Genomic DNA, 72089 nt, shown 5'->3' with positions numbered 1-72089 from the left:
AGAACTTGGGTGATCATGGAAACACTACAGGAATGGTCACTAGCCTAGCCTCCTTTCCGCAGGGTAAATAGGCAAGTATATGGCCATTTCCATTTTGGAGACTGCTGGGAATACATCCTGTGGTAGGGTCCCCTCCCTAAGCGAGAAAAAAAAAACCTCAAGGCAACCTGGTTATACACGTACATGACAATATCCCTTACAACGTTGTAATGAGACTACTTAATCAGACTACATGTTTGTGTGCCTCTATATATGAGAGGCAAAGAAGTAAAAAAAATGTATAAAAAATTACACCACGTGGTGTTTGGAGGTTAGTTCTTTGGATACAAACCCAACTGAGCAGTGCCAGCATGCATAAAGTTGCTTCCTGGAAAGAAAAGCCTCAGTGTCATGACTCTCTGTGTGAGAATCCTGCTACATTACTTGGGGGTTCACATCCCGGATTCGGAGACAGTGCATTTCCACCTCCTTTGCTACCAGGGATACGAACCTCAGAGCGCTGGGAGAGGTGACCTTGCCTGGCACCAGTGGACCAGGGCAAGGACCTGGTGTGCACCAAAGGAACCCTTGAGGCCCAGGAACCAGCTCAGGGAGCTCCGCCCATCAGACTGATAGAAACCTGGGTTTGTTTTGGCAGACCTTCCCCTAAGAAGCAGAAGGGGAGCCTGATCACCTCTGAGAGTTGTCCTAGTAGTTCCACAAGTGATGAGGAATGAAGACACAACTCTTAAGGCGCTGGGCAGCAGGTTGGAGTCGCTGTATAACTGTGTGTGGGGACTTGTCTCTCATTCATTTCCTGGGTCAGTGATTATGATAATTAGAGCCAACTGTCTCTGGTTATTCTACCTCAGAACAAGGACTTTAAGGACTATTTCCAAGCAGCTACCGAAACTTCTTTTGTTTCAGGGAAATTCCTTGTCTTCTCCGGACTGACATGGACTGCCTAACTCCACTAGTAGAAAACAAAACAAAAGAAAAGAAACCTGGAGTCCGCTCCTCTGTCTGAGCTAAGATTTAAAACTAGGAATTCTCCTTCTCTGCCTTATGCTGGCACCTCACATCTTCTGCTTTCCCTTCTCCCGCTCCTGTTTCTACACCACCTGGGAGGTAGCCTGCATAACTGACTCCTCAATGCCTCAGAAACCATCAGCTCCTCCTTCCACCCTAGAGGTCATGGAGTGAAGACCACCCATTTCAGAGTTCCCCACCAATGCTCTAGGTAAAAATTAACCATGGGGGAACAGTGTTTAAACTAATTTAAGTTTGTTGCTTTGAGATAGACAATGTTTATCAACATTAAATTAAAATAACTTTTTATTCTCCCTAGATTTGCTGAAGGTCAAATAAGCTCATGTTATCTCTGTTCCAATTTGTTAGCAAAAGGATGACTTAATGGTTAACTTTGTCACATAGTTTTCATGGGTAATTGTTAAGATTGCTTTTAAAGTCTTTAGTAACCCTAAAATGTTATAGTTTTTGCTTGCATGATAAATTGGGATTGAATTCATTGGATATCTAACAATATAAGAGGCTAAATCCTCTTACATGTAGGTTTGTGCTTTTGACTTGTTGCAGAAAAACTAAGGGTATTTGGATATGTTGGAAAACATGCTTTGTGCTTAATTGATTCATAAGTTTGCCATCTAAGAAATTGTGATGCAACAGTTCACAATTGGTCACTACTTAGTTTTCACTGGAGACCAAGATTTTTAAGACTTAAAATTCTGCTAAATGTAGTTAAGATTAATGAAAATAAGGAAAGCAACTCTGCATGTAAAAAGTAGATATATAAAAATATATATAAGGAATGCAAATACATTTTTTGTTAAAGGTAAAAAAAGAGTAAATTTGTCCTAAATGAGACTGGGAAAAAAAAGAGGTGGGGGGTTCTTACGTCAAAAATCTAAAAGCAAAGTTGTAAAAGATTTGTAAAGAAAAATCTTTAAAAAGAAATTTTATATATGGTCAGGAGGTCTAAGGTTAAACCTTTAAATTACGTTAAATTAGCCACTATCTTATAGAAACAAAATAAAACCCCAGTGGCCTTCCTCTCATTAAATGTATGGCTATCTCCCCTAACACCCCTGAGGCTGAGATGATTGTAAAAGACAAATTTGTCACTTGATCAGCACCATATATTCAGAAAAAAATGCAAAAACTGGCTGTTGATCTGGAAGGGACTCTGGAGGAGCTCTTATGAGCTGCCAATTGGGTATATTCTAACCAAGGTCAAGAGGAGAATAAAACAAACACAAAAGGAGGCTTTTAAAAATCTGAGGCCTTAGTTGTGGCCTTACGTACTACGTCAGACCAGACTTCCCGAGGTCCTAGCACCAAGTACCATTTATATGGTCATTCAGAGCACTAAAAATGAGAACGTCCTCGGGACAACCAAGATGAAAACCCCATAAGCCATGCCCCTTGTGTGGAGACAATTGCTGGCGATCTGAATGCCCTCAGGGACCTCTATCTGTGATGGCTCAGATTAACCAATGTCCCTGGAAGGGACTGATGGGACCTGGGTATCCTCGCGGTAGCTCCCCTAAACCAACTATCAGAAACCTAGAGCCTTGGGTAACTAGAAGGTAACTATAGAAGGAAAACTGGTTAATTTCTTTCTTGATACCAGTTACCTTTTCTGTCCTCCTTTCCACTCTAGGCTAACTATACAAATGTAGCATGAACGTATAAGTAAACTTCTCTCAGCCTCTGGGATACAAATGGGAAAAACTAATTTTTTCTCACTCTTTTTTAATAATACCAGAGAGCTTTACTTCCTTGCTAGGAAGGGGCATTATAACTAAATTAGAGACTATAGTACTACAAACTCCAAAACAAACCATTGTATAAGTTTTGGGAATTACTGGATATTGTAGGCTGTAGATACCAGGGTTCAGGAAAATAATTTGCCTGCTATATCAATTATTAAAGGAGACTCAATCCTACCTACTCTTCCAAGAAAATAAACTGGGGCCTGATTCATAGGCACTGTCTCCAGCACTTGGAATGGTTATAAACAGAGCAGGGCAATTACTATTATTGAGCTCACAGAGCTAAAAGATCATAAAACATAGCATCAAGCCTTTCATTTAGGGAGGGACAAAACTTATCAAATGGCCCAAAAGATGTTTACTGAAAAAAAATTTGTCAAGGACAGTTCAGCGAGTAGTATTGTAAGGGTTAAATTGTAGTGTAGGGCTAACATGTAGCCTTAAGAAATAACAGCTTTGTTTTAACACTGTAGATTAAGAGATAGCCTTGTCCTATCAATCAAGGGAACAAAAGTTTAAGGGAAATCAACTGGTTTAGTGTTTGATTGGATTGGGGCAAGGGCATGTCTGAACTGTTTCCACCCCCATCTGGGAACTATTTCTTTGTTCTGTCCCCAGGTGATGATAAAACAATGTGGTCAGCTCTAAAAAACTCTGTACCCGGCTGTTTGAGACCGCACTCTGGTCAAGAGTGTCGGTCCTGATTGGTTGGCCTTGCCTCTCATTGCAATAAATTTTGTTGTGACTGTCACTGGTGCCCATAGCATTCTGTTTCAGGAGTCGTGTGGATGCAACAGTATCAGCCTATGAAATATGTCTTAGAAACAATCCTTTCAACCACAAACTTGCTCTCCCAATCAAGAAACTGGAGGCTATCCAGGAAAGACTGACAATTAGGTTCACTCATATACCAAGGTCAAAGGAATTCCAACATCTGTTGGTATGGGTTGATACTTTTACTAATTGGGTAAAGGTCTTTCCCTGCAAGACAAAAAAGGTACAAAAAGTCACAAAAGTTCTGCTTTATAAAATAATACCCAGGTTTGGCTTACCTAAAAATTTGCAAATTAATACTGATAAATGGCTGCCTTGACTCTTTCTCTAGTAGAACTCCTGGTTATTGGAAAAGTTTTACACCTCAAAATAAAGCAAACTGCTCATACTCAGAAAAACTCTAAATTACACTTCAAAAGCATTAGATGCTTTAAAAACATTTTTTAAATCATTAGGGCCAAACTCTTGAAAATAGAGCCACCATTAATACTCCTCCTGCTCCTCCATCACCTGGGTTATGAGTGATTCCCTGAAATATGTTGTGTACAAAGTTAGGGTATCTCCTAGATTGTTTGACAGGTTTGGAAGCTGGGGACATTATCTTAACATACCATCTTTTTGGTCAGTGTAATCTTTACTTTGTGTTTTTCTCTTTGTATCTGCTAATGTTTATGCTGCCTCATGCCTGTTAGCCTTCCAAGGTAGAACCATGCCAGGGACCACTAGACCAACCCTTGGGTAGCCTCTAATTGCTGTACCCCTACATTCTCCTTTATCAGCTAGAAGAAGCCAGAATGGTCATCATTCCTGTTCCCTAACAGCACTTAGGGGCCCTATTCCGGGGGGGGGGCGGAAATAAATAGGAAAAGAGTTAACATTAAGCAAGGAGAGATAAGGGACCTTCAGGGAGGCAGACTACAGCTGCAAGTGGAAGGCTAAAAAAGCAGATGGGGTTCTCCCTTTATGAAATCCCTTATGGGCACCCTCTCCCCATTATCAAAGGCATAACTGGGGTTCTAAATAAGATAGGCAATCTAACCCTAAGGCAACAGATGTGGGCCCTTGGCTCTACCCTAACCACCTCACACCACTGGGAGAGGGAGTGATTACCTGTGAGTCTGACCACAGATGCCCACCTTTTTAAACTAGGAGATACGATATAGATAAAGGACTAAAATGTCCAACACCTAAAATCCCTCTGGAGGGGCCTGTTCACTATCATTTTGTCCACCCTTAATGCAGTAAAGGTAGCTGAGGTGGGTTCCTGGATTCATCACAGCAGAGTGAAGCCAGCATCTTGAAACTGAAAGTTAATTCCTGATCCATCAATGCTGTGCAAGCTGACCATACAGAAAAAGCAATCTGCAACTCCAGAGCCTCCAGGAAATTGCAGGCCTGCTTTAGTCACTCTGGAAGCTGACTAATTTATGTACAGCAGAATCTTGAGAAATCGATGGTCTGAAAAAACAACTGTCCTCATTTTCTACATCTGTTTTCTTACTGTGATGCACTGTTTCTCACTATTATTGTGAGTCTTGCTCTACTCTTTGCCATAGGGTTGGCCAAGGTCACCCCAGCCAACTGGAAGTGAAGTGAGAGGTTTCTGTTAGCACTCACCTTCCTTTTGTGAATAGGATGCTTCGTTTGTACCAACATGGGGGAAACAATGGCCATAAGAGACTAGAAAATTAGATCCCCACAGGCCTTATAGTAAAACAAAATACCCCAGTCCTGCTACTGGGGTTTGGCTCCTCAAAAGCTCAAATATTTGGAAAAACTGTCTTGCCTGGTGGGGTAAAATTCATCATTGTCTCTCTTAAAAACTTAACATGCCTAGGCCAAAGATTTTATAACTGAACTATCCAGAAAACCCAATGGTGGGGGGCCCCAGATCACCCTGAGCCAGATCCCCACCCTTGTCTCATCTCTGAGAGGCCTGGGACAATGTCAATGCAGCTATCAAATGGCAGACCCCAGAGGGACTATACTAGATATGTGGAAGGACAACCTATGTAGCACTTCCCTCAGTCTCGTCAGGGTCATATTTGCTGGAAACTATTTATCCATCTTTCTTCTTGCTCCCACTGGCCAGAGGGAAACATTTGGGAGTTCAAGTGTATGAGGATAGGGAGACTCAAAGGAAGTGGTGTGACTTACAAATTGGCAATTAAAAAGATGATAAATGGTCTCCTGAGCATATTATGCAATATTATGGCTCTGACACCTGGGCAGAGGATGGGTTCTTGGTCTACTACACTCCCATTTACATGCTCCCACATAATCAGACTACAAGCAGTTATAAAAATTATAACCAACAAACCTGCTGGAGCTCTTAACTTATTAGCCAAGCAGCAAACCAAAACACGCAATGCTATCTATCAAAATCACTCAGTCTTAGATTACCTACTTGTGTCTGAGAAAAAAGTTTATAAAAAGTTTTAACCTAAGCAACTGCTGCCTACAAATAGATAATGAGAAAAAAGTCATAGAGATCACAAATCAAATAAAAAGGACTATGCAAGTCCCCGTCCAGACCTGGGATGGTTGAAACCCCAGGAAGTTATTTAGAGGATGTTTTTCAACTTTTGGGAGATTCAAAACTCTCACAAAAATTATCCTCCTAAATCTGGGAGGTTGCTTAATCCTACCTTGCTTAGCTCCCCTGATTGTACAGTCTGTCTTCAGTCTCACTGAGGCCATGATTTTAAAAAAGATGGCCACTCATGTAATGATGTTATAGAAATATAAACCTCTAAACCAAGATGATGCTCTTTGACCTAAAATAGAGAGATACAAGCATCAGAGGGGGAAATGTGGTAGGGTCCCCTCACTAAGGAAAAAAAAAATCTCAAGTCAACCTGGTTATACGTGTACATGACAACATTCCTCATGACCTTATAACATGAGACTACTTAATCAGACTACATATTTGTGTGTTACTATATATGGGAGACAAAGAAGTAAAAAAAAAAAAAAAAAGGAATAAAAAACTACACCACATGGTGTTCAGGGCTCAGTTGTTTGGGTATGAACCCAAATGAGCAGTGCTGGCATGAATAAAGTTGCATCCTGGAAAGAAATGACTCAGTGTCATGACTCTCTGTGAGAATCCTGCTACAATCCAACCCCATGAAAGGCAGCCAGTCTTCCCTCTTAGCAAATCTCGCATGATCTAGGGGAAAATTTTTGTGAGACCTAAGGTGAAATCATGTGAGATTTAAGCCCAAACTACACGAGATCTCTGGAAGCATTACAAGGAAATTTGACAGGAGTGGGAAGTCCCTAGCCTAGCCTTCTTCATGAAGGGGAATAGGCAAGGATGGCCATTTGCGGATTGGGAATAGCTGGGAACACATCTGACACTCTTTTATGCAACCAGGCTTCCTTGTTGGCAGATCTAGAGAGATCTGGGTCCAAATCCCACAAGATCTCAGGCGGCATATCTCAGGAAGTGGGCAGGTGTGAGAATTCCCTAGCCTAGTCTCATTTATGCACAGAAAAGAAGGAACGATGGCCATTTCCAGATTGGGGATTTCCACGAATACACCTGCCCCTCCAAAATGCAGCCAGACTTCTCTTTTGGCAAATCTGGCATGGTCTAGGAGCAAATTTTGTGAAATCTAAGTAAAAATTCGTACAATATTGGGTGATATATCAGGGGAAACTAGCAAGAGCAGGTTCCTTAGCAGGAACCTTCCATGTCCTGGAAACAGGCAGGGATGGCCATTTCCAGATTAGGGATGACTGGGAGCACACCACCTCAAGAAACAGAAAAGCTTCCTTCTTGGCTAATTCCTTGAGATCAAGGGACAAATCTTATGAGCTCAAACTCCAAATCTCAGGATATCACAGGTGACATGTTACAGGAAAAGGATGGGAGCAGAAACTTCCTGGTTAGCCTTGTTATTGCAGGAGAAATAAGCAGAGATTGCCATTTATGGATTGGGAACTTCTGGGAACACAGCCACCCCCTGAAAGGCACCTTGGCTTCTCTGTTGGCAAATCTCATGAGATCTAAGGCCAAATCTCAACAGATCTCTGGCAACATATTGTGGGAAATAGGCAGGGGCAGGAACTCCTTGGCCTAGCACAGTTCATGCAAGGAAACTACCTAGCCTAGACTTATTCATGCAGGGCAAATATACAGGGATGGCTATTTACGGATTGGAGACTGCCTGGAACACGTGGGTCCCACAGACACTGAAAGATGGCAACAGCACAAATACCACAGGTTCTATGGTCATATTTCCTGCCTCTCTGACTTATTTTTTAATGTTTAGTTTTGAGAGAGAGAGAGAGAGAGAGCAGGGGAGGGGCAGGGAGAGAGGGAGACACAGAATCTGAAGCAGATTCCAGGCTCCAAGCTGTCATCACAGAGCCCAATACAGGGCTTGAACTCACAAATTGTGAGATCATGACCTGAGACAAAATTGGATGCTTAACCGACTGAGCCACCCAGGTGCCCCTTAGACTTCTCAGTGCACTAAAGGCAAACATGGACCAATGAAATAGGAACAAATGGTCTGGGTGGTCCATTATTCATGCTAAACTAGAGATGATAGAAACAGGATGGTGGGAACTGTAGGAAGAAGCACCACATCCTGGAATCAGCTCTTCTTAACATACAAACACACTCCCTAAGATCTTCCACGCTTTGGACATGCCAGCACACTCTGCATCTGCCTGGCCCCACTGAAATATAGCCAGATATCCCAGTTGGCAAATCTCACATGATGTGGGGGGGAATTTCATGAGATCTAAGGCCAAATCTCACGAGATCTTGGCCGACATATTGATGGAACTCGTAAGGAGTAGGAAATACCTAATGTAGCCTCCTCTGTACAACGGAAAAAGGCAAAGATGGCCATCCAGATTTGGGACTTCTGGGAACACTCCTGCCTCCCTGAAATGCATCCAGGGCTACTTTTTGGTAAATCTTTCATGACCTAGGGGCAAGTCTCAAGAGATCTGAGGCCAAATCTCATGGTACTTAAATCCAAATCTTGGGAGATCTCAGAGGGCATACACAGGAACACATCAGGAATGCAAGGTACCTAGTATAGACTCTTCATTGCAGGGGACATAGGAAGTGATGGCCATTTCAGGATTGGGGACTGCTAGGAAAACACCTGCCCCCTGAAACACAGCAAGGCTTCCATTTTGGCAAATCTTGCATTATTTGGGACAAATTTCATGAGATCTAAGACAAAATCTCTTGTGATCTTAGTCCAACTCTCAGGAGCTCTAGGGCAATATATCATGAGAACTCGGCAGGAGCATGAACCCCCTAGCCTACCCTCATTCATGTAGGGAAAATATTCAGGGATGGCAATTTCCACATTGTGGACTAACTGGAACACCTGGGGTCCCAGGAAGGATCACAGATGGACACAGGTCATATACTGGTGGTGTCACGCTTATATGCCCTGCCTCTCTCAGCCTCATTGGTACAGCAGAAATAAACATGGACGAGTGAAATAGGAACAAATGGGTTATATGTCCCATTATTCATGCTAAACTGGAGGAGATAGGAAGGTGGGAAGCATAGGGAGCAGCACTGCATCCTGGAACCATCTCTTGTTAACACACAGACTCCCTGAGAGCTTCCAGGCTTCAGATATTTCAGTGCAGTCTGGGTCTGCACTGCCCTACTGAAACACAGCCAGATACCCCAGATGGCAAATATCACATGGTTGTAGGGGCAAATCTCACAAGATCTATGTTCAAATCTCACAAAATCTCAGCAGACATATCATGGGGACTCTTCATGAGTGGAAAATACCTAGTCTAGCCCATTCATGCAGTGTAATAGACAAGGATGGTCATTTCTGGATTGAGGACTGCTGGGAACACACTCCCCCCCCCCCCCTTTAATGCAGCCAGGCTTCCCTTTTAGCAAATCTTTGATGATGTTGGGTCAAACCTCATGAGATCTAGGGCTAAATATCTCAAGATCTAAGTCCAAATCTCACAAGATTTTGGGGAATCTCATCAGGAGTGGGAAATACCTAGTATAGCCTCACTTCTGAAGTGGAAATAGGAAGGATTGCCTTTTGCTGATTGGGAACTGATGGGAACACACCTGCCTCCATGAAACACAGTCAGGCTTCCCTTTTGGCAAATCTCACATGATCTGGATGCAAATTTTGCGAGATCTAAGTCCAAGTCTCTTGAGACTAGAACTGATTCCAGTGCATGATGCTTTTTCCTATAGCTGCCACCTTCCTGTTTCTATCACCTCTAGTTTAGCATGAATAATGAGCCATGTGGCCTGTTTGTTCCTATTTTATTGGTCAGTGTTGAGTCCACTGCACCAAAACTGCTGAGAGAGGGAAGAAGTATGAGCATGTCCCCTCTGATATTTGTGCTGTTGCTGTCTATGAGCCTCATGGGACTCCAGGTGCTCCAGGCTCTGCCTAATCTGGAAATAGTCATCCCCGAATATTTCCCCTGCATGAAAGTCTCTAGCCTAGAGAGTTCCTACTCCTGCTGAGTTTTCTTCTTATGTCACCTGGGCTCTTGAAAGATTTGACCTTATATCTCATGATATTTTCCCCTAGATCGCATGAGATTTGCCAAAAGGGAAGCCTGGCTGCATTTCAGGGGGTGTGTGTTCCCAGGAGTCCCCAGTCCAGAAATGGCCATCCTTGCTTGTATCCCTTAGCAGAAATGAGACTAGACCAGGTATTTCCTGCTCCTTATGAGTTCCCACTATATGTCGCCCAAGATCTCCTGAGATTGGGCCTTAGATCTCATGAGATTTGCCCCTACATTATGGGAGATTTGCCGAAAGGGAAGACTAGCTGTGTTTCAGGGAGGCTGGTGTGTTCCCAGCAGTTCCCAACCTGGAAATGGCCACCCTTGCCTATCTACCTTGCATGAACAAGGATAGTCTAGGGAGTTCCCACTCCTCCCAAGTGCCCTCATTATATCATCTGAAATCTGTCGAGATTTGGACTTAGATCTTGTGAGATTTGGCCTTAGACCTGGGGAGACTTGCCAAGAGGAAAGCCTGGCTGCATTTCAGCAGGTTGGGTGTGTTCCCAGCCATCTCCAATGCAGGAGTGTCCCAGCCTTACTTATTTTATTGCAAGAATGAGGCTAGTCTAGGGAATTCCCACTCCTGCCAATTCTCTCAATATTTAGACTTAGGTCTCTCTTTCTTTGACCTTAGATATTGGGAGGATTTGCCTCTAGATCAGATTAATGAAAAGGGAAGTGTTGCTGTATTTTAGGATAGACGGGACAGGACAAAGATGCATTGAAATGTCCAAAGCCTGGGAGAGCACTCAGGGAGTCTATTTTTGTGTTCACAGGACCCAGTTCCAATGTATGTTGTTTTCCCCTACCCCTCCTGCCCTCTGATTTTATCACCTGTACTTTATCAGGGAAAATAGGTATTCAGGTCCATTCATTCCTATTCCATGTTTAGTCATGTTTAGCCCTACTACATTTAGAACGCCAAGTGGCAGGAAGCATGAATGAGGCACTTTGTTAGTGCTGGTGGCATCTGTTGGCCTTTGACCACAATTGTATCCAGTAGTCCCTAATCTAGGAATGTCACAGCGTTTACAATTTAACCTGTAGGAATGAAGCTGAGCTAAGGAGTATTTCCTGCTCTTGCCAAATTCCCATGGGATTTGGCCTGAGATCTCACCATCTCACGAGATTTGGACTTAGATCCCATTAGTGCAGTGTAAATTGGCAGGGTGGAAACATTCCTTTATTGGTGACTGTTGTGAACATCTGGATCCAAAAAAACTATGGATGTTACCAGCACTAACCCATGAGGTGCCTCTCTCATACTTCCTGCCTCTTGGCATTCCTGGTAGAGTAGTTAAACATGTACCAATAAAATAGGAATGAATGGGCGAGACCACCCATTTTTTGTTTGTTTGTTTTTCTTTTTACATAAACTACAGGTGATAGTAACCAGAGGTCAGGAGGGGTAGGGTGAAACAACATGTAAAATAATTGCCTCCTGTGAACACACAGGCTCCATGAGAATTTTCCCAGGTTTTGGACATTTTAGCACATTCTTTATCTGTCTTGCCCCTAAAACGCAGCCACACTTCACTGTTACAAATCTTGCATTATCTAGCAGCAAATCTTGCAATATCTAAGGCAAAATGTCATGAGATGTAAGTCCAAATCTTGTGATAGCTCATGCCACATATTTCAGGGACTCATAAGGAAAGGAAACTCACTAGCCTAGCCTCAGTTGTATAAGGTAAATAGGGCTGGGATGTTTCTGGATTGAGAACTGCTGGGAACACCTGGCATCCCACAAACACATGCAGATGGTAACAGAACAAATATATGGGGTGCCTTGCTCATACTTCCTGCCTCTGAGTATTCTAGGGGAGATAATGCTAACAACACACTGATGAAATAAGAATGTATGGATTAGATGGCTCATTAGTCAGGCTAACATATGAATGATACAGGAAAGCAGAAGGTATAGGCAGAAGTAGGATGCACAGGAACCAGCTTCTGTAAACACACAAACTGTCTCCCTGAGAGCTCTAAGTATTTGGACATTGTGGCACAGGCTGTATATGTCCTGCCCTCCAAAAGTGCAGCCAGTCTTCCCTGTTGACAAATTATCATGATTTAGGGGCAAATCTTGGGAGATGTAAGCCCAAAACTCACAAGACCTCAGACCAAATGCTGCATAAACTTGGCGGGGGCAAGAACTCCCCAGCTTAGCCTCATTCCTGCGGGGTAAATTGGCAGGTTTGGGACATTCCTGGATTATGGACTGCTGGGAAAATCAGAGTCACACAAAATCTCACATATGCTACCAACATTTCTACACAAGGTGCTTCACTCATCCTTCCAGCCTCTCAGCTTTCCTGGTGCAGTAGGGCTAAACACATAACAATGAAAGAGGAACAAATATATCAGACCATCCATTGTTCAATCTAAACTACAGGTAATAGAAACCGGGGGGGGGGGGGCTAGAAAGGTAGGAAGAAACAATTTGCCCAGGACCTGGTGCCTGTGAACACACAGACTCCCCAAGAGCTTTCCCAGGCTTTGGGCATTTCAGGGCACTCTGTGTCTATCCTGTCCACCCAAAGTGCAGCCAGTCCTTGTTGACAAATATGGAATAATTTAGGGGCAAATCTTCAAGCTCTAAAGCCCAAACTCATGAATCTTGAGACAAATCTCACAGGATCTAGGCAGGAGTGGGAACTCCCTAGCTTAGCCTCTTTTGTGCAGGGTAAATCGGCAGGGCTAGGATATTTCTGAATTGGGGACTGCTTGAAACAGCCAGGTTCCCACAAATGCCCAGAGATGCCACCAGCACTAACACATGGGGTTCCTTGTACATATTTACTGCCTCTCTGCATTCCAGGTGCAGTATGATAAACACGTACCAATGAAATACAAAGGAATTGGCCAGACCATCAGTTTTTCACCCTAAACTATAAGTTATGAAAACCAGAGGTAATGATGTTAGGGAGAAACAACGTGCACAGGAACTGGCTCCTATAAACACAGAGACTCTCTGAGAGCTTTCCCAGGTTTGGGACATTTCATCACAGTCCATGTCTGTCATGCCCCCAGTAAAATGTAGTCACACTTCATGGTGACAAATCTTGCATGATCTAAGGGCAATTATCATAGATCTAAGGCTGAATCTCATGAGATATCAGGGAAAATCTTGAGGGTACTGGGCAGGAACAGGAACTCCCTAACCTAGCTTCTTTTGTGAAAGGTAAATTGGTGGGGCTGGATCATTCCTGGACTGCAGACTACTGGGTACAACCTGGGTCAAACAAAAGCCCATAGAGGCCACCAGCACTAACACACAGGGAGCCTAGCTATACTCCCTGCCTCTTGGCTTTCTAGGTGCAGTAGGGCTAAAGTACCAATGAAATAGGAACAAATGAGCTGTAATGTGTTTTTCATGCTAAACTACAGATGATAGAAACCAGAGGGCAGAAGTGGTAGGGAGAAACAATGTGGTTCATGAGAAGTGGTTCCTGTGAACACCCAAACAGACCCCCTGTGGTGAGCTTTCCCAGACTTGGGACATTTCAGTGCAGTCTGTGTCTGTCCTGCTCCTCTAAAACATGGCAGACTTCCCTGTTGAAAAATCTAGCATGATCTAGGGGAAAACCTCATGAGACCTAAGTCCAAAGTGCATGAGATCTCAGGACACATATCCTGGGAACCCAGCAGGAATGGGAACTCCCTAGCCTACCCTCATTTGTGTAGGGTAAATATGTGGTGCTGGTACATTTCTGGACTGGGGACTCCTGGTAACAACCAGGTTCCCACAAACACATGCAGATGGCAACAGCACTAACACATGAAGTACCTTGCTCATACATCCTGCCCTTCAGTATTCCAGGTGCAGAACTGTAAACATGTACCAAATAAATAGAAAACGAATGGGCTGGAGGGACCAAGATGGCAGAACAGTATGGAAGTTTTGTTTGTTTTGTATTTCTCATCCCTGAAATGCAGTCAGATCAACACTAAACCATCCTGCACCCCTAGAAAACTGAGGATTAATGCAATATGCACAACCTGAACCACAGAACTCAGCAGATATATGGCATGGAGAGGTGAACTGGGAGAGAAAGAAGCTGTGGGGGGCAGGGAGCTGTTTTTGCTTGCTGAGAGAGGACTGAGATGGGGGAGAGTATGGGAAAAGCAACCCCCCCCGTAAGCAGCTGAAAAGAAAGTGGAAACGTGGAAACAGCTTCAGGAACTGAACAAAAAAGGGATAAAGGAGAAAAGGAGAGGGTTTAAATTCCATTAAGACTCTATAAACTGGGGGCGGGGGTGCAGAGTCTGAAACTCCACAGACCGATACCTGGTGGTACTCTGGTGGGAAAGATGAAACCCAGAGCAAACAGCAAGGTCCAAGGGGTCTTTGGGCCAAATGGGGAGAGGTGGTTCCCCTGCTGGAAGGACATTTGATAGAAGATGTGTGGCCACCCCACAGGCAAAGGTCCCAGTGGACCCTGGAGAAAACCACATTCATGTGCTGGAACAAAGACGTTAAGGGGGAAGCCTGGAGCCAGATGCGTGTTGTGATTTTCCATAAACCCTGAAATTCTGCTGCTACATGACTGCGTGAACCTCTGGGGTGGGCTGGCACCTAGCCACAGTTTCTGGGCATCTGCAGCAGCACGGTCCTACAAATGTTCCTGGGGGTGGGCGGGCACCCGGCCATTGCTCAGTGAGACCCTCCCCCAGAAGGTCTGAGTGGGTCCCCCCTCAGAAGTAAGGGGTTGGGAAACACAGACACATCTGAGATAAAACTCAGGAGGGATGTGCCATCTGGCACCCTGATGGCTTGGTCATGGACAGTGTAAAAGCAGGGAGTGGATGGAAGCTGGAGTCAAAGGAGGTGTGCTTCATTGCTGGTCAGGGAGAGCACAGAGTTCCAATACCAGAGACTGGGTAGCTAGGTGATGCCATTTTCACCCCTCCCATGCATGCACAAAAACACCTGCAAGCGCCACAACTATCCACCCCAGTAAGCTAAGCAGTGCCATCTAGTGGAAAACAGAGCTGCTAAGACTTCCAATACAATGTTGAACAGTGGAGAGAGTGGACATCTCTGTCTTGTTCCTGACCTTAGGGGGAAATCTCTCAGTTTTTCCCCATGGAGGATGATATTAGCGTTGGGTCTTTCATATACGGGTTTTATGATCTCAAGGTATGATCCTTCTATCCCTACTTTCTTGAGGGTTTTTATCAAGAAAGGATGCTGTATTTCATCAAATGATTTCTCTGCATCTATTGAGAGAATCATGTGGTTCTTGTCCTTTCTTTTATTGATGTGACATACCACATTGATTGTTTCGCAGATATTGAACCAGCCCTGCATCCTAAGTATAAATACTAGTTGGTTGTGGTGAATAATTTTTTTAACGTATTGTTGGATCCGTTTGGCTAATATCTTGTTGAGGATTTTCGCATCCATGTTCATCAGGGATATTGGTCTATAGTTCTCCTTTTTAGTGGGGTCTTTGTCTGGTTTTGAAATCAAGGTAATGGAAGGAAAACTTCCAAACTCTTTCTATGAAGCCAGCATTACCTTGTGTTGTCTGATTGCTATTATACTAAGCTGCACCCAGCTGGGCCAACTGCACTCTTGATGAACATCACAAGTCTCTCCATCTGCTTGGTTTACAGACTATAAAGTGCTTCATAGTTTGACTTCTCCAGGAAACCAAATGTAATTTCAGTCGTATTTCATTCTGTTTGCTGGTCCATTTATTCAATTTTTTCTTTTTCTTGAATACAGAAAGAGAAAATTTTACTTTTATTTTCCATTTTTATTAAAAAGATTTTTCTTTAAGTTTTTCTACTATAATTTTTACTTTTTTATAAATGTTTATTTTTATTTTTTGTAAATTTTTAAAATTATATTTACTTTATCATTTCATTTTATTCTATTTTGTGTTCATTTTTCAAATTTTCAAATGGCTTCCTTTTTTCCCTACTTTTCTTCTTTTCTTATCTTTCCCTTTTTTTCTCTAATCTATCAAGCTTCTTTCAACAACCAGACCAAAACACATCTAGGATCTAGCATCCTTTCTGCAGTGTTTGGTCTGAGATCTTGCAATATTTGTCCTTTGATCTCACATGACTTGCACCTAGATCATGTGAGATCTGTCAACAGAAAATAGGTGGCTGTTTTCCTTAAGGGCAGGACAGAGACTGTCCTGAAGTTTCCTAAGCCTGGAAGGATAAATGGCAGCCTGCCTGTGTGTTCAGTGGAGCCAGCTCCTGTGCACTTTGCATCTCCCACCCCCTGACCTCCTGTTGCTATCACCTCTACTTTAGCATGAGTAACAGGAATGTCCGAGCCCTACCTACTTATGCACAAAAGGTGGTAAGCTAAGGAGTTTCTCCTAGTGCTGAGTTTCCATGAACTTTGGCTTGAGATTGCAAGATTTTGCTGTAGATCTCATGAGATTGGGCCCTTCATCATGTGAGATCAGGTCTCAGGGAAGAAGTTGGAGCTTTCTTTGGGGGAAGGACAGACTCATGTTGCTCTGAAGATTCCAAAGCATGGAACAAAAAAACAGAGACTGCCTGTGTGTTTAAAGGAGCCCACCTCTGTGCACTTGTTTCTCCCCACACCCTTCCCCTACTGTTACTGTCAACTTTAGGGTGAATAACCAGCCACCCAAACCATTAATCCTTATTTCAGTAGTCTCTTGTTACTCCTACTTTACCCAGGATGCTGAGAGAGGCAGGAAATATGTGTGAGATACTTTGTGTCTTTGTGCTGGTGGTGTCAGGGAGTATTTGTGGGACATTAGGTGTTCCCAGGTGTCCCCAATACAATAATGTCCCAGCCCTTCCTACTTATCCAGCACAAAGGAGACTAAGCTAGGCATTTGCTCCTCTTGCTATGTTCCCAATGAGATTTAGCCTTACATCTCCTGAGATTTGTCCCTAGGTCACCTGAGACCTGGCAACAAGAAAGAAGTGGCTGTTTTTGGGGGAATAGGACACAGACTTCCCTTAAGTATCCAAAGCCTGACAAACATCCCAGGGAGACTGAGTGTTCAGAAGGACTGGTTCCTCTGCACTTTGCTTTTCTGCACATATCCATCTCCCCTGCTTCTTGCACCTCTAATTTAATGTGAATAATGGGCTGGGCTGGTCCATTAGTCCCTCTTTCTGTGATCTGGTGTTCTGCCCACAACATCTAAGATGCAGACAGACTGGAATTATTAGGGAGGTATCTTGAATGTTTACATGGTGACATCAAGGGGGACTTTGTGAGACCCGAGGTGTTCCCACGTTTTCCCAGGTTTCCCCAATCCAGGAATGTTCCAGCCCTACCTACTTATCCTCCACACAACACACAACACGAACTACAATACACAACACAATCACTGCACAAAGAACCCACACACAACAGTATATGACACATACACCACATTCACACAACACATATGTGTCACATTTTCTACACATACACCAGAAACACAACATGTGCATGAAACATATAACACATACACAAGACAAACTGAAACCACATAAACCACACACACCACATATACAACACATATACCACACAAAAATACATACAACACACACCCAAACATAATACAAAAAGACACCACACTACAAAATAAAAACCCACCACACATATAACACACACACTTTAAACATATACAAAAGCATTCCACATATACACCTCACACACACCACACATACAATATCACACCCCCTCACATACATCACCCAAACACAACACATATACCTCACAAAACCGCACCACACATACACCATACTCAGCACACATATACCACAAAAATACATACCACAATACACGACACACATAGCCTACAAATAATGCACATACCATGCGTGCACCAAACTTGCACACAAATATGCCATACACAAACACAGAATACACATTATACCACACATAGAACAGTTACTACTCTTAAAATACACAAAACAATTTCTGCAATACCACACACAATAAACATTCAATATACACTAACCCATATACGACATACAAATGCACATTACACATACACCAATCACACAACACATATACAACACAGATATACAGATATACACCAAACACAACACACATGCAATGGACACACACACAACCCACACACTGCATAGAGCAAACACGGACACCATGCATAAACCACACATTCACACATTCACCACCCACACACATACACCACAAAATACACATATACTACACATACGGTACATATATACAAAATACAACACCACACAAATACAGCAGTCAACAACACATACATCCCACACACCACATATATACCACACACACACATTGTATATACTACACATTCATTACACATAACAAATACACCCCATATACACTACATACATAAAACATTCACACCATACATAAAACACACAGAACACACTTATACCACAAAACATTGCACACACACCAATCAACTGAAACACAACACACAAATACATCTCACACATATACACTACACATACACACCAAACATACACCATGAACACAACACCCCCTTCACTTAAACCATACATACAACACACATATTCCACATACAAACCACACATACACCAGACAACATGCCTACAACACACTTACACATGTATATGCCACACACATATTACACATAGACCACAAATACATGAGGCACCTATCACACTTACCTCACACACCAGCAACAAATACACACATTTTCACCAAACAACACATATACCACATACATAACAGAAATACATCACATAAACACCCCAATGCGACAAACACATATGCCACACACACACCACACATATATCATCCTCATACTAGACATACACCATATACACAATTCATAAACAAAACACACATATATATACCACACTCACACATTACACCTATAAATGCCACAGCACACATACAATATGCACACCACAACTGCAGGGCATACACATAACACACATACTCCACACAATCACCACACATACACACCACTCACCACACATGTGTAGCAGAAATACAGAACACAGAAAACATACGCCATACACACTCCACTTATAATACACACACAATGTATACCACATGCCCATTACCATACAGCATAAAAATGCCACCCACAGCACACACATCACACACCTATGTATGTACCTCACACACATACACCACATTCACACCCAAGATGATAATTACATTTACCACACATACCTCACACATACAACACTTTAAAAACTCACACATAATGCACACACACAAAACATATACTACAAACACATACACATCACAAACACAACACAAATACATCACATATACACTACACAGACAACACATATAAGACACACACACATAAATCACACAGGCATCACACATGCAGCAGATACCAAACACATACAAACAGGCACACCATAAACATTATACACACACCACACATACATTGCAAACACTAAACTTATATCACACACTCACAGAAACACTACCAATGCACATGCACCACCCTACACACACATATACTGAACACACAAACCACAAATAAACCACACACAGTCAACACACTCAACATATTTAGTACGGTGACAGCAAACATACAACACAAACACCACATAAATGACAGAAACAAATATGCTACACATATACTACACATTCACACATACACCATGCTAACACACAAACACCACACACAAACCAAACATACACCACATACACACATCAAACTGTCACCATACTCAGGGAACCTCCATCACACACACACCTCACATACAACACACATGCATCATAGAACACACACCACACAGACAACAAAACACACAATGCACACCACACATACTTCAGTATACAAAACAAGCACTACATACACTCACACGTAAACAACACAATCCACTCATACACCATAAGCACACCACGTTCACACCATAAATACATGACACATTTACTACACATACATCACAAACACAATACATATATGACACAAACACATACCACAAAAACTCACTAAACATACACCACACACACATCACACATAAACACATGCACACAACACAGATCACAGATACAATAGACAATACAAACAACACACACACATCACATACAATGGATACCACACATACACCCCACATTTACTCAGATACCCCCACACCTACACCAAATAACACACATGTACCATACATGCAGTACATGTATAAAACACATGTAAACCACACACATTATTCCATTCTCATCTCTGATAAATAATATTGCCCTCCCTGTATCATTTCCATCCTTTTGCTCTTTTTACAAACTAGGTTCTTCAAGGGGACCTCTTAGAACAAGTGTTTCAAAGCAATCATCTCTGCTTTAAACTGGGGAGTCTGGCTGAGTCTTTGTGACTGTGGGGGTATTTGGCTCACAAGGCCATCCATAATTTTGTTTCAGATCTATGTTGACATCAGTAGGCCCAGGACACCTGAAGGTGCCCAGCAGATAATATATCTGTGTAGGCTCAGAGAAAGGTTTTGAGAAAGATCTGGCCAAATTTCTTGGTCAAGGATAAACAAAACGGTACATGTCATTCTCAAATTTATTCAAATCCAATTAAAAAAATTTTTTTTTCAGCATTTATTTTTATTTTTGGGACAGAGAGAGACAGAGCATGAACGGGGGAGGGGCAGAGAGAGAGGGAGACACAGAATCGGAAACAGGCTCCAGGCTCTGAGCCATCAGCCCAGAGCCTGACGCGGGGCTGGAACTGACGGACCGCGAGATCGTGACCTGGCTGAAGTCGGATGCTTAACCGACTACGCCACCCAGGCGCCCCTCAAATCCAATTTAAAGTGTAGAACTTTAGCAATCCTTTTATTCATTTCCAATACCTTGATGTATCTTTAATTAGGTCTTGGGTCATGTTAATAGTAATGGGCGGTCACTCACACAGACAACACCCATATATTGATGGAAAATTCCCATTGTGGTTCTGTGCAAAGTGAGAGCAACTAGTGTTTGATATACCAAAGGAAAGATGGTCCTCTTGTCCTTGGATGCTTCGTTTTGATAGCTGATGTAAGTTCAGTAAAGTGAACCAGCTTGCCTTTCTTTTATGGCTGATTGAAATGATTTCATTCTGAAGAACAGGGTGTTGGCACATGCCTACTATGCTCCACAATCTATTTAGAACAAAAAGATCTTTTTTAAAGGAATGTGACACCAAGGACTGTTTCTAAAAACTTCATCAGGTGGGAGAAACAACCTGCTACCCTTCTATCACTGCTACCTCTATCCACTGAAGGAAAGGTAGGGTGAAAATTCAATGTCAGAAGCTTTCCCACTGTTTGTAAAGGAAGAATAATGGTCTTAAGCTAACTGGACTTCTGATTGTACTACTCCATTCTCAGCATTATCCTATTCTTATGAAGATATTTGACCCTCCATGTATCACATCACATCCCCTTTGTCTTTTTTTATAGGTGGTTCTCCTTTGGGCCCTTTCAGAGCCAGTGTCTTAGAACAACATTCTCTGTTAAACTTGGTAAAGGGACAAGTCCTTTGAACTATGGGATGGTATGGGCCACAGGACTTCCTGTTTGTTACTTGGCTGCAAAACTACGTTGACATCTGAGAGCTAGGGCATTTGAAGTTACCCAGCAGAGAATGTCTGTGTGTAGAATCAGCCAGAGGTTATGAGAAGGAGATGACCTCATTTCTGGGGTAAGGGGAAATGACATTACAGACCTCATTTACTGGATTATACCATTCCCATTTGAAATGTATAACTTTGGCTTTTCTTGAGCCATTCCCATTGCCTTGTTGTTTTTCTATGTTCATTCACATTCACAGGTAATGCAGTTGTCACATAGCCAACACCCAGGGATTGCTGACTAGTTCTCCCTCTGGTTTTTTGCTAGTTAGAGCAACTAGTTTGTGATAACCACACCCAAAAAACAATGTCCCTCTGGTTCCTGACCCATTGTGCTTTCCAAGATGGTGTAAGGAGTGATGTGTAGCAAGCTTGCCTCCTTTCCTGGTTGACTGAGATGCCTTCAGGCTGAGGAGCATAAGGTTTGTGCTTGTTACATATGCCCCAGGACATTTTTAGAGCAGAAAGACCTTTTTAGAGACTAATGCATCAGGGCCCTGTCCCAAGTACTTGATCATTACCTGGGAGAACTGGCATGCACCTCTGAATCACTGCTACTTCTGTATACTGATGGGAAAGGAAGGCAAAACAGCCAAACCCAAGAGGTTTCTTTTTTATTTTATTTTATTTTTTAATATATGAAATTTATTGTCAAATTGGTTTCCATACAACACCCAGTGCTCATCCCAAAAGGTGCCCTCCTCAATACCCATCACCCACCCTCCCTTCCCTTCCACCCCCCATCAACCCTCAGTTTGTTCCAAACCCAAGAGGTTTCTATATTTTTTCTTAAGGAAGAAAATAGTCCTGCTCCCCACCTAAACACAGCCTGCTTTCTGTTTTGACAAACCTCAATGGTGCACGCGGGACCCAGGGCTAAATATAGCTATTTGTCAGGCCAAATATCGTGACATCTCCGGCACCCATCGGACAGGCCCCCACCAAGAACTGGAATTCCCTAGCCGAGGCTCTTGCCTGGAGGTGAAAAAGCCCCGGAATTCATTTTCCGCAGAAGTGGGACCGTGGGAAACATGGCCGCTTTCCTGAAACGCCAACCTAACTTCCATTTCCATGCACAAATCACGTGCCAGGGGTCAAACACGCGGGATCTTGAGCCACATCTCCTGAGACCTTGGCCAACATGTAGTGTGCACTCGACAAGAGCCACAACTCCCTAGCAGAGCCTCCTTCCCGGAGGCAAGCTTGCCCTTTGCAGCATTTTTTCAGCAGATTTGAGATGGTTTGGGAAACCCCTGCTCCCATGAAACTCAGCCTGGCTCCCATTTTGACAAACCTCTCTGTGACCCTGTGGTAAATCTTGTGTGACCTCAGTCCACATCTCGCGAGATCTAGTGCGCCAAGAGGACACCAGGCCACAGCAGAAGAGCTGTAGCTGAGGTTGCTGGACGTGGAAAAGGTCCTGAATTACTTTTCCAGTCTTTCAGGAAGATCATGACTACTGCGTTCTTGAGAAGCAGCCTGGCTTCCATTTGGACACATCTCCCAGGATCCAGGGGCAAATTTCAGCAGATCTCCAGTGCCCTCTGGCAGATACCCAGCAAGCACTGGAACTCGCTAGCTGATCATGTTTTCTGTAGGTGAAAATGGCCTGCAAGGCATTTTCAGCAAATGAGGTACCATGGGGGGATACCTGTGCTCCCCTGAAAGGCAGCCAGGATTCCTGTTGGAAGAAGCTTGCCTACCCAGGGTCAAATTTCGCGAGGTTTTATTCCAAATCTTTCAAGATCTAGGGAGCCAACTGGCGGGTATCTGGGAAGACCCAGAACCGCCATGCAGAGGCTCATTCCTGGAGGCAATAGAGACCCTGAATTCCTTTTTGCTGATTCTGCATTGTCAGGAATACCCTTGCTTCCCTGAAATACAGCCTGGCTTTCATTTTTTCACACTTCGTGTAACCCAGAGGCAAATGTTGCAAGATGTTGGACAAAACTCACAATATCACTGCCTCCTTGTGTCTTTTGGGCACCTGGCAAGTGCTGGAATTTCCTGGTGAGCCTTGTTCTTGGATATGAAAAAGCCCTGAAATTGCTGTTCCGCGGATTCAGGAATGTTGGGAGTACCCCTGATCCCCTGAAACACAGCCTGGTTTCCATTCTGACAAACTTCCTGTGATCTAGGGTCAAATATCATGAGATCTATGGCACCTTCCGTGCAAGTATTCAAGTGCTGGAACTCCTTATGAGGCTGCACCTGTTTCCTGGTAGTCAAAATGGCCCACAAGGCCTTTTCAGCAGATGAGTGACCACAGGGATCACCCGTGCTCCCTTGAAAGGCAGCCTGGTTTGCATTTGGAAATAGTCGAACCAGTGGCAAATCTTGAGAAATCTTAGGCCAGACCATAGAGATCTCGGGTGACATCTTGGGGGCACAGTTAAGACTGAAATTGTTTGTCAAGCCTGTTTCACAGGGGCACATGAGGTCCAGAAATCCTTCTCTATCTTCACACCTGTGGGGAACACACCCGCTGCATTGAGTCAACCACCTGGCTTTTCATTTCACTCACCAGGCATGCCTGACACAGGTGTAAATCCCTCGAGATCTCAGGCCAAACCATGGAGATCTGGGGCACCATATCAGAGGTATCCACCTGGCAAGAGCCAGACCTTCCTAATCGAGCCTTGTTAGTGTAGGGCAACAAGGTGCAGAAAGCCTTTCCAGTCTTAAAGTCAGTGGGAGCACACCCACCCCACTGATTCGACTGGCTGGCTTCTATCATGACACATCTGGTGTAACCCTCAGGCAAATCTCCTGAGGGCTCAGCCCCAAACTTGTTATATCTTGGGCACCATCTCACATGGACAATGAACAAGAGGTAGGACACCATACTGAGCCCCAGTCACGGAATTTGAAGGAGGCCTGGAAGGTCTTTTTTGGATTTTGGATAGCTGGGAACACACCCACTCCACTAAATCTGAATCAGCCCCCAGGATTCTGATCCAGCACACTGGCAATGGCACGTGGGGTAAGTCCCACAAGATCTCAGGCCAAATTTCATAGATGTGGGCCATCTCATGTGCACCCAGCAAAAGCTGAAGGAAACTCGCTTGTGGTGCCTTTCTGCCCACCTTCTCGGTAGATAGGAGCAGCAGTGACTCTGAGTTATGAAGAAGGTGCTTCCATGTGATGATCAAGATGTGGGAATGAGGCCTTGGTGCAGTATTTTTTCAAAAGGATTTTTGTGTGCTGATCAGGTCATGGAGCATACTGCACATGTACAGATCGACTGTCCTTCTTAATGAGGGTGTCTCCATTAATAAGGGGTAGGAGTCCATGTGGCTACCCATTAGCAGGATCATTGTAGACTGCCAAACAAACACTGAGGGCTCAGGGACAGGAGTGTTAGAGGTTCTCTCGGATATCAGACACTTAGAGGCCTGCATTGGTTCAGGACAAGCCTTGGGAACTCACCATCAAACCTTGTACCTTGGTTGTGTATGGCACAGTCCCATGGTCTTGGTGTGTGAACTGAGACCAAGTTAGAATAGCAGCAATGGGATAGGAGTGACTTCCAGGCCAGTCAAAGCTCTGCATTCAAATGGGCATGGATAAAATCGAGGTATGAGATACCTATCTCCCTACCCTCTTCTCACACATGAAGCAGGATCCAGCCCTAACCTCTGGCTGAGCCTACCCATAAGAATTGTCCCTGGGCACCTTCACACATCCTAGGTTTGGGTATGGTTACATATAATTTTGGTTCTTAATTGAGAGGGGCCCATTACAATACATATACATACCATCACAAGGACAACAGCAAACTCCCAAGCAGAAGAAGGGGATATAACTATAAGACACTGGCTTTGAATAGATACCATTTGGAAACTTATTTAAAAAACAGGTTAATTGCTGCACATAGAGAAAAAGACTGCCAGAGTTCTTCCTCACACATGATTTGCGGAAAATGTTGAAAATAAAGTACCCATCACAGTCTCCTATCAACCTGGTTGTGTCCAGAATAAGAAATGCCTGTGTGTAGGCAAAGGCAGAATGACTGCAGCTGGGAGCCGTGTCAACAAGAAGCCTGCGTTCTTTCTTGAGGAGCTAGAGATTTCTGACTTTGTCCCTCCCAATATTTCTATCAGTTGATGGAGGTAGCAGTGTGTGAGCTGTAGCTATTGGGTTCTGCTGGCTATTGCTAAAGCTTCTGGAACAAGGACATTGTTCCCTGTTCCTGGAAAGGGCATTCCCCATGCTGAACCACCTCTGGCCCATACTGCCTACGTGAAAACTGCTATTCAGAATGAAAGCAATTCAATCATCCAGTTGCTCGAGGTAGTTTGGCTCCCCTTCACCTTCCATACCATAGCAGGTCACCAAACACTCAGGGACTAAAGGCCATTTTTCTTTTGTTAAATGAGAGCCTGAAAGCTCTCACTGAGCACAGGACCAGAGTGGGAACCTGTGGCCCACCCCAGGGTGTCAGTTAAGAGTTCTGTGGCCCTATGGGTGAACAAAAATTTATTTCAAAACAAAAACATGGGAATGAAATGGCTTGGAGAAGGACCAAAACTCGACACTCCAAATGGGATAAGATTAATCTGGAAAGGAAATGTCTCACTTCCTTTCTTCTCAGCCCATAAAGGAAGCCAGCTCTCTCCTGCAATCTCTGGCCCAGCAGACATACAAACATTCTCCACTGGGCATCTTCAAATCACCCAGGCCTCTGGATGTCTATATACTTTTGAAACCAAATGAAGGGATGGTCCTGTTACAAAACCCATTGCACACTCGCAAGGAATTCACCACACACTCCACTTGAGAGCAGAGGATATTCTGCTGATACACTCACTCAGAATGAACCCCAGGGAGAAACTCCTTTGAAACTAGAGCAAAGGGGTTCAAAATGATAGTGTGCTAAAGTTACTCATTAGAGATGGCAATGGGAGACTGTAGTGAATGAAGTGACTTGCACAATCTTTTAGCAAGTTGTCTCAAGAATTAGAAACAGCCATGGACTTTGGTAAAGGGAACTCTCTCAAGGCCACACCTGAAGTATTGTAATCATGAGGCTTCCATTTTTCCTTCAAATACATAGGGTAAGCCCTGGTTTTTGATGTCTTTTCTGCCATCCCATCGACAGGGGCAGCAGAGGTGTAGCAGTAATAGGTAGGTACTCCTGGACGATGGTCACATGTTTGGTATGCAGCTGTGGTGTGCTCTTCACTCAAGAGACTGGTAGTATGCAGAATAGTTCCTGGAGGATACTGTGCCTACACAAAATTTCTGATCTTCAGGTTGAATGTTTCACAAATCAGCTATGGGTGGAAGTAAACCGGCTTCCATTCACTAAGATTACTCTAGCTGGCTAAGTGCCAGGAAGTGGGATTTACTTAGGAATATCAGACACTGAGCTCCCACTGGGCCCAGGAACTGACTGGTAAGTCGTCTATGATGCTTGGACCTGGGATATCTGACAGCCTCATGATCTAGGAATGTGAATGGTGACATAGGAAAACAACAACAGTAGTGGAGTACATGGAGGGCCAAGGTTTTTCCTATTTGGCATGGGCTAAATCCAGGAAGGAGATACTATCTTCTTACCCCATGCAAAATGCTGGCACCCTCCCCAGACCTCTATACTAACCTATATCCAAACATTTTCCTTTGGGTAACTTCAGATGCCCTAGGCCTCTCTATGTCCACCTAGGTATGAAATCAAACTGATAAGGGCCCAGTGCAGAACGTATATCACAGACACAAGGGTACCACCAGAATCGCAGATTGAAACAGAGATTATTACTCTGAGACACTGAGTCTGAATGGATACTATGCAGAATGCTGTTTCCTAAAAAAGACAATGTGTAAAGAGAAACCATGGGTGGCTAGAATTCTTCCCTAGAGATGTTAATGGGAGAATGTTGAGAATGAAGTACCCAGAACAATCTCCTAGCTGGATGGCTGTCTCATGAATAAGAAAAGCCTATGAACTTTAGCAAGTGGAGCATTCTACAAGCTATACCTGGGAGTCCTGTTAGCAATTGGCCTGCAATTCTTCCAGCAATAGGAGCCTGAAATCCCTGGCTCTGTCTGTATTCTCCCATTTTGCCCATCAGTGGATAGAAACAGCAATGGTTGAGCTGTAGTTGTTGGGGACTCCTGGCCCTTGTTGCCATGTGTATATGTGTTGTATATGTGTGGACTAGGTATGGTGTATGTGTGCAATGTGTGTGTGTGGTAAAATTATGTTGAATATGTTGTGTGTATGGTTTATAATCAGTGTGTGGTGTTTGTGGTGTAACTCTGTTGCCTGTGTGGCATATATCTGTGTGTGTCATATGTGTGTTGGTGTGGTTTGTGTGTGGTACCAGTATGACATCTGGGTTAGGTGGATTCTGTATGTGGTACATGTGTCGTGTCTATCTTTGGTGTTTGTAGCGTGCTTGGTTTGTGTGTTGTGTGATATTTGTATGGTTGGTATATGTGTGCCTGTATTGTGGCTTATATGTGGTATGTGTTTGATGTGTGTATGTGTGGTGTGTGTTTTATGGGTGGCTACATGTGGTGTATGTGTCGTATATGTATAGTGTAATTGTGATGTGCATGTCAAGTTTCTGTGTGTAGTATATTTTTGGTGTAAGTGTGGAATTTGTACTGTACTGTTTTTGATGTGTGGACATTGGTGCATATGGCATATTTGTGGCAGTTGTGTGGTGTGTGTCTAGTGTTTTAATGTGAACTGTATGTTTTGTGCATGTATGGATTCGGTGTGATTTATGTGCACTGTGTTGTGTGCTTTTGTGAGTGCAGTATAATTATAATGAACATGATAGGTGTGCGTCGTGTGTATTTTCACAGGTGTGGGGCATAAGAATGCTGTTTGTGGTTTAACAATTGTGTATGTGGGGGTGCAAATCAGTGTTACACCTGTGCTGTTTGAGTGGTGTGTGTTTGGTATTATGTGGTGTGTTTGTGGTTCATGTTTAGTGTGCTGTATGTGAGTTTTATGTTGGGTGCTTTTGGATTATAGGTGGTATATGTAGTGAGTGAGTGCTTGGTATGTGTGTGGTAGGTGTTTGTTGTATGTGTTTTGTGTGGTATATACAATACAAGTTTGAAGTGTTTGCATGATGTGTATGTGGTTATATGAGTGTTATGTGGTGTGTGTGGTATGGGTGTGGTGTGTGTGTGGAAAATGTGGAGTTATGTGTTTTTGTGTGTTGAGGGTATGGTGTATGAGAGTAATATATGCACATCCTATGTGTGGTGTATGTGACATGTTTCTGCAATGTGTGTAGTGTCGGTGTGACATATGTATATTTTGTGCATGGTGTACTGTGGTGTGTATGTTGTGTGATGTCTGTGAAATGTGGTATATTTAGTTTGTGTGTCATAGGTTTGGTGTATGTGTAGTTGTTTCTGATGTATGTGTGCGGGTATGCATGTGTGGTGTGTCTGGGGTATATGCAAAGTGTGTGTGGTGTGTGTGTGTATGCTTTCTATGGTATATTTATGGTGTATATGTAATGTGCGGTTGTGTACACATAGTGTAAGTTCAGCCTGTGCCTAAATTGTCTTTCTGTGTGGTGTATGTGAGTGGTGTGTGTTGTATGTGTGTGGCATATGCGTATAATATCTGTAAGGATTTCTAGTGTGTTTTTGTGTGTCTGTGTGGTGTGTGGTATGTGTGATATTTGTGTGTGTGGTGTACTTCTGTGAATGGGATATACTGGTATTTGTGAGGGCGTGCCATATGGGTGGTTAGGGTGTGACGTGTATACTGTTTGTGTGTGTGGCATATGTATGGTATATGTGCCCAATGTATTCTGTGCATAGTGTGTACAGGCATGTCATACGTGTGATAATGCTATATATATGCAGTGTGTATGGCATAAGTGTGTTGTGTAAATGCATTGTTATATGTATCATAAGGATTGGTGTATGTGGTATGTCTGTGTGTGTCTGGTATAGGTGTAATGTGGATACTGTGATATTCTGGTGAATATGTGTTGTAGTGTATATGTACGGTGTCCTGAGTGCAGTACCGTGAAATGTGAGGGTGGTGTATATGTTGCATGTGAGGTATGTAAAGTGTGTGTCGTGAAATTGTGATGGACATGTGTGTTGTATCTATTTGGTGACGGCGAAGAGTATACAAGTCATGCATGTATTGTGTTGCATAAGAGAGTTGGGTACGTGGCACTTTACCATCACCCCGTGTACGTTATCCAACCAAAACTTCTCACCTGGGGAAACCACACATTAGCCTGGAAGATGGTTTCTCCACAGTGATCTTTCAGAGTCGGCTATGTGCCACTTTGTCGCCAGGGTTGCCGGCATTGGGTTTCAAACGCTTCCAAGGCAGTGAAACAAGAGGTTCCTTGAAAGACGGGGATCCCACCGTGTTGTTCCTCGGAGGTGAGTATAGGGCACCTTAGGCTGAGGCCCCGCGAGGACGTTCTAGCCCTCCGAAATTAGTGGACACTCAGGGTAGTTGAACGACCACGGTTTCCCCACTCTGCCGTTTCCGAGAGTGGAGTAGCTGGCCCGCTCCGCATAGGCCCTGCAGAGTAGAGTCTTCCAACGTATCCGGCAGAGCGAAGCCAGACGGTGCTTGAACGACGACCTCCCCGCGGTGCTGTCTCACAGAGTTCAGCATGGGGCATGTTTCCATCTAGGCCTACGCCATAGGTTTTCAGACACTTGTACTTACACGAGGTGACCGTGGAAAGACGGTTTCCCGACCGCGTCCGTTGTGTTGGGTACATGGCGCTTTCCACGTAGACCCTGCGTTCACTTTCCAACATTTCTGACTTCCGGAAACAATGTCTGAGGGGAAAGATGGTCTCTCCCCGCCCCACCCCCCGTTCCTCCTCCGCCCTCTCCCCCCTCCCCCCTCCCATACACACACACACACACCCACACACACAGAGTGTCGTCTCACAGAGTTGACTGACTCTATGGCACTTTCCTCAGGGGCCCCGCATGGTTTTCAGACACGTGTCAGCCAAACCAGCTGTTAGTCGAAGGATGTTTCACCAACCGTGTTGTTTCCAAGGGTTGAGTATATATGGCCCTTTCCGTGTAGCTGCCCCCACGGGTGCTCCAACCCTTGTAACTGTGAAATGAGATGTTAGACGACAGACCGTCTCACTCCGAGGGTTGTCTCGCAGCGCTGAGTACAAGGCCCTTTCTGCATAGGGCCTGCATTCGTTTTCAGACACTTCTAACTCAATGAAGCAAGTCGATCGTTGAAAGGCAGTCCCCCGGTGTCTCCCAGAGCTGAGTATACGGCCCTTGCCGTGGAGCACCCGCAGGCATCTCAAACGCTCGTCACCTAGTGACCCAAGGTGCGAGTGGAAGGATGGTCACCCCACAGCGTCGATTCGCAGAGTTGAGCATAGGTGACCCTTTCCACCCTTTCCGCCCCGCCTGCTGTTTCAAGCCCTTCTAGGTTCGTGACGTCACAGACCAGTGGCACGCTGGTGTCACCACCCTGGTGTTTCGCAGACTTGAGTATCGGGCGCTTCCCTCCGAGTTCCTCGCAGGCCTTCACAAACAGTACCAACTTGGTGAAACGGGCAGTTAAGGTGAAACCATGGATTCCGCACCGTGTTGCTGGAGAGACTTGAGTACGCGGCACTTTCCCCATCGGCCCCGCGTACGTTTTCAAACGCCTGTCAGGCACAGCGTGAAACCAGATTTCAGTCAAAAGAGAGTTTCTCCCCGATAGTTGTTTCCACACGGTGGCGCGTATTATGTCCCTTTGCCCACGGTTTTCCGCAGGTGTTTCCAGACACGTCTAACTGAGTGACCCCTGACGTTCCTTGAAGGATGGCCTCACCACCCTGTTGTTCCACAGAGTTCGGCACAGGCCACTTTCCGTGTAGGCCCCGCGTAGGTTTCAGACCACGTCTAGCTTTGGGAAACGAGATGTTAGGGGAAAGGTGCTCTCCACGAAGTGGTTCATGGAGTTGGCACAGAGGAACTCTCGTTGTGGGCCCTACCTTTGTCTTCAAACAATTCTAACTTAGTGAAAAGAGATGTTACCTGAGCGATGTTTTCCCCACGGTGTTGTATCACAGAGTTGAGTGGTACGTGGCACACTTCCTCACCCCTACCCCCACCCCCACAGGTCCCGGGAGTTTTCGAACACTTTTAATGGAGTGAAAGCACAGGGTAGTTGAAAGAGGGCTTCACCACAATGTGGTTTCAGAGATTCGAGGTATGGCCCTTCCCACCGACGCCCCGCACGGTTGAGGTTTTCAGACGCTCCTCACCTCGTGATCCAAGGTGTTCTTTGAAAAGGGGCTTCCGCCAAGTGCAGTCTGACCAAGGGTACGGCGCTACCGGCACAGGCCCTGCATAGTTTCTCCAACACTTGCGACTTGCCCAGACGACGTGTTGGCGGAATGATGGGTTCCCCGCAGTGTTGCACCACAGGATGGAGTCTATGGCACTCAGCGTGTAAGCCCCGCAGAGGGATTCCACATTGCCTCACTTCGTGAGACCAGACGCTCCTGGAAAGAATTTTCTCACGACCGTGTGGTTTCAGAGAGTTGAGTTTATGGCACCTGCCTCGTCTCCTTCTCCTAGGTTTTCAAACACTTGTAACAGCGAAAGCGGATGTTCGTTGAAAGACGGCTCCGCCGCAGTGCAAGGGTTGTTTCCCAGCTTTGAGGATTTTGACACTGTCCAGTCCACAGAGGCCCCGCATAGCTTTGCAAACATTTCCAACTTGGTGATACGAGACGGTCGTTGAAAAAGGGCCTTTGTTTCTGCAAAGCGCAGTTCGACAGAGCCCATGGCCCTCTCGGCACAGGCCCTCCAGAGTTTTGCATCAAGTCTCACTCAGTGAGATGACCGGTTTGGCGAATGATGGTTTCCCCACAGTGTTCTTTCCCAGACTGGAGTCTGTGGCACTGTGGGCCTGGGCCCCGCGTTGGTATTCCCTCCCACCCTTCGAAGTTAGCGAACCGTGATGCTGGTTGCGAGATGGTCTCTCCCGCGTATTCTCTCACTGGGGCGAGTATGTGTCACTTTCCAGATGGTTCCTGCCTAGGTGTGCCTACCATGCGAGATGGTAGCGGAAAGGTTGGTGTCTGCGAAGGGCAGTTGGACAGAGTCCATTAGGTATGGCGCGGTCAAACATGGGACCCGTAGGGATTTTTCGGACCCTTCTAACGCGACGAAATGAGACGAGTCTCGAAAGATGGTCCCCCGCTGTCGTTTCACAGAGGTGAGTGTTCGGCACTCACCGTGCAGGCAGGCCCTGAGGCGTACGTGTGAAAACAGTGCGCGGCGGAACCTTGATAGACTTAGTTGGAAAGATTGTTTAGGGCCCGCTGCTGTTCCCAGATGCGAGGGTATGGCACTTGCCGCACCAGCCCGGCATCCGTTTTCGACACAGCAGTCTCAGTGAGACAAGACGCTAGTGGAAAGATGGCTTGCCCAGGGCGTGTCGTGCGGTGGAGTGCATGGCACCTTGGGTGTAGGTCGGCATGGGTTTTCCAACTTGTGGCTTCCCGCAACTCGGTGTCAGTTCCTAAGCTGATTCCTCCACACTTTCGTTTCTCAGGGTTGAGTGCATGGCAGTGTCGTCGTGGGCCCCGCATGGGTTTTCAAACACTACGTAATCTTACTGACACAAGGTGCCCGTTGAAAGATGGTTTCGCCATCTTGTTCTTTGCCAAGAGGTGAGCGTACGGCCCTTTTGGGGGGGGGGGGCAGAGTCCTCGCACGGGTGTTCCAACACCTCTCACTTGGGGAAACCAGACGTTCGCCTGGAAGGTGGTTTCTTCACAGTGATCTTTCAGAGTCGGCTATGTGCCACTTTGCCGCCAGGGTTGCCGGCATTGGGTTTCAAACGCTTCCAAGGCAGTGAAACAAGAGGTTCCTTGAAAGACGGGGATCCCACCGTGTTGTTCCTCGGAGGTGAGTATAGGGCACCTTAGGCTGAGGCCCCGCGAGGACGTTCTAGCCCTCCGAAATTAGTGGACACTCAGGGTAGTTGAACGACCACGGTTTCCCCACTCTGCCGTTTCCGAGAGTGGAGTAGCTGGCCCGCTCCGCATAGGCCCTGCAGAGTAGAGTCTTCCAACGTATCCGGCAGAGCGAAGCCAGACGGTGCTTGAACGACGACCTCCCCGCGGTGCTGTCTCACAGAGTTCAGCATGGGGCATGTTTCCATCTAGGCCTACGCCATAGGTTTTCAGACACTTGTACTTACACGAGGTGACCGTGGAAAGACGGTTTCCCGACCGCGTCCGTTGTGTTGGGTACATGGCGCTTTCCACGTAGACCCTGCGTTCACTTTCCAACATTTCTGACTTCCGGAAACAATGTCTGAGGGGAAAGATGGTCTCTCCCCGCCCCACCCCCCGTTCCTCCTCCGCCCTCTCCCCCCTCCCCCCTCCCATACACACACACACACACCCACACACACAGAGTGTCGTCTCACAGAGTTGACTGACTCTATGGCACTTTCCTCAGGGGCCCCGCATGGTTTTCAGACACGTGTCAGCCAAACCAGCTGTTAGTCGAAGGATGTTTCACCAACCGTGTTGTTTCCAAGGGTTGAGTATATATGGCCCTTTCCGTGTAGCTGCCCCCACGGGTGCTCCAACCCTTGTAACTGTGAAATGAGATGTTAGACGACAGACCGTCTCACTCCGAGGGTTGTCTCGCAGCGCTGAGTACAAGGCCCTTTCTGCATAGGGCCTGCATTCGTTTTCAGACACTTCTAACTCAATGAAGCAAGTCGATCGTTGAAAGGCAGTCCCCCGGTGTCTCCCAGAGCTGAGTATACGGCCCTTGCCGTGGAGCACCCGCAGGCATCTCAAACGCTCGTCACCTAGTGACCCAAGGTGCGAGTGGAAGGATGGTCACCCCACAGCGTCGATTCGCAGAGTTGAGCATAGGTGACCCTTTCCACCCTTTCCGCCCCGCCTGCTGTTTCAAGCCCTTCTAGGTTCGTGACGTCACAGACCAGTGGCACGCTGGTGTCACCACCCTGGTGTTTCGCAGACTTGAGTATCGGGCGCTTCCCTCCGAGTTCCTCGCAGGCCTTCACAAACAGTACCAACTTGGTGAAACGGGCAGTTAAGGTGAAACCATGGATTCCGCACCGTGTTGCTGGAGAGACTTGAGTACGCGGCACTTTCCCCATCGGCCCCGCGTACGTTTTCAAACGCCTGTCAGGCACAGCGTGAAACCAGATTTCAGTCAAAAGAGAGTTTCTCCCCGATAGTTGTTTCCACACGGTGGCGCGTATTATGTCCCTTTGCCCACGGTTTTCCGCAGGTGTTTCCAGACACGTCTAACTGAGTGACCCCTGACGTTCCTTGAAGGATGGCCTCACCACCCTGTTGTTCCACAGAGTTCGGCACAGGCCACTTTCCGTGTAGGCCCCGCGTAGGTTTCAGACCACGTCTAGCTTTGGGAAACGAGATGTTAGGGGAAAGGTGCTCTCCACGAAGTGGTTCATGGAGTTGGCACAGAGGAACTCTCGTTGTGGGCCCTACCTTTGTCTTCAAACAATTCTAACTTAGTGAAAAGAGATGTTACCTGAGCGATGTTTTCCCCACGGTGTTGTATCACAGAGTTGAGTGGTACGTGGCACACTTCCTCACCCCTACCCCCACCCCCACAGGTCCCGGGAGTTTTCGAACACTTTTAATGGAGTGAAAGCACAGGGTAGTTGAAAGAGGGCTTCACCACAATGTGGTTTCAGAGATTCGAGGTATGGCCCTTCCCACCGACGCCCCGCACGGTTGAGGTTTTCAGACGCTCCTCACCTCGTGATCCAAGGTGTTCTTTGAAAAGGGGCTTCCGCCAAGTGCAGTCTGACCAAGGGTACGGCGCTACCGGCACAGGCCCTGCATAGTTTCTCCAACACTTGCGACTTGCCCAGACGACGTGTTGGCGGAATGATGGGTTCCCCGCAGTGTTGCACCACAGGATGGAGTCTATGGCACTCAGCGTGTAAGCCCCGCAGAGGGATTCCACATTGCCTCACTTCGTGAGACCAGACGCTCCTGGAAAGAATTTTCTCACGACCGTGTGGTTTCAGAGAGTTGAGTTTATGGCACCTGCCTCGTCTCCTTCTCCTAGGTTTTCAAACACTTGTAACAGCGAAAGCGGATGTTCGTTGAAAGACGGCTCCGCCGCAGTGCAAGGGTTGTTTCCCAGCTTTGAGGATTTTGACACTGTCCAGTCCACAGAGGCCCCGCATAGCTTTGCAAACATTTCCAACTTGGTGATACGAGACGGTCGTTGAAAAAGGGCCTTTGTTTCTGCAAAGCGCAGTTCGACAGAGCCCATGGCCCTCTCGGCACAGGCCCTCCAGAGTTTTGCATCAAGTCTCACTCAGTGAGATGACCGGTTTGGCGAATGATGGTTTCCCCACAGTGTTCTTTCCCAGACTGGAGTCTGTGGCACTGTGGGCCTGGGCCCCGCGTTGGTATTCCCTCCCACCCTTCGAAGTTAGCGAACCGTGATGCTGGTTGCGAGATGGTCTCTCCCGCGTATTCTCTCACTGGGGCGAGTATGTGTCACTTTCCAGATGGTTCCTGCCTAGGTGTGCCTACCATGCGAGATGGTAGCGGAAAGGTTGGTGTCTGCGAAGGGCAGTTGGACAGAGTCCATTAGGTATGGCGCGGTCAAACATGGGACCCGTAGGGATTTTTCGGACCCTTCTAACGCGACGAAATGAGACGAGTCTCGAAAGATGGTCCCCCGCTGTCGTTTCACAGAGGTGAGTGTTCGGCACTCACCGTGCAGGCAGGCCCTGAGGCGTACGTGTGAAAACAGTGCGCGGCGGAACCTTGATAGACTTAGTTGGAAAGATTGTTTAGGGCCCGCTGCTGTTCCCAGATGCGAGGGTATGGCACTTGCCGCACCAGCCCGGCATCCGTTTTCGACACAGCAGTCTCAGTGAGACAAGACGCTAGTGGAAAGATGGCTTGCCCAGGGCGTGTCGTGCGGTGGAGTGCATGGCACCTTGGGTGTAGGTCGGCATGGGTTTTCCAACTTGTGGCTTCCCGCAACTCGGTGTCGGTTCCTAAGCTGATTCCTCCACACTTTCGTTTCTCAGGGTTGAGTGCATGGCAGTGTCGTCGTGGGCCCCGCATGGGTTTTCAAACACTACGTAATCTTACTGACACAAGGTGCCCGTTGAAAGATGGTTTCGCCATCTTGTTCTTTGCCAAGAGGTGAGCGTACGGCCCTTTGGGGGGGGGGGGCAGAGTCCTCGCACGGGTGTTCCAACACCTCTCACTTGGGGAAACCAGACGTTCGCCTGGAAGGTGGTTTCTTCACAGTGATCTTTCAGAGTCGGCTATGTGCCACTTTGCCGCCAGGGTTGCCGGCATTGGGTTTCAAACGCTTCCAAGGCAGTGAAACAAGAGGTTCCTTGAAAGACGGGGATCCCACCGTGTTGTTCCTCGGAGGTGAGTATAGGGCACCTTAGGCTGAGGCCCCGCGAGGACGTTCTAGCCCTCCGAAATTAGTGGACACTCAGGGTAGTTGAACGACCACGGTTTCCCCACTCTGCCGTTTCCGAGAGTGGAGTAGCTGGCCCGCTCCGCATAGGCCCTGCAGAGTAGAGTCTTCCAACGTATCCGGCAGAGCGAAGCCAGACGGTGCTTGAACGACGACCTCCCCGCGGTGCTGTCTCACAGAGTTCAGCATGGGGCATGTTTCCATCTAGGCCTACGCCATAGGTTTTCAGACACTTGTACTTACACGAGGTGACCGTGGAAAGACGGTTTCCCGACCGCGTCCGTTGTGTTGGGTACATGGCGCTTTCCACGTAGACCCTGCGTTCACTTTCCAACATTTCTGACTTCCGGAAACAATGTCTGAGGGGAAAGATGGTCTCTCCCCGCCCCACCCCCCGTTCCTCCTCCGCCCTCTCCCCCCTCCCCCCTCCCATACACACACACACACACCCACACACACAGAGTGTCGTCTCACAGAGTTGACTGACTCTATGGCACTTTCCTCAGGGGCCCCGCATGGTTTTCAGACACGTGTCAGCCAAACCAGCTGTTAGTCGAAGGATGTTTCACCAACCGTGTTGTTTCCAAGGGTTGAGTATATATGGCCCTTTCCGTGTAGCTGCCCCCACGGGTGCTCCAACCCTTGTAACTGTGAAATGAGATGTTAGACGACAGACCGTCTCACTCCGAGGGTTGTCTCGCAGCGCTGAGTACAAGGCCCTTTCTGCATAGGGCCTGCATTCGTTTTCAGACACTTCTAACTCAATGAAGCAAGTCGATCGTTGAAAGGCAGTCCCCCGGTGTCTCCCAGAGCTGAGTATACGGCCCTTGCCGTGGAGCACCCGCAGGCATCTCAAACGCTCGTCACCTAGTGACCCAAGGTGCGAGTGGAAGGATGGTCACCCCACAGCGTCGATTCGCAGAGTTGAGCATAGGTGACCCTTTCCACCCTTTCCGCCCCGCCTGCTGTTTCAAGCCCTTCTAGGTTCGTGACGTCACAGACCAGTGGCACGCTGGTGTCACCACCCTGGTGTTTCGCAGACTTGAGTATCGGGCGCTTCCCTCCGAGTTCCTCGCAGGCCTTCACAAACAGTACCAACTTGGTGAAACGGGCAGTTAAGGTGAAACCATGGATTCCGCACCGTGTTGCTGGAGAGACTTGAGTACGCGGCACTTTCCCCATCGGCCCCGCGTACGTTTTCAAACGCCTGTCAGGCACAGCGTGAAACCAGATTTCAGTCAAAAGAGAGTTTCTCCCCGATAGTTGTTTCCACACGGTGGCGCGTATTATGTCCCTTTGCCCACGGTTTTCCGCAGGTGTTTCCAGACACGTCTAACTGAGTGACCCCTGACGTTCCTTGAAGGATGGCCTCACCACCCTGTTGTTCCACAGAGTTCGGCACAGGCCACTTTCCGTGTAGGCCCCGCGTAGGTTTCAGACCACGTCTAGCTTTGGGAAACGAGATGTTAGGGGAAAGGTGCTCTCCACGAAGTGGTTCATGGAGTTGGCACAGAGGAACTCTCGTTGTGGGCCCTACCTTTGTCTTCAAACAATTCTAACTTAGTGAAAAGAGATGTTACCTGAGCGATGTTTTCCCCACGGTGTTGTATCACAGAGTTGAGTGGTACGTGGCACACTTCCTCACCCCTACCCCCACCCCCACAGGTCCCGGGAGTTTTCGAACACTTTTAATGGAGTGAAAGCACAGGGTAGTTGAAAGAGGGCTTCACCACAATGTGGTTTCAGAGATTCGAGGTATGGCCCTTCCCACCGACGCCCCGCACGGTTGAGGTTTTCAGACGCTCCTCACCTCGTGATCCAAGGTGTTCTTTGAAAAGGGGCTTCCGCCAAGTGCAGTCTGACCAAGGGTACGGCGCTACCGGCACAGGCCCTGCATAGTTTCTCCAACACTTGCGACTTGCCCAGACGACGTGTTGGCGGAATGATGGGTTCCCCGCAGTGTTGCACCACAGGATGGAGTCTATGGCACTCAGCGTGTAAGCCCCGCAGAGGGATTCCACATTGCCTCACTTCGTGAGACCAGACGCTCCTGGAAAGAATTTTCTCACGACCGTGTGGTTTCAGAGAGTTGAGTTTATGGCACCTGCCTCGTCTCCTTCTCCTAGGTTTTCAAACACTTGTAACAGCGAAAGCGGATGTTCGTTGAAAGACGGCTCCGCCGCAGTGCAAGGGTTGTTTCCCAGCTTTGAGGATTTTGACACTGTCCAGTCCACAGAGGCCCCGCATAGCTTTGCAAACATTTCCAACTTGGTGATACGAGACGGTCGTTGAAAAAGGGCCTTTGTTTCTGCAAAGCGCAGTTCGACAGAGCCCATGGCCCTCTCGGCACAGGCCCTCCAGAGTTTTGCATCAAGTCTCACTCAGTGAGATGACCGGTTTGGCGAATGATGGTTTCCCCACAGTGTTCTTTCCCAGACTGGAGTCTGTGGCACTGTGGGCCTGGGCCCCGCGTTGGTATTCCCTCCCACCCTTCGAAGTTAGCGAACCGTGATGCTGGTTGCGAGATGGTCTCTCCCGCGTATTCTCTCACTGGGGCGAGTATGTGTCACTTTCCAGATGGTTCCTGCCTAGGTGTGCCTACCATGCGAGATGGTAGCGGAAAGGTTGGTGTCTGCGAAGGGCAGTTGGACAGAGTCCATTAGGTATGGCGCGGTCAAACATGGGACCCGTAGGGATTTTTCGGACCCTTCTAACGCGACGAAATGAGACGAGTCTCGAAAGATGGTCCCCCGCTGTCGTTTCACAGAGGTGAGTGTTCGGCACTCACCGTGCAGGCAGGCCCTGAGGCGTACGTGTGAAAACAGTGCGCGGCGGAACCTTGATAGACTTAGTTGGAAAGATTGTTTAGGGCCCGCTGCTGTTCCCAGATGCGAGGGTATGGCACTTGCCGCACCAGCCCGGCATCCGTTTTCGACACAGCAGTCTCAGTGAGACAAGACGCTAGTGGAAAGATGGCTTGCCCAGGGCGTGTCGTGCGGTGGAGTGCATGGCACCTTGGGTGTAGGTCGGCATGGGTTTTCCAACTTGTGGCTTCCCGCAACTCGGTGTCAGTTCCTAAGCTGATTCCTCCACACTTTCGTTTCTCAGGGTTGAGTGCATGGCAGTGTCGTCGTGGGCCCCGCATGGGTTTTCAAACACTACGTAATCTTACTGACACAAGGTGCCCGTTGAAAGATGGTTTCGCCATCTTGTTCTTTGCCAAGAGGTGAGCGTACGGCCCTTTTGGGGGGGGGGGGCAGAGTCCTCGCACGGGTGTTCCAACACCTCTCACTTGGGGAAACCAGACGTTCGCCTGGAAGGTGGTTTCTTCACAGTGATCTTTCAGAGTCGGCTATGTGCCACTTTGCCGCCAGGGTTGCCGGCATTGGGTTTCAAACGCTTCCAAGGCAGTGAAACAAGAGGTTCCTTGAAAGACGGGGATCCCACCGTGTTGTTCCTCGGAGGTGAGTATAGGGCACCTTAGGCTGAGGCCCCGCGAGGACGTTCTAGCCCTCCGAAATTAGTGGACACTCAGGGTAGTTGAACGACCACGGTTTCCCCACTCTGCCGTTTCCGAGAGTGGAGTAGCTGGCCCGCTCCGCATAGGCCCTGCAGAGTAGAGTCTTCCAACGTATCCGGCAGAGCGAAGCCAGACGGTGCTTGAACGACGACCTCCCCGCGGTGCTGTCTCACAGAGTTCAGCATGGGGCATGTTTCCATCTAGGCCTACGCCATAGGTTTTCAGACACTTGTACTTACACGAGGTGACCGTGGAAAGACGGTTTCCCGACCGCGTCCGTTGTGTTGGGTACATGGCGCTTTCCACGTAGACCCTGCGTTCACTTTCCAACATTTCTGACTTCCGGAAACAATGTCTGAGGGGAAAGATGGTCTCTCCCCGCCCCACCCCCCGTTCCTCCTCCGCCCTCTCCCCCCTCCCCCCTCCCATACACACACACACACACCCACACACACAGAGTGTCGTCTCACAGAGTTGACTGACTCTATGGCACTTTCCTCAGGGGCCCCGCATGGTTTTCAGACACGTGTCAGCCAAACCAGCTGTTAGTCGAAGGATGTTTCACCAACCGTGTTGTTTCCAAGGGTTGAGTATATATGGCCCTTTCCGTGTAGCTGCCCCCACGGGTGCTCCAACCCTTGTAACTGTGAAATGAGATGTTAGACGACAGACCGTCTCACTCCGAGGGTTGTCTCGCAGCGCTGAGTACAAGGCCCTTTCTGCATAGGGCCTGCATTCGTTTTCAGACACTTCTAACTCAATGAAGCAAGTCGATCGTTGAAAGGCAGTCCCCCGGTGTCTCCCAGAGCTGAGTATACGGCCCTTGCCGTGGAGCACCCGCAGGCATCTCAAACGCTCGTCACCTAGTGACCCAAGGTGCGAGTGGAAGGATGGTCACCCCACAGCGTCGATTCGCAGAGTTGAGCATAGGTGACCCTTTCCACCCTTTCCGCCCCGCCTGCTGTTTCAAGCCCTTCTAGGTTCGTGACGTCACAGACCAGTGGCACGCTGGTGTCACCACCCTGGTGTTTCGCAGACTTGAGTATCGGGCGCTTCCCTCCGAGTTCCTCGCAGGCCTTCACAAACAGTACCAACTTGGTGAAACGGGCAGTTAAGGTGAAACCATGGATTCCGCACCGTGTTGCTGGAGAGACTTGAGTACGCGGCACTTTCCCCATCGGCCCCGCGTACGTTTTCAAACGCCTGTCAGGCACAGCGTGAAACCAGATTTCAGTCAAAAGAGAGTTTCTCCCCGATAGTTGTTTCCACACGGTGGCGCGTATTATGTCCCTTTGCCCACGGTTTTCCGCAGGTGTTTCCAGACACGTCTAACTGAGTGACCCCTGACGTTCCTTGAAGGATGGCCTCACCACCCTGTTGTTCCACAGAGTTCGGCACAGGCCACTTTCCGTGTAGGCCCCGCGTAGGTTTCAGACCACGTCTAGCTTTGGGAAACGAGATGTTAGGGGAAAGGTGCTCTCCACGAAGTGGTTCATGGAGTTGGCACAGAGGAACTCTCGTTGTGGGCCCTACCTTTGTCTTCAAACAATTCTAACTTAGTGAAAAGAGATGTTACCTGAGCGATGTTTTCCCCACGGTGTTGTATCACAGAGTTGAGTGGTACGTGGCACACTTCCTCACCCCTACCCCCACCCCCACAGGTCCCGGGAGTTTTCGAACACTTTTAATGGAGTGAAAGCACAGGGTAGTTGAAAGAGGGCTTCACCACAATGTGGTTTCAGAGATTCGAGGTATGGCCCTTCCCACCGACGCCCCGCACGGTTGAGGTTTTCAGACGCTCCTCACCTCGTGATCCAAGGTGTTCTTTGAAAAGGGGCTTCCGCCAAGTGCAGTCTGACCAAGGGTACGGCGCTACCGGCACAGGCCCTGCATAGTTTCTCCAACACTTGCGACTTGCCCAGACGACGTGTTGGCGGAATGACGGGTTCCCCGCAGTGTTGCACCACAGGATGGAGTCTATGGCACTCAGCGTGTAAGCCCCGCAGAGGGATTCCACATTGCCTCACTTCGTGAGACCAGACGCTCCTGGAAAGAATTTTCTCACGACCGTGTGGTTTCAGAGAGTTGAGTTTATGGCACCTGCCTCGTCTCCTTCTCCTAGGTTTTCAAACACTTGTAACAGCGAAAGCGGATGTTCGTTGAAAGACGGCTCCGCCGCAGTGCAAGGGTTGTTTCCCAGCTTTGAGGATTTTGACACTGTCCAGTCCACAGAGGCCCCGCATAGCTTTGCAAACATTTCCAACTTGGTGATACGAGACGGTCGTTGAAAAAGGGCCTTTGTTTCTGCAAAGCGCAGTTCGACAGAGCCCATGGCCCTCTCGGCACAGGCCCTCCAGGGTTTTGCATCAAGTCTCACTCAGTGAGATGACCGGTTTGTCGAATGATGGTTTCCCCACAGTGTTCTTTCCCAGACTGGAGTCTGTGGCACTGTGGGCCTGGGCCCCGCGTTGGTATTCCCTCCCACCCTTCGAAGTTAGCGAACCGTGATGCTGGTTGCGAGATGGTCTCTCCCGCGTATTCTCTCACTGGGGCGAGTATGTGTCACTTTCCAGATGGTTCCTGCCTAGGTGTGCCTACCATGCGAGATGGTAGCGGAAAGGTTGGTGTCTGCGAAGGGCAGTTGGACAGAGTCCATTAGGTATGGCGCGGTCAAACATGGGACCCGTAGGGATTTTTCGGACCCTTCTAACGCGACGAAATGAGACGAGTCTCGAAAGATGGTCCCCCGCTGTCGTTTCACAGAGGTGAGTGTTCGGCACTCACCGTGCAGGCAGGCCCTGAGGCGTACGTGTGAAAACAGTGCGCGGCGGAACCTTGATAGACTTAGTTGGAAAGATTGTTTAGGGCCCGCTGCTGTTCCCAGATGCGAGGGTATGGCACTTGCCGCACCAGCCCGGCATCCGTTTTCGACACAGCAGTCTCAGTGAGACAAGACGCTAGTGGAAAGATGGCTTGCCCAGGGCGTGTCGTGCGGTGGAGTGCATGGCACCTTGGGTGTAGGTCGGCATGGGTTTTCCAACTTGTGGCTTCCCGCAACTCGGTGTCGGTTCCTAAGCTGATTCCTCCACACTTTCGTTTCTCAGGGTTGAGTGCATGGCAGTGTCGTCGTGGGCCCCGCATGGGTTTTCAAACACTACGTAATCTTACTGACACAAGGTGCCCGTTGAAAGATGGTTTCGCCATCTTGTTCTTTGCCAAGAGGTGAGCGTACGGCCCTTTGGGGGGGGGGGGGCAGAGTCCTCGCACGGGTGTTCCAACACCTCTCACTTGGGGAAACCAGACGTTCGCCTGGAAGGTGGTTTCTTCACAGTGATCTTTCAGAGTCGGCTATGTGCCACTTTGCCGCCAGGGTTGCCGGCATTGGGTTTCAAACGCTTCCAAGGCAGTGAAACAAGAGGTTCCTTGAAAGACGGGGATCCCACCGTGTTGTTCCTCGGAGGTGAGTATAGGGCACCTTAGGCTGAGGCCCCGCGAGGACGTTCTAGCCCTCCGAAATTAGTGGACACTCAGGGTAGTTGAACGACCACGGTTTCCCCACTCTGCCGTTTCCGAGAGTGGAGTAGCTGGCCCGCTCCGCATAGGCCCTGCAGAGTAGAGTCTTCCAACGTATCCGGCAGAGCGAAGCCAGACGGTGCTTGAACGACGACCTCCCCGCGGTGCTGTCTCACAGAGTTCAGCATGGGGCATGTTTCCATCTAGGCCTACGCCATAGGTTTTCAGACACTTGTACTTACACGAGGTGACCGTGGAAAGACGGTTTCCCGACCGCGTCCGTTGTGTTGGGTACATGGCGCTTTCCACGTAGACCCTGCGTTCACTTTCCAACATTTCTGACTTCCGGAAACAATGTCTGAGGGGAAAGATGGTCTCTCCCCGCCCCACCCCCCGTTCCTCCTCCGCCCTCTCCCCCCTCCCCCCTCCCATACACACACACACACACCCACACACACAGAGTGTCGTCTCACAGAGTTGACTGACTCTATGGCACTTTCCTCAGGGGCCCCGCATGGTTTTCAGACACGTGTCAGCCAAACCAGCTGTTAGTCGAAGGATGTTTCACCAACCGTGTTGTTTCCAAGGGTTGAGTATATATGGCCCTTTCCGTGTAGCTGCCCCCACGGGTGCTCCAACCCTTGTAACTGTGAAATGAGATGTTAGACGACAGACCGTCTCACTCCGAGGGTTGTCTCGCAGCGCTGAGTACAAGGCCCTTTCTGCATAGGGCCTGCATTCGTTTTCAGACACTTCTAACTCAATGAAGCAAGTCGATCGTTGAAAGGCAGTCCCCCGGTGTCTCCCAGAGCTGAGTATACGGCCCTTGCCGTGGAGCACCCGCAGGCATCTCAAACGCTCGTCACCTAGTGACCCAAGGTGCGAGTGGAAGGATGGTCACCCCACAGCGTCGATTCGCAGAGTTGAGCATAGGTGACCCTTTCCACCCTTTCCGCCCCGCCTGCTGTTTCAAGCCCTTCTAGGTTCGTGACGTCACAGACCAGTGGCACGCTGGTGTCACCACCCTGGTGTTTCGCAGACTTGAGTATAGGGCGCTTCCCTCCGAGTTCCTCGCAGGCCTTCACAAACAGTACCAACTTGGTGAAACGGGCAGTTAAGGTGAAACCATGGATTCCGCACCGTGTTGCTGGAGAGACTTGAGTACGCGGCACTTTCCCCATCGGCCCCGCGTACGTTTTCAAGCGCCTGTCAGGCACAGCGCGAAACCAGATTTCAGTCAAAAGAGAGTTTCTCCCCGATAGTTGTTTCCACACGGTGGCGCGTATTATGTCCCTTTGCCCACGGTTTTCCGCAGGTGTTTCCAGACACGTCTAACTGAGTGACCCCTGACGTTCCTTGAAGGATGGCCTCACCACCCTGTTGTTCCACAGAGTTCGGCACAGGCCACTTTCCGTGTAGGCCCCGCGTAGGTTTCAGACCACGTCTAGCTTTGGGAAACGAGATGTTAGGGGAAAGGTGCTCTCCACGAAGTGGTTCATGGAGTTGGCACAGAGGAACTCTCGTTGTGGGCCCTACCTTTGTCTTCAAACAATTCTAACTTAGTGAAAAGAGATGTTACCTGAGCGATGTTTTCCCCACGGTGTTGTATCACAGAGTTGAGTGGTACGTGGCACACTTCCTCACCCCTACCCCCACCCCCACAGGTCCCGGGAGTTTTCGAACACTTTTAATGGAGTGAAAGCACAGGGTAGTTGAAAGAGGGCTTCACCACAATGTGGTTTCAGAGATTCGAGGTATGGCCCTTCCCACCGACGCCCCGCACGGTTGAGGTTTTCAGACGCTCCTCACCTCGTGATCCAAGGTGTTCTTTGAAAAGGGGCTTCCGCCAAGTGCAGTCTGACCAAGGGTACGGCGCTACCGGCACAGGCCCTGCATAGTTTCTCCAACACTTGCGACTTGCCCAGACGACGTGTTGGCGGAATGACGGGTTCCCCGCAGTGTTGCACCACAGGATGGAGTCTATGGCACTCAGCGTGTAAGCCCCGCAGAGGGATTCCACATTGCCTCACTTCGTGAGACCAGACGCTCCTGGAAAGAATTTTCTCACGACCGTGTGGTTTCAGAGAGTTGAGTTTATGGCACCTGCCTCGTCTCCTTCTCCTAGGTTTTCAAACACTTGTAACAGCGAAAGCGGATGTTCGTTGAAAGACGGCTCCGCCGCAGTGCAAGGGTTGTTTCCCAGCTTTGAGGATTTTGACACTGTCCAGTCCACAGAGGCCCCGCATAGCTTTGCAAACATTTCCAACTTGGTGATACGAGACGGTCGTTGAAAAAGGGCCTTTGTTTCTGCAAAGCGCAGTTCGACAGAGCCCATGGCCCTCTCGGCACAGGCCCTCCAGGGTTTTGCATCAAGTCTCACTCAGTGAGATGACCGGTTTGTCGAATGATGGTTTCCCCACAGTGTTCTTTCCCAGACTGGAGTCTGTGGCACTGTGGGCCTGGGCCCCGCGTTGGTATTCCCTCCCACCCTTCGAAGTTAGCGAACCGTGATGCTGGTTGCGAGATGGTCTCTCCCGCGTATTCTCTCACTGGGGCGAGTATGTGTCACTTTCCAGATGGTTCCTGCCTAGGTGTGCCTACCATGCGAGATGGTAGCGGAAAGGTTGGTGTCTGCGAAGGGCAGTTGGACAGAGTCCATTAGGTATGGCGCGGTCAAACATGGGACCCGTAGGGATTTTTCGGACCCTTCTAACGCGACGAAATGAGACGAGTCTCGAAAGATGGTCCCCCGCTGTCGTTTCACAGAGGTGAGTGTTCGGCACTCACCGTGCAGGCAGGCCCTGAGGCGTACGTGTGAAAACAGTGCGCGGCGGAACCTTGATAGACTTAGTTGGAAAGATTGTTTAGGGCCCGCTGCTGTTCCCAGATGCGAGGGTATGGCACTTGCCGCACCAGCCCGGCATCCGTTTTCGACACAGCAGTCTCAGTGAGACAAGACGCTAGTGGAAAGATGGCTTGCCCAGGGCGTGTCGTGCGGTGGAGTGCATGGCACCTTGGGTGTAGGTCGGCATGGGTTTTCCAACTTGTGGCTTCCCGCAACTCGGTGTCGGTTCCTAAGCTGATTCCTCCACACTTTCGTTTCTCAGGGTTGAGTGCATGGCAGTGTCGTCGTGGGCCCCGCATGGGTTTTCAAACACTACGTAATCTTACTGACACAAGGTGCCCGTTGAAAGATGGTTTCGCCATCTTGTTCTTTGCCAAGAGGTGAGCGTACGGCCCTTTGGGGGGGGGGGGGCAGAGTCCTCGCACGGGTGTTCCAACACCTCTCACTTGGGGAAACCAGACGTTCGCCTGGAAGGTGGTTTCTTCACAGTGATCTTTCAGAGTCGGCTATGTGCCACTTTGCCGCCAGGGTTGCCGGCATTGGGTTTCAAACGCTTCCAAGGCAGTGAAACAAGAGGTTCCTTGAAAGACGGGGATCCCACCGTGTTGTTCCTCGGAGGTGAGTATAGGGCACCTTAGGCTGAGGCCCCGCGAGGACGTTCTAGCCCTCCGAAATTAGTGGACACTCAGGGTAGTTGAACGACCACGGTTTCCCCACTCTGCCGTTTCCGAGAGTGGAGTAGCTGGCCCGCTCCGCATAGGCCCTGCAGAGTAGAGTCTTCCAACGTATCCGGCAGAGCGAAGCCAGACGGTGCTTGAACGACGACCTCCCCGCGGTGCTGTCTCACAGAGTTCAGCATGGGGCATGTTTCCATCTAGGCCTACGCCATAGGTTTTCAGACACTTGTACTTACACGAGGTGACCGTGGAAAGACGGTTTCCCGACCGCGTCCGTTGTGTTGGGTACATGGCGCTTTCCACGTAGACCCTGCGTTCACTTTCCAACATTTCTGACTTCCGGAAACAATGTCTGAGGGGAAAGATGGTCTCTCCCCGCCCCACCCCCCGTTCCTCCTCCGCCCTCTCCCCCCTCCCCCCTCCCATACACACACACACACACCCACACACACAGAGTGTCGTCTCACAGAGTTGACTGACTCTATGGCACTTTCCTCAGGGGCCCCGCATGGTTTTCAGACACGTGTCAGCCAAACCAGCTGTTAGTCGAAGGATGTTTCACCAACCGTGTTGTTTCCAAGGGTTGAGTATATATGGCCCTTTCCGTGTAGCTGCCCCCACGGGTGCTCCAACCCTTGTAACTGTGAAATGAGATGTTAGACGACAGACCGTCTCACTCCGAGGGTTGTCTCGCAGCGCTGAGTACAAGGCCCTTTCTGCATAGGGCCTGCATTCGTTTTCAGACACTTCTAACTCAATGAAGCAAGTCGATCGTTGAAAGGCAGTCCCCCGGTGTCTCCCAGAGCTGAGTATACGGCCCTTGCCGTGGAGCACCCGCAGGCATCTCAAACGCTCGTCACCTAGTGACCCAAGGTGCGAGTGGAAGGATGGTCACCCCACAGCGTCGATTCGCAGAGTTGAGCATAGGTGACCCTTTCCACCCTTTCCGCCCCGCCTGCTGTTTCAAGCCCTTCTAGGTTCGTGACGTCACAGACCAGTGGCACGCTGGTGTCACCACCCTGGTGTTTCGCAGACTTGAGTATAGGGCGCTTCCCTCCGAGTTCCTCGCAGGCCTTCACAAACAGTACCAACTTGGTGAAACGGGCAGTTAAGGTGAAACCATGGATTCCGCACCGTGTTGCTGGAGAGACTTGAGTACGCGGCACTTTCCCCATCGGCCCCGCGTACGTTTTCAAGCGCCTGTCAGGCACAGCGCGAAACCAGATTTCAGTCAGAAGAGAGTTTCTCCCCGATAGTTGTTTCCACACGGTGGCGCGTATTATGTCCCTTTGCCCACGGTTTTCCGCAGGTGTTTCCAGACACGTCTAACTGAGTGACCCCTGACGTTCCTTGAAGGATGGCCTCACCACCCTGTTGTTCCACAGAGTTCGGCACAGGCCACTTTCCGTGTAGGCCCCGCGTAGGTTTCAGACCACGTCTAGCTTTGGGAAACGAGATGTTAGGGGAAAGGTGCTCTCCACGAAGTGGTTCATGGAGTTGGCACAGAGGAACTCTCGTTGTGGGCCCTACCTTTGTCTTCAAACAATTCTAACTTAGTGAAAAGAGATGTTACCTGAGCGATGTTTTCCCCACGGTGTTGTATCACAGAGTTGAGTGGTACGTGGCACACTTCCTCACCCCTACCCCCACCCCCACAGGTCCCGGGAGTTTTCGAACACTTTTAATGGAGTGAAAGCACAGGGTAGTTGAAAGAGGGCTTCACCACAATGTGGTTTCAGAGATTCGAGGTATGGCCCTTCCCACCGACGCCCCGCACGGTTGAGGTTTTCAGACGCTCCTCACCTCGTGATCCAAGGTGTTCTTTGAAAAGGGGCTTCCGCCAAGTGCAGTCTGACCAAGGGTACGGCGCTACCGGCACAGGCCCTGCATAGTTTCTCCAACACTTGCGACTTGCCCAGACGACGTGTTGGCGGAATGACGGGTTCCCCGCAGTGTTGCACCACAGGATGGAGTCTATGGCACTCAGCGTGTAAGCCCCGCAGAGGGATTCCACATTGCCTCACTTCGTGAGACCAGACGCTCCTGGAAAGAATTTTCTCACGACCGTGTGGTTTCAGAGAGTTGAGTTTATGGCACCTGCCTCGTCTCCTTCTCCTAGGTTTTCAAACACTTGTAACAGCGAAAGCGGATGTTCGTTGAAAGACGGCTCCGCCGCAGTGCAAGGGTTGTTTCCCAGCTTTGAGGATTTTGACACTGTCCAGTCCACAGAGGCCCCGCATAGCTTTGCAAACATTTCCAACTTGGTGATACGAGACGGTCGTTGAAAAAGGGCCTTTGTTTCTGCAAAGCGCAGTTCGACAGAGCCCATGGCCCTCTCGGCACAGGCCCTCCAGGGTTTTGCATCAAGTCTCACTCAGTGAGATGACCGGTTTGTCGAATGATGGTTTCCCCACAGTGTTCTTTCCCAGACTGGAGTCTGTGGCACTGTGGGCCTGGGCCCCGCGTTGGTATTCCCTCCCACCCTTCGAAGTTAGCGAACCGTGATGCTGGTTGCGAGATGGTCTCTCCCGCGTATTCTCTCACTGGGGCGAGTATGTGTCACTTTCCAGATGGTTCCTGCCTAGGTGTGCCTACCATGCGAGATGGTAGCGGAAAGGTGGGTGTCTGCGAAGGGCAGTTGGACAGAGTCCATTAGGTATGGCGCGGTCAAACATGGGACCCGTAGGGATTTTTCGGACCCTTCTAACGCGACGAAATGAGACGAGTCTCGAAAGATGGTCCCCCGCTGTCGTTTCACAGAGGTGAGTGTTCGGCACTCACCGTGCAGGCAGGCCCTGAGGCGTACGTGTGAAAACAGTGCGCGGCGGAACCTTGATAGACTTAGTTGGAAAGATTGTTTAGGGCCCGCTGCTGTTCCCAGATGCGAGGGTATGGCACTTGCCGCACCAGCCCGGCATCCGTTTTCGACACAGCAGTCTCAGTGAGACAAGACGCTAGTGGAAAGATGGCTTGCCCAGGGCGTGTCGTGCGGTGGAGTGCATGGCACCTTGGGTGTAGGTCGGCATGGGTTTTCCAACTTGTGGCTTCCCGCAACTCGGTGTCGGTTCCTAAGCTGATTCCTCCACACTTTCGTTTCTCAGGGTTGAGTGCATGGCAGTGTCGTCGTGGGCCCCGCATGGGTTTTCAAACACTACGTAATCTTACTGACACAAGGTGCCCGTTGAAAGATGGTTTCGCCATCTTGTTCTTTGCCAAGAGGTGAGCGTACGGCCCTTTGGGGGGGGGGGGGCAGAGTCCTCGCACGGGTGTTCCAACACCTCTCACTTGGGGAAACCAGACGTTCGCCTGGAAGGTGGTTTCTTCACAGTGATCTTTCAGAGTCGGCTATGTGCCACTTTGCCGCCAGGGTTGCCGGCATTGGGTTTCAAACGCTTCCAAGGCAGTGAAACAAGAGGTTCCTTGAAAGACGGGGATCCCACCGTGTTGTTCCTCGGAGGTGAGTATAGGGCACCTTAGGCTGAGGCCCCGCGAGGACGTTCTAGCCCTCCGAAATTAGTGGACACTCAGGGTAGTTGAACGACCACGGTTTCCCCACTCTGCCGTTTCCGAGAGTGGAGTAGCTGGCCCGCTCCGCATAGGCCCTGCAGAGTAGAGTCTTCCAACGTATCCGGCAGAGCGAAGCCAGACGGTGCTTGAACGACGACCTCCCCGCGGTGCTGTCTCACAGAGTTCAGCATGTGGCATGTTTCCATCTAGGCCTACGCCATAGGTTTTCAGACACTTGTACTTACACGAGGTGACCGTGGAAAGACGGTTTCCCGACCGCGTCCGTTGTGTTGGGTACATGGCGCTTTCCACGTAGACCCTGCGTTCACTTTCCAACATTTCTGACTTCCGGAAACAATGTCTGAGGGGAAAGATGGTCTCTCCCCGCCCCACCCCCCGTTCCTCCTCCGCCCTCTCCCCCCTCCCCCCTCCCATACACACACACACACACCCACACACACAGAGTGTCGTCTCACAGAGTTGACTGACTCTATGGCACTTTCCTCAGGGGCCCCGCATGGTTTTCAGACACGTGTCAGCCAAACCAGCTGTTAGTCGAAGGATGTTTCACCAACCGTGTTGTTTCCAAGGGTTGAGTATATATGGCCCTTTCCGTGTAGCTGCCCCCACGGGTGCTCCAACCCTTGTAACTGTGAAATGAGATGTTAGACGACAGACCGTCTCACTCCGAGGGTTGTCTCGCAGCGCTGAGTACAAGGCCCTTTCTGCATAGGGCCTGCATTCGTTTTCAGACACTTCTAACTCAATGAAGCAAGTCGATCGTTGAAAGGCAGTCCCCCGGTGTCTCCCAGAGCTGAGTATACGGCCCTTGCCGTGGAGCACCCGCAGGCATCTCAAACGCTCGTCACCTAGTGACCCAAGGTGCGAGTGGAAGGATGGTCACCCCACAGCGTCGATTCGCAGAGTTGAGCATAGGTGACCCTTTCCACCCTTTCCGCCCCGCCTGCTGTTTCAAGCCCTTCTAGGTTCGTGACGTCACAGACCAGTGGCACGCTGGTGTCACCACCCTGGTGTTTCGCAGACTTGAGTATAGGGCGCTTCCCTCCGAGTTCCTCGCAGGCCTTCACAAACAGTACCAACTTGGTGAAACGGGCAGTTAAGGTGAAACCATGGATTCCGCACCGTGTTGCTGGAGAGACTTGAGTACGCGGCACTTTCCCCATCGGCCCCGCGTACGTTTTCAAGCGCCTGTCAGGCACAGCGCGAAACCAGATTTCAGTCAGAAGAGAGTTTCTCCCCGATAGTTGTTTCCACACGGTGGCGCGTATTATGTCCCTTTGCCCACGGTTTTCCGCAGGTGTTTCCAGACACGTCTAACTGAGTGACCCCTGACGTTCCTTGAAGGATGGCCTCACCACCCTGTTGTTCCACAGAGTTCGGCACAGGCCACTTTCCGTGTAGGCCCCGCGTAGGTTTCAGACCACGTCTAGCTTTGGGAAACGAGATGTTAGGGGAAAGGTGCTCTCCACGAAGTGGTTCATGGAGTTGGCACAGAGGAACTCTCGTTGTGGGCCCTACCTTTGTCTTCAAACAATTCTAACTTAGTGAAAAGAGATGTTACCTGAGCGATGTTTTCCCCACGGTGTTGTATCACAGAGTTGAGTGGTACGTGGCACACTTCCTCACCCCTACCCCCACCCCCACAGGTCCCGGGAGTTTTCGAACACTTTTAATGGAGTGAAAGCACAGGGTAGTTGAAAGAGGGCTTCACCACAATGTGGTTTCAGAGATTCGAGGTATGGCCCTTCCCACCGACGCCCCGCACGGTTGAGGTTTTCAGACGCTCCTCACCTCGTGATCCAAGGTGTTCTTTGAAAAGGGGCTTCCGCCAAGTGCAGTCTGACCAAGGGTACGGCGCTACCGGCACAGGCCCTGCATAGTTTCTCCAACACTTGCGACTTGCCCAGACGACGTGTTGGCGGAATGACGGGTTCCCCGCAGTGTTGCACCACAGGATGGAGTCTATGGCACTCAGCGTGTAAGCCCCGCAGAGGGATTCCACATTGCCTCACTTCGTGAGACCAGACGCTCCTGGAAAGAATTTTCTCACGACCGTGTGGTTTCAGAGAGTTGAGTTTATGGCACCTGCCTCGTCTCCTTCTCCTAGGTTTTCAAACACTTGTAACAGCGAAAGCGGATGTTCGTTGAAAGACGGCTCCGCCGCAGTGCAAGGGTTGTTTCCCAGCTTTGAGGATTTTGACACTGTCCAGTCCACAGAGGCCCCGCATAGCTTTGCAAACATTTCCAACTTGGTGATACGAGACGGTCGTTGAAAAAGGGCCTTTGTTTCTGCAAAGCGCAGTTCGACAGAGCCCATGGCCCTCTCGGCACAGGCCCTCCAGGGTTTTGCATCAAGTCTCACTCAGTGAGATGACCGGTTTGTCGAATGATGGTTTCCCCACAGTGTTCTTTCCCAGACTGGAGTCTGTGGCACTGTGGGCCTGGGCCCCGCGTTGGTATTCCCTCCCACCCTTCGAAGTTAGCGAACCGTGATGCTGGTTGCGAGATGGTCTCTCCCGCGTATTCTCTCACTGGGGCGAGTATGTGTCACTTTCCAGATGGTTCCTGCCTAGGTGTGCCTACCATGCGAGATGGTAGCGGAAAGGTTGGTGTCTGCGAAGGGCAGTTGGACAGAGTCCATTAGGTATGGCGCGGTCAAACATGGGACCCGTAGGGATTTTTCGGACCCTTCTAACGCGACGAAATGAGACGAGTCTCGAAAGATGGTCCCCCGCTGTCGTTTCACAGAGGTGAGTGTTCGGCACTCACCGTGCAGGCAGGCCCTGAGGCGTACGTGTGAAAACAGTGCGCGGCGGAACCTTGATAGACTTAGTTGGAAAGATTGTTTAGGGCCCGCTGCTGTTCCCAGATGCGAGGGTATGGCACTTGCCGCACCAGCCCGGCATCCGTTTTCGACACAGCAGTCTCAGTGAGACAAGACGCTAGTGGAAAGATGGCTTGCCCAGGGCGTGTCGTGCGGTGGAGTGCATGGCACCTTGGGTGTAGGTCGGCATGGGTTTTCCAACTTGTGGCTTCCCGCAACTCGGTGTCGGTTCCTAAGCTGATTCCTCCACACTTTCGTTTCTCAGGGTTGAGTGCATGGCAGTGTCGTCGTGGGCCCCGCATGGGTTTTCAAACACTACGTAATCTTACTGACACAAGGTGCCCGTTGAAAGATGGTTTCGCCATCTTGTTCTTTGCCAAGAGGTGAGCGTACGGCCCTTTGGGGGGGGGGGGGCAGAGTCCTCGCACGGGTGTTCCAACACCTCTCACTTGGGGAAACCAGACGTTCGCCTGGAAGGTGGTTTCTTCACAGTGATCTTTCAGAGTCGGCTATGTGCCACTTTGCCGCCAGGGTTGCCGGCATTGGGTTTCAAACGCTTCCAAGGCAGTGAAACAAGAGGTTCCTTGAAAGACGGGGATCCCACCGTGTTGTTCCTCGGAGGTGAGTATAGGGCACCTTAGGCTGAGGCCCCGCGAGGACGTTCTAGCCCTCCGAAATTAGTGGACACTCAGGGTAGTTGAACGACCACGGTTTCCCCACTCTGCCGTTTCCGAGAGTGGAGTAGCTGGCCCGCTCCGCATAGGCCCTGCAGAGTAGAGTCTTCCAACGTATCCGGCAGAGCGAAGCCAGACGGTGCTTGAACGACGACCTCCCCGCGGTGCTGTCTCACAGAGTTCAGCATGTGGCATGTTTCCATCTAGGCCTACGCCATAGGTTTTCAGACACTTGTACTTACACGAGGTGACCGTGGAAAGACGGTTTCCCGACCGCGTCCGTTGTGTTGGGTACATGGCGCTTTCCACGTAGACCCTGCGTTCACTTTCCAACATTTCTGACTTCCGGAAACAATGTCTGAGGGGAAAGATGGTCTCTCCCCGCCCCACCCCCCGTTCCTCCTCCGCCCTCTCCCCCCTCCCCCCTCCCATACACACACACACACACCCACACACACAGAGTGTCGTCTCACAGAGTTGACTGACTCTATGGCACTTTCCTCAGGGGCCCCGCATGGTTTTCAGACACGTGTCAGCCAAACCAGCTGTTAGTCGAAGGATGTTTCACCAACCGTGTTGTTTCCAAGGGTTGAGTATATATGGCCCTTTCCGTGTAGCTGCCCCCACGGGTGCTCCAACCCTTGTAACTGTGAAATGAGATGTTAGACGACAGACCGTCTCACTCCGAGGGTTGTCTCGCAGCGCTGAGTACAAGGCCCTTTCTGCATAGGGCCTGCATTCGTTTTCAGACACTTCTAACTCAATGAAGCAAGTCGATCGTTGAAAGGCAGTCCCCCGGTGTCTCCCAGAGCTGAGTATACGGCCCTTGCCGTGGAGCACCCGCAGGCATCTCAAACGCTCGTCACCTAGTGACCCAAGGTGCGAGTGGAAGGATGGTCACCCCACAGCGTCGATTCGCAGAGTTGAGCATAGGTGACCCTTTCCACCCTTTCCGCCCCGCCTGCTGTTTCAAGCCCTTCTAGGTTCGTGACGTCACAGACCAGTGGCACGCTGGTGTCACCACCCTGGTGTTTCGCAGACTTGAGTATCGGGCGCTTCCCTCCGAGTTCCTCGCAGGCCTTCACAAACAGTACCAACTTGGTGAAACGGGCAGTTAAGGTGAAACCATGGATTCCGCACCGTGTTGCTGGAGAGACTTGAGTACGCGGCACTTTCCCCATCGGCCCCGCGTACGTTTTCAAACGCCTGTCAGGCACAGCGCGAAACCAGATTTCAGTCAGAAGAGAGTTTCTCCCCGATAGTTGTTTCCACACGGTGGCGCGTATTATGTCCCTTTGCCCACGGTTTTCCGCAGGTGTTTCCAGACACGTCTAACTGAGTGACCCCTGACGTTCCTTGAAGGATGGCCTCACCACCCTGTTGTTCCACAGAGTTCGGCACAGGCCACTTTCCGTGTAGGCCCCGCGTAGGTTTCAGACCACGTCTAGCTTTGGGAAACGAGATGTTAGGGGAAAGGTGCTCTCCACGAAGTGGTTCATGGAGTTGGCACAGAGGAACTCTCGTTGTGGGCCCTACCTTTGTCTTCAAACAATTCTAACTTAGTGAAAAGAGATGTTACCTGAGCGATGTTTTCCCCACGGTGTTGTATCACAGAGTTGAGTGGTACGTGGCACACTTCCTCACCCCTACCCCCACCCCCACAGGTCCCGGGAGTTTTCGAACACTTTTAATGGAGTGAAAGCACAGGGTAGTTGAAAGAGGGCTTCACCACAATGTGGTTTCAGAGATTCGAGGTATGGCCCTTCCCACCGACGCCCCGCACGGTTGAGGTTTTCAGACGCTCCTCACCTCGTGATCCAAGGTGTTCTTTGAAAAGGGGCTTCCGCCAAGTGCAGTCTGACCAAGGGTACGGCGCTACCGGCACAGGCCCTGCATAGTTTCTCCAACACTTGCGACTTGCCCAGACGACGTGTTGGCGGAATGACGGGTTCCCCGCAGTGTTGCACCACAGGATGGAGTCTATGGCACTCAGCGTGTAAGCCCCGCAGAGGGATTCCACATTGCCTCACTTCGTGAGACCAGACGCTCCTGGAAAGAATTTTCTCACGACCGTGTGGTTTCAGAGAGTTGAGTTTATGGCACCTGCCTCGTCTCCTTCTCCTAGGTTTTCAAACACTTGTAACAGCGAAAGCGGATGTTCGTTGAAAGACGGCTCCGCCGCAGTGCAAGGGTTGTTTCCCAGCTTTGAGGATTTTGACACTGTCCAGTCCACAGAGGCCCCGCATAGCTTTGCAAACATTTCCAACTTGGTGATACGAGACGGTCGTTGAAAAAGGGCCTTTGTTTCTGCAAAGCGCAGTTCGACAGAGCCCATGGCCCTCTCGGCACAGGCCCTCCAGGGTTTTGCATCAAGTCTCACTCAGTGAGATGACCGGTTTGTCGAATGATGGTTTCCCCACAGTGTTCTTTCCCAGACTGGAGTCTGTGGCACTGTGGGCCTGGGCCCCGCGTTGGTATTCCCTCCCACCCTTCGAAGTTAGCGAACCGTGATGCTGGTTGCGAGATGGTCTCTCCCGCGTATTCTCTCACTGGGGCGAGTATGTGTCACTTTCCAGATGGTTCCTGCCTAGGTGTGCCTACCATGCGAGATGGTAGCGGAAAGGTTGGTGTCTGCGAAGGGCAGTTGGACAGAGTCCATTAGGTATGGCGCGGTCAAACATGGGACCCGTAGGGATTTTTCGGACCCTTCTAACGCGACGAAATGAGACGAGTCTCGAAAGATGGTCCCCCGCTGTCGTTTCACAGAGGTGAGTGTTCGGCACTCACCGTGCAGGCAGGCCCTGAGGCGTACGTGTGAAAACAGTGCGCGGCGGAACCTTGATAGACTTAGTTGGAAAGATTGTTTAGGGCCCGCTGCTGTTCCCAGATGCGAGGGTATGGCACTTGCCGCACCAGCCCGGCATCCGTTTTCGACACAGCAGTCTCAGTGAGACAAGACGCTAGTGGAAAGATGGCTTGCCCAGGGCGTGTCGTGCGGTGGAGTGCATGGCACCTTGGGTGTAGGTCGGCATGGGTTTTCCAACTTGTGGCTTCCCGCAACTCGGTGTCGGTTCCTAAGCTGATTCCTCCACACTTTCGTTTCTCAGGGTTGAGTGCATGGCAGTGTCGTCGTGGGCCCCGCATGGGTTTTCAAACACTACGTAATCTTACTGACACAAGGTGCCCGTTGAAAGATGGTTTCGCCATCTTGTTCTTTGCCAAGAGGTGAGCGTACGGCCCTTTGGGGGGGGGGGGGCAGAGTCCTCGCACGGGTGTTCCAACACCTCTCACTTGGGGAAACCAGACGTTCGCCTGGAAGGTGGTTTCTTCACAGTGATCTTTCAGAGTCGGCTATGTGCCACTTTGCCGCCAGGGTTGCCGGCATTGGGTTTCAAACGCTTCCAAGGCAGTGAAACAAGAGGTTCCTTGAAAGACGGGGATCCCACCGTGTTGTTCCTCGGAGGTGAGTATAGGGCACCTTAGGCTGAGGCCCCGCGAGGACGTTCTAGCCCTCCGAAATTAGTGGACACTCAGGGTAGTTGAACGACCACGGTTTCCCCACTCTGCCGTTTCCGAGAGTGGAGTAGCTGGCCCGCTCCGCATAGGCCCTGCAGAGTAGAGTCTTCCAACGTATCCGGCAGAGCGAAGCCAGACGGTGCTTGAACGACGACCTCCCCGCGGTGCTGTCTCACAGAGTTCAGCATGTGGCATGTTTCCATCTAGGCCTACGCCATAGGTTTTCAGACACTTGTACTTACACGAGGTGACCGTGGAAAGACGGTTTCCCGACCGCGTCCGTTGTGTTGGGTACATGGCGCTTTCCACGTAGACCCTGCGTTCACTTTCCAACATTTCTGACTTCCGGAAACAATGTCTGAGGGGAAAGATGGTCTCTCCCCGCCCCACCCCCCGTTCCTCCTCCGCCCTCTCCCCCCTCCCCCCTCCCATACACACACACACACACCCACACACACAGAGTGTCGTCTCACAGAGTTGACTGACTCTATGGCACTTTCCTCAGGGGCCCCGCATGGTTTTCAGACACGTGTCAGCCAAACCAGCTGTTAGTCGAAGGATGTTTCACCAACCGTGTTGTTTCCAAGGGTTGAGTATATATGGCCCTTTCCGTGTAGCTGCCCCCACGGGTGCTCCAACCCTTGTAACTGTGAAATGAGATGTTAGACGACAGACCGTCTCACTCCGAGGGTTGTCTCGCAGCGCTGAGTACAAGGCCCTTTCTGCATAGGGCCTGCATTCGTTTTCAGACACTTCTAACTCAATGAAGCAAGTCGATCGTTGAAAGGCAGTCCCCCGGTGTCTCCCAGAGCTGAGTATACGGCCCTTGCCGTGGAGCACCCGCAGGCATCTCAAACGCTCGTCACCTAGTGACCCAAGGTGCGAGTGGAAGGATGGTCACCCCACAGCGTCGATTCGCAGAGTTGAGCATAGGTGACCCTTTCCACCCTTTCCGCCCCGCCTGCTGTTTCAAGCCCTTCTAGGTTCGTGACGTCACAGACCAGTGGCACGCTGGTGTCACCACCCTGGTGTTTCGCAGACTTGAGTATAGGGCGCTTCCCTCCGAGTTCCTCGCAGGCCTTCACAAACAGTACCAACTTGGTGAAACGGGCAGTTAAGGTGAAACCATGGATTCCGCACCGTGTTGCTGGAGAGACTTGAGTACGCGGCACTTTCCCCATCGGCCCCGCGTACGTTTTCAAACGCCTGTCAGGCACAGCGCGAAACCAGATTTCAGTCAGAAGAGAGTTTCTCCCCGATAGTTGTTTCCACACGGTGGCGCGTATTATGTCCCTTTGCCCACGGTTTTCCGCAGGTGTTTCCAGACACGTCTAACTGAGTGACCCCTGACGTTCCTTGAAGGATGGCCTCACCACCCTGTTGTTCCACAGAGTTCGGCACAGGCCACTTTCCGTGTAGGCCCCGCGTAGGTTTCAGACCACGTCTAGCTTTGGGAAACGAGATGTTAGGGGAAAGGTGCTCTCCACGAAGTGGTTCATGGAGTTGGCACAGAGGAACTCTCGTTGTGGGCCCTACCTTTGTCTTCAAACAATTCTAACTTAGTGAAAAGAGATGTTACCTGAGCGATGTTTTCCCCACGGTGTTGTATCACAGAGTTGAGTGGTACGTGGCACACTTCCTCACCCCTACCCCCACCCCCACAGGTCCCGGGAGTTTTCGAACACTTTTAATGGAGTGAAAGCACAGGGTAGTTGAAAGAGGGCTTCACCACAATGTGGTTTCAGAGATTCGAGGTATGGCCCTTCCCACCGACGCCCCGCACGGTTGAGGTTTTCAGACGCTCCTCACCTCGTGATCCAAGGTGTTCTTTGAAAAGGGGCTTCCGCCAAGTGCAGTCTGACCAAGGGTACGGCGCTACCGGCACAGGCCCTGCATAGTTTCTCCAACACTTGCGACTTGCCCAGACGACGTGTTGGCGGAATGATGGGTTCCCCGCAGTGTTGCACCACAGGATGGAGTCTATGGCACTCAGCGTGTAAGCCCCGCAGAGGGATTCCACATTGCCTCACTTCGTGAGACCAGACGCTCCTGGAAAGAATTTTCTCACGACCGTGTGGTTTCAGAGAGTTGAGTTTATGGCACCTGCCTCGTCTCCTTCTCCTAGGTTTTCAAACACTTGTAACAGCGAAAGCGGATGTTCGTTGAAAGACGGCTCCGCCGCAGTGCAAGGGTTGTTTCCCAGCTTTGAGGATTTTGACACTGTCCAGTCCACAGAGGCCCCGCATAGCTTTGCAAACATTTCCAACTTGGTGATACGAGACGGTCGTTGAAAAAGGGCCTTTGTTTCTGCAAAGCGCAGTTCGACAGAGCCCATGGCCCTCTCGGCACAGGCCCTCCAGGGTTTTGCATCAAGTCTCACTCAGTGAGATGACCGGTTTGTCGAATGATGGTTTCCCCACAGTGTTCTTTCCCAGACTGGAGTCTGTGGCACTGTGGGCCTGGGCCCCGCGTTGGTATTCCCTCCCACCCTTCGAAGTTAGCGAACCGTGATGCTGGTTGCGAGATGGTCTCTCCCGCGTATTCTCTCACTGGGGCGAGTATGTGTCACTTTCCAGATGGTTCCTGCCTAGGTGTGCCTACCATGCGAGATGGTAGCGGAAAGGTTGGTGTCTGCGAAGGGCAGTTGGACAGAGTCCATTAGGTATGGCGCGGTCAAACATGGGACCCGTAGGGATTTTTCGGACCCTTCTAACGCGACGAAATGAGACGAGTCTCGAAAGATGGTCCCCCGCTGTCGTTTCACAGAGGTGAGTGTTCGGCACTCACCGTGCAGGCAGGCCCTGAGGCGTACGTGTGAAAACAGTGCGCGGCGGAACCTTGATAGACTTAGTTGGAAAGATTGTTTAGGGCCCGCTGCTGTTCCCAGATGCGAGGGTATGGCACTTGCCGCACCAGCCCGGCATCCGTTTTCGACACAGCAGTCTCAGTGAGACAAGACGCTAGTGGAAAGATGGCTTGCCCAGGGCGTGTCGTGCGGTGGAGTGCATGGCACCTTGGGTGTAGGTCGGCATGGGTTTTCCAACTTGTGGCTTCCCGCAACTCGGTGTCGGTTCCTAAGCTGATTCCTCCACACTTTCGTTTCTCAGGGTTGAGTGCATGGCAGTGTCGTCGTGGGCCCCGCATGGGTTTTCAAACACTACGTAATCTTACTGACACAAGGTGCCCGTTGAAAGATGGTTTCGCCATCTTGTTCTTTGCCAAGAGGTGAGCGTACGGCCCTTTGGGGGGGGGGGGGGCAGAGTCCTCGCACGGGTGTTCCAACACCTCTCACTTGGGGAAACCAGACGTTCGCCTGGAAGGTGGTTTCTTCACAGTGATCTTTCAGAGTCGGCTATGTGCCACTTTGCCGCCAGGGTTGCCGGCATTGGGTTTCAAACGCTTCCAAGGCAGTGAAACAAGAGGTTCCTTGAAAGACGGGGATCCCACCGTGTTGTTCCTCGGAGGTGAGTATAGGGCACCTTAGGCTGAGGCCCCGCGAGGACGTTCTAGCCCTCCGAAATTAGTGGACACTCAGGGTAGTTGAACGACCACGGTTTCCCCACTCTGCCGTTTCCGAGAGTGGAGTAGCTGGCCCGCTCCGCATAGGCCCTGCAGAGTAGAGTCTTCCAACGTATCCGGCAGAGCGAAGCCAGACGGTGCTTGAACGACGACCTCCCCGCGGTGCTGTCTCACAGAGTTCAGCATGTGGCATGTTTCCATCTAGGCCTACGCCATAGGTTTTCAGACACTTGTACTTACACGAGGTGACCGTGGAAAGACGGTTTCCCGACCGCGTCCGTTGTGTTGGGTACATGGCGCTTTCCACGTAGACCCTGCGTTCACTTTCCAACATTTCTGACTTCCGGAAACAATGTCTGAGGGGAAAGATGGTCTCTCCCCGCCCCACCCCCCGTTCCTCCTCCGCCCTCTCCCCCCTCCCCCCTCCCATACACACACACACACACCCACACACACAGAGTGTCGTCTCACAGAGTTGACTGACTCTATGGCACTTTCCTCAGGGGCCCCGCATGGTTTTCAGACACGTGTCAGCCAAACCAGCTGTTAGTCGAAGGATGTTTCACCAACCGTGTTGTTTCCAAGGGTTGAGTATATATGGCCCTTTCCGTGTAGCTGCCCCCACGGGTGCTCCAACCCTTGTAACTGTGAAATGAGATGTTAGACGACAGACCGTCTCACTCCGAGGGTTGTCTCGCAGCGCTGAGTACAAGGCCCTTTCTGCATAGGGCCTGCATTCGTTTTCAGACACTTCTAACTCAATGAAGCAAGTCGATCGTTGAAAGGCAGTCCCCCGGTGTCTCCCAGAGCTGAGTATACGGCCCTTGCCGTGGAGCACCCGCAGGCATCTCAAACGCTCGTCACCTAGTGACCCAAGGTGCGAGTGGAAGGATGGTCACCCCACAGCGTCGATTCGCAGAGTTGAGCATAGGTGACCCTTTCCACCCTTTCCGCCCCGCCTGCTGTTTCAAGCCCTTCTAGGTTCGTGACGTCACAGACCAGTGGCACGCTGGTGTCACCACCCTGGTGTTTCGCAGACTTGAGTATCGGGCGCTTCCCTCCGAGTTCCTCGCAGGCCTTCACAAACAGTACCAACTTGGTGAAACGGGCAGTTAAGGTGAAACCATGGATTCCGCACCGTGTTGCTGGAGAGACTTGAGTACGCGGCACTTTCCCCATCGGCCCCGCGTACGTTTTCAAACGCCTGTCAGGCACAGCGCGAAACCAGATTTCAGTCAAAAGAGAGTTTCTCCCCGATAGTTGTTTCCACACGGTGGCGCGTATTATGTCCCTTTGCCCACGGTTTTCCGCAGGTGTTTCCAGACACGTCTAACTGAGTGACCCCTGACGTTCCTTGAAGGATGGCCTCACCACCCTGTTGTTCCACAGAGTTCGGCACAGGCCACTTTCCGTGTAGGCCCCGCGTAGGTTTCAGACCACGTCTAGCTTTGGGAAACGAGATGTTAGGGGAAAGGTGCTCTCCACGAAGTGGTTCATGGAGTTGGCACAGAGGAACTCTCGTTGTGGGCCCTACCTTTGTCTTCAAACAATTCTAACTTAGTGAAAAGAGATGTTACCTGAGCGATGTTTTCCCCACGGTGTTGTATCACAGAGTTGAGTGGTACGTGGCACACTTCCTCACCCCTACCCCCACCCCCACAGGTCCCGGGAGTTTTCGAACACTTTTAATGGAGTGAAAGCACAGGGTAGTTGAAAGAGGGCTTCACCACAATGTGGTTTCAGAGATTCGAGGTATGGCCCTTCCCACCGACGCCCCGCACGGTTGAGGTTTTCAGACGCTCCTCACCTCGTGATCCAAGGTGTTCTTTGAAAAGGGGCTTCCGCCAAGTGCAGTCTGACCAAGGGTACGGCGCTACCGGCACAGGCCCTGCATAGTTTCTCCAACACTTGCGACTTGCCCAGACGACGTGTTGGCGGAATGACGGGTTCCCCGCAGTGTTGCACCACAGGATGGAGTCTATGGCACTCAGCGTGTAAGCCCCGCAGAGGGATTCCACATTGCCTCACTTCGTGAGACCAGACGCTCCTGGAAAGAATTTTCTCACGACCGTGTGGTTTCAGAGAGTTGAGTTTATGGCACCTGCCTCGTCTCCTTCTCCTAGGTTTTCAAACACTTGTAACAGCGAAAGCGGATGTTCGTTGAAAGACGGCTCCGCCGCAGTGCAAGGGTTGTTTCCCAGCTTTGAGGATTTTGACACTGTCCAGTCCACAGAGGCCCCGCATAGCTTTGCAAACATTTCCAACTTGGTGATACGAGACGGTCGTTGAAAAAGGGCCTTTGTTTCTGCAAAGCGCAGTTCGACAGAGCCCATGGCCCTCTCGGCACAGGCCCTCCAGGGTTTTGCATCAAGTCTCACTCAGTGAGATGACCGGTTTGTCGAATGATGGTTTCCCCACAGTGTTCTTTCCCAGACTGGAGTCTGTGGCACTGTGGGCCTGGGCCCCGCGTTGGTATTCCCTCCCACCCTTCGAAGTTAGCGAACCGTGATGCTGGTTGCGAGATGGTCTCTCCCGCGTATTCTCTCACTGGGGCGAGTATGTGTCACTTTCCAGATGGTTCCTGCCTAGGTGTGCCTACCATGCGAGATGGTAGCGGAAAGGTTGGTGTCTGCGAAGGGCAGTTGGACAGAGTCCATTAGGTATGGCGCGGTCAAACATGGGACCCGTAGGGATTTTTCGGACCCTTCTAACGCGACGAAATGAGACGAGTCTCGAAAGATGGTCCCCCGCTGTCGTTTCACAGAGGTGAGTGTTCGGCACTCACCGTGCAGGCAGGCCCTGAGGCGTACGTGTGAAAACAGTGCGCGGCGGAACCTTGATAGACTTAGTTGGAAAGATTGTTTAGGGCCCGCTGCTGTTCCCAGATGCGAGGGTATGGCACTTGCCGCACCAGCCCGGCATCCGTTTTCGACACAGCAGTCTCAGTGAGACAAGACGCTAGTGGAAAGATGGCTTGCCCAGGGCGTGTCGTGCGGTGGAGTGCATGGCACCTTGGGTGTAGGTCGGCATGGGTTTTCCAACTTGTGGCTTCCCGCAACTCGGTGTCGGTTCCTAAGCTGATTCCTCCACACTTTCGTTTCTCAGGGTTGAGTGCATGGCAGTGTCGTCGTGGGCCCCGCATGGGTTTTCAAACACTACGTAATCTTACTGACACAAGGTGCCCGTTGAAAGATGGTTTCGCCATCTTGTTCTTTGCCAAGAGGTGAGCGTACGGCCCTTTGGGGGGGGGGGGGCAGAGTCCTCGCACGGGTGTTCCAACACCTCTCACTTGGGGAAACCAGACGTTCGCCTGGAAGGTGGTTTCTTCACAGTGATCTTTCAGAGTCGGCTATGTGCCACTTTGCCGCCAGGGTTGCCGGCATTGGGTTTCAAACGCTTCCAAGGCAGTGAAACAAGAGGTTCCTTGAAAGACGGGGATCCCACCGTGTTGTTCCTCGGAGGTGAGTATAGGGCACCTTAGGCTGAGGCCCCGCGAGGACGTTCTAGCCCTCCGAAATTAGTGGACACTCAGGGTAGTTGAACGACCACGGTTTCCCCACTCTGCCGTTTCCGAGAGTGGAGTAGCTGGCCCGCTCCGCATAGGCCCTGCAGAGTAGAGTCTTCCAACGTATCCGGCAGAGCGAAGCCAGACGGTGCTTGAACGACGACCTCCCCGCGGTGCTGTCTCACAGAGTTCAGCATGGGGCATGTTTCCATCTAGGCCTACGCCATAGGTTTTCAGACACTTGTACTTACACGAGGTGACCGTGGAAAGACGGTTTCCCGACCGCGTCCGTTGTGTTGGGTACATGGCGCTTTCCACGTAGACCCTGCGTTCACTTTCCAACATTTCTGACTTCCGGAAACAATGTCTGAGGGGAAAGATGGTCTCTCCCCGCCCCACCCCCCGTTCCTCCTCCGCCCTCTCCCCCCTCCCCCCTCCCATACACACACACACACACCCACACACACAGAGTGTCGTCTCACAGAGTTGACTGACTCTATGGCACTTTCCTCAGGGGCCCCGCATGGTTTTCAGACACGTGTCAGCCAAACCAGCTGTTAGTCGAAGGATGTTTCACCAACCGTGTTGTTTCCAAGGGTTGAGTATATATGGCCCTTTCCGTGTAGCTGCCCCCACGGGTGCTCCAACCCTTGTAACTGTGAAATGAGATGTTAGACGACAGACCGTCTCACTCCGAGGGTTGTCTCGCAGCGCTGAGTACAAGGCCCTTTCTGCATAGGGCCTGCATTCGTTTTCAGACACTTCTAACTCAATGAAGCAAGTCGATCGTTGAAAGGCAGTCCCCCGGTGTCTCCCAGAGCTGAGTATACGGCCCTTGCCGTGGAGCACCCGCAGGCATCTCAAACGCTCGTCACCTAGTGACCCAAGGTGCGAGTGGAAGGATGGTCACCCCACAGCGTCGATTCGCAGAGTTGAGCATAGGTGACCCTTTCCACCCTTTCCGCCCCGCCTGCTGTTTCAAGCCCTTCTAGGTTCGTGACGTCACAGACCAGTGGCACGCTGGTGTCACCACCCTGGTGTTTCGCAGACTTGAGTATCGGGCGCTTCCCTCCGAGTTCCTCGCAGGCCTTCACAAACAGTACCAACTTGGTGAAACGGGCAGTTAAGGTGAAACCATGGATTCCGCACCGTGTTGCTGGAGAGACTTGAGTACGCGGCACTTTCCCCATCGGCCCCGCGTACGTTTTCAAACGCCTGTCAGGCACAGCGTGAAACCAGATTTCAGTCAAAAGAGAGTTTCTCCCCGATAGTTGTTTCCACACGGTGGCGCGTATTATGTCCCTTTGCCCACGGTTTTCCGCAGGTGTTTCCAGACACGTCTAACTGAGTGACCCCTGACGTTCCTTGAAGGATGGCCTCACCACCCTGTTGTTCCACAGAGTTCGGCACAGGCCACTTTCCGTGTAGGCCCCGCGTAGGTTTCAGACCACGTCTAGCTTTGGGAAACGAGATGTTAGGGGAAAGGTGCTCTCCACGAAGTGGTTCATGGAGTTGGCACAGAGGAACTCTCGTTGTGGGCCCTACCTTTGTCTTCAAACAATTCTAACTTAGTGAAAAGAGATGTTACCTGAGCGATGTTTTCCCCACGGTGTTGTATCACAGAGTTGAGTGGTACGTGGCACACTTCCTCACCCCTACCCCCACCCCCACAGGTCCCGGGAGTTTTCGAACACTTTTAATGGAGTGAAAGCACAGGGTAGTTGAAAGAGGGCTTCACCACAATGTGGTTTCAGAGATTCGAGGTATGGCCCTTCCCACCGACGCCCCGCACGGTTGAGGTTTTCAGACGCTCCTCACCTCGTGATCCAAGGTGTTCTTTGAAAAGGGGCTTCCGCCAAGTGCAGTCTGACCAAGGGTACGGCGCTACCGGCACAGGCCCTGCATAGTTTCTCCAACACTTGCGACTTGCCCAGACGACGTGTTGGCGGAATGACGGGTTCCCCGCAGTGTTGCACCACAGGATGGAGTCTATGGCACTCAGCGTGTAAGCCCCGCAGAGGGATTCCACATTGCCTCACTTCGTGAGACCAGACGCTCCTGGAAAGAATTTTCTCACGACCGTGTGGTTTCAGAGAGTTGAGTTTATGGCACCTGCCTCGTCTCCTTCTCCTAGGTTTTCAAACACTTGTAACAGCGAAAGCGGATGTTCGTTGAAAGACGGCTCCGCCGCAGTGCAAGGGTTGTTTCCCAGCTTTGAGGATTTTGACACTGTCCAGTCCACAGAGGCCCCGCATAGCTTTGCAAACATTTCCAACTTGGTGATACGAGACGGTCGTTGAAAAAGGGCCTTTGTTTCTGCAAAGCGCAGTTCGACAGAGCCCATGGCCCTCTCGGCACAGGCCCTCCAGGGTTTTGCATCAAGTCTCACTCAGTGAGATGACCGGTTTGTCGAATGATGGTTTCCCCACAGTGTTCTTTCCCAGACTGGAGTCTGTGGCACTGTGGGCCTGGGCCCCGCGTTGGTATTCCCTCCCACCCTTCGAAGTTAGCGAACCGTGATGCTGGTTGCGAGATGGTCTCTCCCGCGTATTCTCTCACTGGGGCGAGTATGTGTCACTTTCCAGATGGTTCCTGCCTAGGTGTGCCTACCATGCGAGATGGTAGCGGAAAGGTTGGTGTCTGCGAAGGGCAGTTGGACAGAGTCCATTAGGTATGGCGCGGTCAAACATGGGACCCGTAGGGATTTTTCGGACCCTTCTAACGCGACGAAATGAGACGAGTCTCGAAAGATGGTCCCCCGCTGTCGTTTCACAGAGGTGAGTGTTCGGCACTCACCGTGCAGGCAGGCCCTGAGGCGTACGTGTGAAAACAGTGCGCGGCGGAACCTTGATAGACTTAGTTGGAAAGATTGTTTAGGGCCCGCTGCTGTTCCCAGATGCGAGGGTATGGCACTTGCCGCACCAGCCCGGCATCCGTTTTCGACACAGCAGTCTCAGTGAGACAAGACGCTAGTGGAAAGATGGCTTGCCCAGGGCGTGTCGTGCGGTGGAGTGCATGGCACCTTGGGTGTAGGTCGGCATGGGTTTTCCAACTTGTGGCTTCCCGCAACTCGGTGTCAGTTCCTAAGCTGATTCCTCCACACTTTCGTTTCTCAGGGTTGAGTGCATGGCAGTGTCGTCGTGGGCCCCGCATGGGTTTTCAAACACTACGTAATCTTACTGACACAAGGTGCCCGTTGAAAGATGGTTTCGCCATCTTGTTCTTTGCCAAGAGGTGAGCGTACGGCCCTTTGGGGGGGGGGGGCAGAGTCCTCGCACGGGTGTTCCAACACCTCTCACTTGGGGAAACCAGACGTTCGCCTGGAAGGTGGTTTCTTCACAGTGATCTTTCAGAGTCGGCTATGTGCCACTTTGCCGCCAGGGTTGCCGGCATTGGGTTTCAAACGCTTCCAAGGCAGTGAAACAAGAGGTTCCTTGAAAGACGGGGATCCCACCGTGTTGTTCCTCGGAGGTGAGTATAGGGCACCTTAGGCTGAGGCCCCGCGAGGACGTTCTAGCCCTCCGAAATTAGTGGACACTCAGGGTAGTTGAACGACCACGGTTTCCCCACTCTGCCGTTTCCGAGAGTGGAGTAGCTGGCCCGCTCCGCATAGGCCCTGCAGAGTAGAGTCTTCCAACGTATCCGGCAGAGCGAAGCCAGACGGTGCTTGAACGACGACCTCCCCGCGGTGCTGTCTCACAGAGTTCAGCATGGGGCATGTTTCCATCTAGGCCTACGCCATAGGTTTTCAGACACTTGTACTTACACGAGGTGACCGTGGAAAGACGGTTTCCCGACCGCGTCCGTTGTGTTGGGTACATGGCGCTTTCCACGTAGACCCTGCGTTCACTTTCCAACATTTCTGACTTCCGGAAACAATGTCTGAGGGGAAAGATGGTCTCTCCCCGCCCCACCCCCCGTTCCTCCTCCGCCCTCTCCCCCCTCCCCCCTCCCATACACACACACACACACCCACACACACAGAGTGTCGTCTCACAGAGTTGACTGACTCTATGGCACTTTCCTCAGGGGCCCCGCATGGTTTTCAGACACGTGTCAGCCAAACCAGCTGTTAGTCGAAGGATGTTTCACCAACCGTGTTGTTTCCAAGGGTTGAGTATATATGGCCCTTTCCGTGTAGCTGCCCCCACGGGTGCTCCAACCCTTGTAACTGTGAAATGAGATGTTAGACGACAGACCGTCTCACTCCGAGGGTTGTCTCGCAGCGCTGAGTACAAGGCCCTTTCTGCATAGGGCCTGCATTCGTTTTCAGACACTTCTAACTCAATGAAGCAAGTCGATCGTTGAAAGGCAGTCCCCCGGTGTCTCCCAGAGCTGAGTATACGGCCCTTGCCGTGGAGCACCCGCAGGCATCTCAAACGCTCGTCACCTAGTGACCCAAGGTGCGAGTGGAAGGATGGTCACCCCACAGCGTCGATTCGCAGAGTTGAGCATAGGTGACCCTTTCCACCCTTTCCGCCCCGCCTGCTGTTTCAAGCCCTTCTAGGTTCGTGACGTCACAGACCAGTGGCACGCTGGTGTCACCACCCTGGTGTTTCGCAGACTTGAGTATCGGGCGCTTCCCTCCGAGTTCCTCGCAGGCCTTCACAAACAGTACCAACTTGGTGAAACGGGCAGTTAAGGTGAAACCATGGATTCCGCACCGTGTTGCTGGAGAGACTTGAGTACGCGGCACTTTCCCCATCGGCCCCGCGTACGTTTTCAAACGCCTGTCAGGCACAGCGTGAAACCAGATTTCAGTCAAAAGAGAGTTTCTCCCCGATAGTTGTTTCCACACGGTGGCGCGTATTATGTCCCTTTGCCCACGGTTTTCCGCAGGTGTTTCCAGACACGTCTAACTGAGTGACCCCTGACGTTCCTTGAAGGATGGCCTCACCACCCTGTTGTTCCACAGAGTTCGGCACAGGCCACTTTCCGTGTAGGCCCCGCGTAGGTTTCAGACCACGTCTAGCTTTGGGAAACGAGATGTTAGGGGAAAGGTGCTCTCCACGAAGTGGTTCATGGAGTTGGCACAGAGGAACTCTCGTTGTGGGCCCTACCTTTGTCTTCAAACAATTCTAACTTAGTGAAAAGAGATGTTACCTGAGCGATGTTTTCCCCACGGTGTTGTATCACAGAGTTGAGTGGTACGTGGCACACTTCCTCACCCCTACCCCCACCCCCACAGGTCCCGGGAGTTTTCGAACACTTTTAATGGAGTGAAAGCACAGGGTAGTTGAAAGAGGGCTTCACCACAATGTGGTTTCAGAGATTCGAGGTATGGCCCTTCCCACCGACGCCCCGCACGGTTGAGGTTTTCAGACGCTCCTCACCTCGTGATCCAAGGTGTTCTTTGAAAAGGGGCTTCCGCCAAGTGCAGTCTGACCAAGGGTACGGCGCTACCGGCACAGGCCCTGCATAGTTTCTCCAACACTTGCGACTTGCCCAGACGACGTGTTGGCGGAATGACGGGTTCCCCGCAGTGTTGCACCACAGGATGGAGTCTATGGCACTCAGCGTGTAAGCCCCGCAGAGGGATTCCACATTGCCTCACTTCGTGAGACCAGACGCTCCTGGAAAGAATTTTCTCACGACCGTGTGGTTTCAGAGAGTTGAGTTTATGGCACCTGCCTCGTCTCCTTCTCCTAGGTTTTCAAACACTTGTAACAGCGAAAGCGGATGTTCGTTGAAAGACGGCTCCGCCGCAGTGCAAGGGTTGTTTCCCAGCTTTGAGGATTTTGACACTGTCCAGTCCACAGAGGCCCCGCATAGCTTTGCAAACATTTCCAACTTGGTGATACGAGACGGTCGTTGAAAAAGGGCCTTTGTTTCTGCAAAGCGCAGTTCGACAGAGCCCATGGCCCTCTCGGCACAGGCCCTCCAGGGTTTTGCATCAAGTCTCACTCAGTGAGATGACCGGTTTGTCGAATGATGGTTTCCCCACAGTGTTCTTTCCCAGACTGGAGTCTGTGGCACTGTGGGCCTGGGCCCCGCGTTGGTATTCCCTCCCACCCTTCGAAGTTAGCGAACCGTGATGCTGGTTGCGAGATGGTCTCTCCCGCGTATTCTCTCACTGGGGCGAGTATGTGTCACTTTCCAGATGGTTCCTGCCTAGGTGTGCCTACCATGCGAGATGGTAGCGGAAAGGTTGGTGTCTGCGAAGGGCAGTTGGACAGAGTCCATTAGGTATGGCGCGGTCAAACATGGGACCCGTAGGGATTTTTCGGACCCTTCTAACGCGACGAAATGAGACGAGTCTCGAAAGATGGTCCCCCGCTGTCGTTTCACAGAGGTGAGTGTTCGGCACTCACCGTGCAGGCAGGCCCTGAGGCGTACGTGTGAAAACAGTGCGCGGCGGAACCTTGATAGACTTAGTTGGAAAGATTGTTTAGGGCCCGCTGCTGTTCCCAGATGCGAGGGTATGGCACTTGCCGCACCAGCCCGGCATCCGTTTTCGACACAGCAGTCTCAGTGAGACAAGACGCTAGTGGAAAGATGGCTTGCCCAGGGCGTGTCGTGCGGTGGAGTGCATGGCACCTTGGGTGTAGGTCGGCATGGGTTTTCCAACTTGTGGCTTCCCGCAACTCGGTGTCAGTTCCTAAGCTGATTCCTCCACACTTTCGTTTCTCAGGGTTGAGTGCATGGCAGTGTCGTCGTGGGCCCCGCATGGGTTTTCAAACACTACGTAATCTTACTGACACAAGGTGCCCGTTGAAAGATGGTTTCGCCATCTTGTTCTTTGCCAAGAGGTGAGCGTACGGCCCTTTGGGGGGGGGGGGCAGAGTCCTCGCACGGGTGTTCCAACACCTCTCACTTGGGGAAACCAGACGTTCGCCTGGAAGGTGGTTTCTTCACAGTGATCTTTCAGAGTCGGCTATGTGCCACTT

The sequence above is a fragment of the Puma concolor genome, chromosome D4 (assembly GCF_028749965.1).
Source record: "Puma concolor isolate L17-30 chromosome D4, mPumCon1.1.hap2, whole genome shotgun sequence".
Classification (NCBI taxonomy): domain Eukaryota; kingdom Metazoa; phylum Chordata; class Mammalia; order Carnivora; family Felidae; genus Puma; species Puma concolor.
This window is presented reverse-complemented; position numbering follows the sequence as displayed.